Source organism: Salvia splendens, chromosome 17 (genome assembly GCF_004379255.2).
Source record: "Salvia splendens isolate huo1 chromosome 17, SspV2, whole genome shotgun sequence".
Classification (NCBI taxonomy): Eukaryota; Viridiplantae; Streptophyta; class Magnoliopsida; order Lamiales; family Lamiaceae; genus Salvia; species Salvia splendens.
The window spans coordinates 1,039,407-1,100,119 of NC_056048.1; the positions used below are offsets into that span (position 1 = coordinate 1,039,407).

Sequence of the window (60,713 nt, forward strand, 5' to 3'; positions counted from 1 at the left end):
GGACCCGTCCAGTTTAGAATATCATATCTTATGAGTAAATCTATATTTGATTTATAAGATTGGATCTCTAATCTTAAATCATAGATGAATAATTAGATGATAATGAATCATAGTCATCCTTATCAGCGAAATAATCCAATAACTTAACCATAGATTAATAAATCATATGATAATGAGTCATGACAACTGAACGACAATTCAACTAAATTTTATCCTTATTTTTGCATTAAAACTCGTATCGTCTAAAATGATTTTTTGTGATTTAATGTAGTACTCTCTCTATTACACCATAAGAATTTGAGTAGAATATGTTAAATAAAATCATAAGTACCTAAGTGAGGTACTTATCGATTAATATCCCGAAATAGAAAGAAGTAATTTTAAACCAAGGAATACTAGTATGCTAGTAATTAAATCCAAATCGACGCCCACAGACTCTATCAATCAACGAGAGTGGGTTGCATAAAGAGTTGGAATATGCCAAATAACAGAAATAGTTTTTTCTAGAGAGAGAAAATAATTAAATAAAGAGAGTGTGGAAGAGTGAGAGAGTAACCTCTCTCGTGAATTAGAAACAAGGCAAATTATATGTATATAAAAATAAAACAAAAAAACTCTTCTTTTCCTCTTCTCTCTCTTCAATTCCTTCCTCTGCTGTAAAACCCTCTCTGGTTTCGTTTCTCTCTCTCCCATTCACATTCATTCTTTGCTTCAACCCTTCTCCTTTTGAGAAAAATCACGAGATCCCCACCATTTCTCCCTTTCCCCTCTCTCCCCCATTCTTCATAATCATAACCCCCCTTTCTCTCTCTCTCTCGCCATTGCCGCCTCCGCATTGCCGGCGATAATCCCAAAGACTGCTCCTTTCCCCCAAAACGACGACTTCCAAACCTAATTGAACAAATGTCGGCCAAAATCAAACCCGAATTAGGCCTCGATTCCCTCTCCGATCGCCTCCGGAACACGCTCACCTACGCCGAGGCTGATTGCGCCGCCGCAGGCGACGCCAACAAGCCGGATTTCCGCGAGCTCGATCTCGGCTCCCCGGTCTCCCCTCTCCGAACCCGCACCGCCGCCGCTGCAACCACCACCACCACCACCACGAGCAGCAGCTCCAGCTCCTCCGGATCCGTTTCGGGTCGGAACCCTAACCCGATTCCGCCGCGAAAATCCGATTCCAATTCGGGAGAGCTCTCCGCCGAGAGCTCTCCCTCCGCAATCCGGAGCTTCAAACCGGGCCACACCCGGTCCGATTCGACCGGTTCCCACTCCGGTTCAGTATCCTCCCCGCCTCTAAACGTGCTTCCCACCGGCAACATTTGCCCTTCCGGCCGGATTTTAAAAACCGGGATGGCCAGCCGGTCCGCGAAAACCGATGTGTTGGGTTCCGGTTCGGTTAATTACGGCCACGGCAGCATAATGCGGGGCGGTTTAGCTTCAAAACCGGGTTTAGACACCTCCCCGCCGGCGTTCTCGAGAGGGCTGATGGTGGGGGGCGAGCCGGTGAAGAGGGCCGCGCCGCCGCCTACCAGCGGCGGCGCCGATCCGGAGGAGGTGAAGAGAATGGGGAATGAGAGCTACAGAAAGGGTAATTTTTCGGAGGCTTTGAGCCTTTATGATAAAGCGATCGCTTTGTCGCCGGGGAATGCGGCCTACCATTTTAACCGTGCGGCGGCGCTGATGGGGCTGCAGCGGCTGGTGGAGGCGGCGAGGGAGTGTGAGGAGGCGATTGGGTTAGATCCGGGTTACGTCAGGGCTCACCACCGCTTGGGATCTCTGCTTCTTAGGTGAGTAACTGAGTTGATTTGATAAAGTTTGGATCTTGATTTCCTTTTTTTGTGTTAAAAATTGAATCTTGATTGTTTTTTGTGGTTGCATTGGATTTCATTAGTTGTATTTTGGGGTTTGTTTTAGAATGTAGTATTGATTATGTGATCTTAATCTGTGCTGGCATTGATATGCATTAGCTTCTTCTAGATCTGGTTGAGTTGATCTGAGCTTCAATGGCAAGACAAGATTGTTTTTGACTGTTTGTTTTCTTGTGGTAAAGTCACTGTCACTAGTTATCCTATTTTGCACTCCATCTTTAACTTGTGTGAGTGTACCTTTTCCCTCTCTTGTTTCCAATGGTTATTACTCATACACGATGGGTGTTGGTGTCTGTTCTTGAGCTGCATTCAATGCGAATTGACTAATTATCGTCTCGGGTTTCATGCTGTTCTTGTTGTTACTTATCTTGGGCAATCGAGTTTCGTATGTGTATCATGTTTATGCATTCCGCTTTGCTGAGTTTCATGAAGTTCTTGTTGTTACTTATCTTGGGAAACCGAGTTTCGTGTGTGTATTACTCCATGTTTATGCGATCAGTTTCGCTAATGTACTTCTCATATAAATTGTGGTGCTTTGGACTACTGCCTTCGAAGTTCTTGGTTGTTTATTGTGCATTATACCGTCACATCAGCTAGCTAATTCCTTGAAAGAATCGCAGCTTAGGTCATATTGAGAATGCGAGGAAACACATTTGTTTTATCGGGCACCAACCGGATCCTGTTGAGATGCAAAAGTTGCAATCTGTAGAAAAGCACATGAGCAAGTGTACTGCTGCACGAAGAGGTGGTGATTGGAGGAGTATGTTGAGGGAAGTTGAAGCAGCCATTGCATCTGGAGCTGATGCTTCGCCTCAGGTTTGCATTTATTTGGTTCAATAAAGTTTGATTTTTTGTCTATTTGTATGGAACTTAGCGTGATTGCTGTGATTGAACCGTTTGAATTGGAATTTGCAGTTTTGCTCGTGTAGGGCGGAAGCTCTTTTGAAGCTCCATCAACTAGAAGATGCATGTTTGGCGTTGCCAAGTATCCATAATTCTGGTCTGTCTGCCCATCTCCATTCCCAGTCGAAGATATTCGGGATGCTTTTCGAAGCATATCTGTATTTTGTAAAATCCCAAATTGAGTTGGCGAAAGGGAGGTGAGTTTGGAAATGTTTGCACAACTCCATCAGATACGAAAGATTAAATCTTTAAAGTATGAGATGTATCGTAAAATGTCTGCAGGTTTGAAAGCGCTGTGACTTCCATTGAGAAGGCTGGACAGATAGACCCTCGTAACGTTGAAATAGCAGTTCTACTTAGCAATGTGAGGGTGGTTGGGCGTGCTCGTGCTCGTGGAAACGACTTATTCAAATCAGAAAGGTACACCGAGGCGTGCTCAGCTTATGGGGAAGGCCTCAAACATGATCCTTCGAATTCTGTGCTCTACTGCAACAGAGCAGCTTGCTGGTTTAAGCTTGGCATATGGGAACGTTCAGTCGATGATTGTAATCAAGCCCTCCGTATCCAACCCAATTACATCAAAGCTCTGCTTCGGAGGGCTGCCTCAAATAGCAAGGTATAATAGTACCTCTTTGCCTATTCCAAAATGCAGCAATATTATTACATTCCATGGTTTAAATAAACGTTCCACTTACAGCTCGAGCGGTTGAGTGAAGCTGTGAGAGATTATGAGGTGTTGAGACGGGAACTCCCGGATGACAAAGAGGTCGCTGAATCTCTATTCCACGCACAAGTTGCTTTGAAGAAATCTCGTGGAGAAGAGGTACATAACATGAAATTTAGTGGGGAAGTGGAGTCTGTTTCGGGTCTTGAGCAGTTCCGAGCTGCTGTCTCATCACCTGGTAAGTGTGTGCCCTGAACTCGTTTATTCATTTTCGTACCAGTGAATCATCAAAGCTACGAAATGCAGGTGCATCCGTGGTCCATTTCAAGACGAGCTCCAGTGCAGAATGCAAACAGATATCTCCATTTCTGGACACATTATGCACCAGATACCCGTCTATCAATTTTCTCAAGGTCAGTTTCATTTGTCTTTATGATTGTGCTCGTTCCGACATTCTCATCCCTGACATTGTCCATTTCTCGTCTAACTGAAGGTGGATATCGAAGACAGTGCTTCAATAGCTCATGCTGAGAACGTCAAAATAGTGCCAACGTTCAAGGTATACAAAAGGGGTACGCGAGTGAAGGAAATGATCTGCCCGAGCCCCGAGGTCTTGGAGTCATCGGTGAGGCATTACAGCATATAAGAAAGATGATGATTCTTGTTTGATATATACCTACCTATGCATTCCTGTCTAAGAAAAAAGCCCGGGTAAGTCGGAAAAATCGCGCCTTGACATTAGTTCCATCTCTTGCCTAATAACCTCAATAGGATCTGTGGAATCAACATAGAGCCTTTGCCCTTAAAAATTCATTCTTTCGTCCGATCCCGTCTTCGTCTTCGGCCTTCTTCTCTTCCCATTTATATCTTTTTATCTTTACCATATCTAGTTAGACCAGAGCCTGTTCCTAGTAAATGTTCACTGGAGAAAGTAGTAGTGAGGGATGTGTAGAATTATTTGCCTTTGGATCTTTAGTTGAAAGTTTAGAGAGGGAGAGAGAGAGAGAGGATGTGTGTATGTACATAATGTGATGATGAAATATACACAAGATTGGAAGGGCCCCTATGGAGGAAATGAAATTGTGTGGTGGGTACTTATGTATTGGGTTGGTGAAAGAAGGATGAGGTCATTGATATTCATGTTTCTTTGTTCAATCATTTAATCAATAATGAACAAAAAATTCTACATTTTTTTTTTCATTTGGATATTTCTTCCATGTATTATCATTGTAGACTATGTAAACACCTTCATATTTATACAGATCTTTTTAATTTTATTGCTTCTTTAATCATTCATTATCTTACTCTTACACATTGTACAAACAAGACTTTTATCTTTTGTTCTATGTTGTGTTCTATTGCTCACTCTTCTTACTCGACTCGATCTGGTTCGAGTTTTATTCAAGTTGGAGTCTTTTATCGAGTCGTATAAATAGGGATTCGTCCTTTCTTTTGTCTATCGAGTTGTTATCTTCCGTGTGTTTTACTTTCAAATTGATCATCGACTATTATTATCTATTTTCGTCCGGGTGTTGTTATATTTGTGTAATCAACAACTTCATTCCGATTGATCATGTCGATCATACCATATGTTTCGTATACCAAGATACTAGTGAATAAGCTTAGTTCTTCCGCCTATCACTTAGTATCAAAACTCAAAGAGGGTTTATTAATACTCCATCCGTTCCATGTTATTTGAGGCGTTTTTTTTTTGCACATGATTTAAGAAAGTTGTGTTTAGTGAGTTAAATAAATTCAAATAAAGTAGAAGGGATAATAAAGTAGGAGAGATGAGAGAAGGTAAAGTAAAAAAAAGAATAAAATAGGTGTGATTAGATGTTTTATTTTTAGTCAAAAGAGAAATGACTCAAGTAACTTAGGACATTCGAAAAAGGTATACAACTCAAATAACTTGGGACGGAGCGAGTATGACACTAACCCATCACATTATTTTTATTATTTTTTCTAAAGTAAAGATTAATATTAGTGTTGCAAGATACTCTCTTTGTCCTAACAAAGACTTCTTTGATGATTTAATTTTTCAAAGATAAAAAAGAAAATGAGTAATGCTGAAGATAGAAAAAATGTAGTTGGATTACAACTGATTATTTACGGAGTATATTTTTTAAAAATAGAAGTGTGATGTCTTTATTATGACGTACCGAATTGAAGTTATACTGAATATAGAAAAAATATACTACTAAAGTATAATTGTATTTATTTACTCCTTCAAAAATAAAAGTGTGATGTCTTTATTGCAACATACCAAAAAAAAAGTGAGACATGTTGGTTACAACCAGGAACTACTAATTATAGTTGATGATTTGAAATAATTTATTATAGATTGGGATGGTGAGTCAAAGCCATAATCCCTTGACAAAAGGGTTTTGTCCAAAATCACATGTGAGCAATAAATATTTGCTAACTTCCAAACAATCCCTACAAATGAATAAGTATAATAATAAATCCCATCATTGAAGGGAATTTTGTAAAGCGGAAAAGTAGTGAGAAGTCGGTGGAAAATATAGAATAAAAGATACTACCTCCGTCCCCCAAAATTCGTCCCAGTTTGACCGGGCACGGGTTTTAAGAAATATAATGGAAAGTGAGTTGAAAATGTTAGTGGATTGTGGGACCTACTTTTATATATTAGTTTTATAATAAAATGTGAGTAGGAATGAGTTGGTGGAATATGGGACCCACTACCAAAAATGATAAAAGTGAAATGGGACAAATTTTGAGGGACGGACGAAAATGGAAAACTGGGACGAATTTTCAGGGACGGAGGTAGTATTAGGGTTCTTGACTTTCTATTCAATTTTTTTGGTAGTAATGTGTAATGCATTGAATACTTGCTGCATATTCTTTACTGACAAATGCTGCTGATAAGTCCATTGGTAGGGCATTTGTCCATCTTCAAAAATTTATACCCATAATATTTTTCTTTAAATTTAAAAATTTATTTTAAATTCTCTTTTAAATGCTCCTTCTCATTACAACAAAATTTGATTATAAATATATTTTTGCCCCTCCTCTCGTCAAATCCTAGCTTAGCCCCTGCTGCTAACATTTATTTTGATTGGGAAATTGCCCTATATTAGACACTTCCCCTCTTCAACTATCTTTTAGTATTAGAAATAATTATTTTAAGTGTTTTTTGGGTAATTTGCTAAATAAATTAAGATAGATGGTCAAATTTTGGTATGACTCATTTTTTTAAAATGAAAAAAAATTAAATCACGAAAGATGAAAATTTATAATTGTCTCACCCATCTATTTTCTTGTGAAATAAGATATGATGTGATAGTCAGTCTAAAATACATAGACAAAATGATAATTGAAAAAACGATAAGTCGACACCGTCTGATATAGTGTGCAATCATGTGTAATTGCAATATCTCAGTATTCATATGCAAGATCAACCGTTACCTCTTTTCAAATTTTGTTAAATGTAAGACGAACCAGAATTTAACCACCTTTCAAAATAAATTACCCTTTATTTTTTTTATCAAGATATAAATCATCATCTTAGAAATAGGAGTGGACATAGTTTTGGGTGAAAATATGGCGTGGATAACATAGGGCTCAAATTCACATGAGAACACGTGGTTCTACAAATATACTTGTAGAGATAGGGGAAAATGTGCATATACATATAACTTGCCATGAAAAGTAATTTGCAAAATGGGAGAGAGGTTAATAATTAGAATTTTAAAGGACCACTCTTTTAATAAAGGAATTAATGAACCAAAATGGGAGTACTTTATTCTCTCTCCTCTTTGATTTAAAATCCCTGTCATGAATGGACTAAGGTTTTAAAAATTACTCCCTCTATTTTTTAAAAATAGTAACTATTTCGATTTTTGGTCATTCCTTAAAAATAGAAACTTTAGAATCTTTCTATTATAGGACATGAATCCTACAATCCACTAACTCTATTTTCACCACTTTTTCTCTTCCTCTCTCTTACTTGACTCATTTTTCTTTTTCTCTCTCTTACTTTACCAATTCTTTTCACTTACTTTATCAATTGTGCATTAAAACCCGTGCCGTGCCATATCAAATGTTTCTATTTTTTGAATACGGAAGAATATTTGACTTTGTAAATGAAAGTGAGTGGAAAATTTTAGTGAAATATAAATCTCACCGTATATATTGATTTCTTAATAGAATGTGAATATAGTAAAATGTGAAATGTCGACAGCCAATCCTAGTCTATTACTAGTTGCTAAAATGAAATAAGGTGATCAAACTCCCAAAAAGAGCATAGACATCAATGACGAAGAGAAGAGTGTGAAAATGATATGTAATGATAGTAGTTTCTATGAGAAAGATAGTCTTTTTCATATTTATAGAATAATTGACTGCACATAAAAGAAGAAAAATACTAAAATTTCCCATGATAGGTATCGCCACCCAACTTTGTGTTGTGCTGCCTAATTTATTTTAGCCCTAAATTTGATTCAGTTACGCCAACGCATGCATGTGATTATCAGTATATTTTGGATTATTATTGGTAGTATTTATAATTACTCCACTATAAATATTAGGGCAACTGGTCCCAATACCATAAACTCTGATCGAATTTCAATTTTTTTCACAAACTTAAAACTTGATCGTAAATGCACGAACTTTGTCGTTGTCGTCAATTTCTAACGATCCCCAAAATTGAAATTAGTGTGTCAATTTAAAGCCGACGTGACAATTAAAAATATCAGAACGATATCGTTTAGAACATAAAATATTTTTTTTAAAAAATCACCTCTTCTCTCTCCATCCCAACTTTCCTCCATCAAAGTTATCCGTTGCGTGTCAGAGTTGGATTTGAATTTGTTCGAGAGCAATGCGCAGATTACGTTCAGAACGACATCGTTTTGATAATTTGAATTGCCACATCAGTTTCGATCTGCTAAACTATATTTATAGTCTAATACTATGTTATTTAAAATTTTGACAATATAAATTAAACTTAAGAGCATCGAGCATCTCCAACAGTACTGCAAATCTTAAAATGCAGTAGGAAAATACCTCCAAAAGTACTGCAAAACTAATCTTATTATAGGTTTTTGATAAAAAAAATACCTATATTTAGGTTTACAATAAAACTATAACAAAACACTTTTTAGATTTTGATTTATTGCATTCAAGTCCAAATTATTTTATATTTATCAAATAAACAAGGGAAGGAAGAGAAATAAAAATACAAGAAGAAAAGGAATGGAAAAAATTTACAGTACTTCGTAAAACACACGGAGACGACGGCAGGTTGGAGAAGAAGATAACAAATAAAAACCTAAATAATTCTATTAAAGTTATTAATTATTGATTAGTGGGCTGGCCCATTTCTTTATATATAAAATTAAGTCAAAAGCAAACACTAAAAATCTAAAATATGATTAAGACTATAAAAATAAAAAGACTCAACCTAATCAAAATAAAAATATGCATAAAAAGATACGTGACCTAAATAAAACTAGATTAAGAAGATACAATAAACTAAAACGTTATATTAACTAGTATCACGCCCGTGCGATGCACGGGTCATTTTAATTTCTTCATATTTATTTCATTATGCGAAATAAAATTTGTGAAATGATAAACAAAAGAATATTCGACATCCTCTTACTTATGATTATACTTTTCCAATCACATTAACCCCACATGGTCACAAGAGAGTGCGTTTAAATACTAACTTTTATTAAAAATGTCAATACGATCACATTAAAATTTGAACACATATTTGTGTTGACATTTAAATACCAGACTTAAAATTAAAAAGAATTTTAATTCTGTGAAAATATGAATTAACCGTTGAGGTATAATTGCAGGAGCAAGTTTACGTTGCAATAATTTAAGATTGCACTGGTGAGACACTTCATAGTCGAGCTTCATTTCATTGCAATATAGTGACCCTATACACTAAAAACCCAAACCTTGAAACCTAAATCCTAAACCCTTAACTTTAAAATATACTCATCATGACCAACAAATGAGCCAAATATCAATAAAATTCTCCCTCCGCCCCTGTTCAATTTTACATTGTTGATTACTCAAACCTTGGTTGAAATATTTAAAAACATCAATACTTATGGATTCTCAAAGTTGTATATAATTAGAAATAATATTATTTATAAAAATGATAAACAAAAATGTATATAATAAATGTAATAATATATATGAAACAATTAATGCATACTACAGTATTCTATTATTAAATCATACTAAGAGATAAAAACCTATTATATTAAAGAATTAAATAAAAGAGGAATCAACTACTCCATAAATTTTGGAAAACTTTGTTATACACTATATTATATGTAAAAGTAATCAAATATAATTCAAGTTCTTTATTAGTATTGTAAAGCATAACTAATTGGAACATAAGTTATATTCATGGCCTCATGGGCGCATTTTTTATGGTTAAAAAACTAATATAGGCGGTAAGTTGCACTCAATGCACAATAAACTTTAAATAATTTCTCAATCACCCCATAATTTTACACAAAGTATATAACATATTTAAAGTAATTGATCAATACATCCCAACCCTAAATCAGCGCCTAATTTAAATTAATATTGTGAATAAATAAGAAAAACATCGCTAGAATCAGCCCTCAAAATTCGCTACCAATAAAATTTTCTATATAACTTTTTCTTTCCAAAATTAGTAGTAGTAATTTTTAAAAATATCATACACCCTACTTTACAATTCTCAATACTGCAAATTTTCTTTTTGTAAAAATATACTTAATATAATATATATTTCACTCCGCATGATCACCTATAGATAAGATAATTAGATTCTTTATATAAAATCAGTTGTATCCCTGAATAATTAAGTGCTAAAGCCTAATTTCAACAATAGTATTATTAGTAAAGTAACATTTGGTAGTAGACTATTTTATTTTATTTGAACAACTAATTGTTTGATCAACTCGATTTTGATAGGTTTAATTATCCCATCGCAAATATACATATTATGCACCACTTATTAATTCATCATAAGTGATAAAAAATAATTTTTTGTGTGACACCACTTAATATAATTATAGCGCTATAAATATACAAAAATAATAAATTGCGTAAAGATGAAGATAAATATTATGCATGTTTTAAGTTTAGGATGTTACAATTATCCATCTCTAAGAATTGTAAGATATATTAGGATAAATTCTTGAACCATGTACAAGCGGTACTCTAACTATTGTTATCAAAGAAAAAATACAACCCCAAATGTAATGGAAATTACAATCAAAATTATAAAATAAACCAAACTATAAATCTAGTCGAGAAAAACCCTCTTTCCGTAGCAAGACAAATTACATCACGGTTAGTGCTCTCGAATGAGTCGGCCACCGCTTCTCTATCTTCTCTTTATCTTTTTTACTTGGTGAAAAACTTTTCCCTCAGAAATCGCCTCCTAGCCATTATCGGTGCAATTGTTGCAACCACACACAATACATCCTTTTTTCTTCCTCTCTTAATCCTTGTTGAAGAAGATTTAGATTGAAGCTCACAATACATTCCTTCTTCTTCCCCTTTAAGTCCTTGTTTAAGAAGATTAATGTTAAAGCTCATCTTTTTTTTGAATAACGCAGATCAATACGAAGAATCATGACCTGATGTAAAGCTTCTCCCAATGGTAAAAATAGAAACACCACATCACAATTTTGCATAAAATACAATATAATGAGTGATCGGATTTGTAGGTATCAAAACCATATATTTATAATGATCCTATATTAAAACATTTTGACTCCCAAAACCTGTTCATTTCCCTCATTTATCACAAGAATCTTATAAATTGTCACTCTACTCAGCTATAAAAAAACGTATTTCATAATATACGTTTTAATAACAATCATTCATTGTCCATCAAGATTTGAATTGAAAGCCACAGCGAGCGGTTAATTCTCTATTAAAGGCTATAATTAGATTAATTAAATTACAGTTACCATCATTAATTTTTATTAGGCATGAAAAGTTGAAAACGTGTCTATTGCAGTTACCATCATTAATTTTTATTAGGCATGAAAAGGTTGATATATGAAACTGTCCGATTAAGATCCATAATTTCAATAACAAAAATCAATTTAAATTAAATTATATTTTTAATTCAAAATGGCAATCATGTAAATATCCCCAAAACTTAAAAACGTCCATTAATCAATAAACAATGATTGTAAGTAATTTAATTTTATTTAATATGTTAAATATGATAGTTACTGACTTTAAATTTAATAATTTTCTCAATTGCATTTACATCCCTTGCATAAAATAGCTATTCAAAACGTCCCAAAACTCAACTTTTATATATGTATAGATAAGCTAGATACGTAAAAAAAAATAGAAAGATTAATAATTAAAATTACACGTTTTTTAATTATAATTATATTTATGTAATAAATAATAAATTTTATATATAGTCATATTAATTAATAAGTCTTATTATGTTATTTAATACTTTAATTTAATTAAAGTTATTGACAAATTGCTATAGTGTTAGTGTGTAATTTAGATACAATATATAGATATGATTGAAAAGTATAAAAAGTAAGTGAATGGGGATTATTCTTTTTTATTTGAGTTTAGTGTAAATGGCTGTAATACAATCAATATTTAGTATGGCGTTTACACTAAAATAGGTTTGAGTTTAGTGTAATGGTGGGAGATAGTCTAAATTGCATGGTGTATGATGTAGAAGCCACACAAAATTGAGGATGAGGTGAAGCAATAATAATTACTCTCTCCGTCCCACAAAGTTGGTTTCATTTTACAATTTTCATCTGTTCCATAAAGTTTGTCCCAATTAGAATCTTTCCAAAAATACACATTAAGAGCATCAGCAGTGGTGCAGAATTCCCGGCGGAATTCCCAAAAACACCCCCTGTCACGTCATACGGAATTCCCACTGCACAGTGGTGGAATTCCCCGCGGAATTCTCACAATAAAAAAATTTCACAAATTCATAAATTAAACAATTTCCGGAAGTAAGAAATTTACGGAATTAAATAGTCGACACAAATAGGGAAAAATATTCCATTAATAAAAAAAAGTACATTTCACCAAATTAAAAAATACATTTCAATAATGCCCACCCCTACATCAACGACGACCCCTCTGCTGCCATACTTCTTCAATAATATCGTTCTGGAGTCGAACATGAGCTTGTTTTTGGCGCATGTCGGCAAATGCACGGACTCGATCGACATCGTCGTGGGATATCCCCATGCGGTCATTGCCAGTGGCCACGCCGTGGCTTGGACCCGCAGCATCCGCGTCATCGTTGGTCCAATCAGTCAGTGCTGGACCTTCATCTTCGACAATCATGTTGTGCATGATAATACATGCGTACATGATGTCGGCGATGCTGTCAACATACCACAGCCGTGCTAGACCCTTCACTGCCACCCATCGAGCCTGTAGCACCCCAAATGCCCGCTCCACATCCTTGCGCGCTGCCTCCTGGAGACCTGCAAAATATATCTTTTTTTTCATCTGCTGGGCATCTGATCGTCTTCACAAAGACGGGCCACATAGGGTATATCCCATCCGCCAAATAATAGCCCATGTTGTGCTGATTGCCGTTGGCGATGAAGTTGACAGTCGGACCAACGCCCATGCACTGGTCGTTGAAAAGGGGCGACGACTGGAGGACGTTGATGTCGTTGTTCGACCCGGCTACTCCAAAATAGGCATGCCAAATCCACAGCCGGTAGTCAGCTACCGCTTCAAGGATCATCGTTGGATTCTTGGCCTTGAAACCAGTAGTGTACATCCCTTTCCAGGCAGCGGGGCAGTTCTTCTATTCCCAGTGCATACAATCTATGCTGCCTAACATCCCCGGAAACCCGTGCTGATTCTCGTGCATATCCAGCAGAGCCTGACAATCTTCGAGGGTAGGCTTCCGAAGATACCTATCCCCGAATATCTCTCTAACGCCCTGAAAAAAATACTTTAGGCAGTCGCGCGCAGTCGTCTCGCCGATGTGGAGGTACTCGTCGAACATGTCAGCCGAACCTCCGTATGCCAACTGCCTAATTGCGGCAGTGCACTTCTGAATCGGCGTGTGGCCGGGTTTACCAGCCGCATCCTCCCGCACCCTAAAATACTCGTATCGACGCTCCAAAGCGCCCACGATACGCATAAAGAGCGGCCGATGCATCCTAAACCGTCGCCGGAATAGGTTCTCCCCAAACCGTGGCTCCGGCGCAAAGTAATCCTCGTACAACCGCCTGTGGGCAGCGAGGTGATCCTGGGGCACTATAGTGCGACGATGGATGGGTCGAGGCAACGCCGGCGCCGAGGCCGCTTGTTCCTCCCTCTCCGCTGCCTCCCGCACATGTGCGTGTATCATCCGCATCATGTGTTCATAATGCCTACCACTACCACCACCACCACTACCACTACAACTACCACTACCGGCCATTACGGATATATAAACGAAATTTAGAGAGAGAGAAACTTGTTAATACAAGTGGTGCGAATGAAATGATGTTCAACGGGATGTATAAATAGGAACAAAAAAAAACATTTAATGCATTAAACGGGAATTCCGCGCATGAACAAAAAAAACATTTAATGCATTAAACGGGAATTCCGCGCGGAATTCCTCGGGCGTCAACGCAATGACGGACGTCCGCACGGAATTTCCCGCGGAATTCCGTATCCGTGGAAGGGACGCACAATGGCGGACGTCCGCCACGGAATTCCCGCATGCCGGTGGGAATTCCGCGTGGACGTCCGCCATTGCTGATGCTCTAAATACACCTCTCAATCTCTTTAAAGTGGGATCAGTATTTCACTACACACCTTCATTTAATACAAGGTTAAATAATTTTTTAAAACTCGAGGGTTAAAGTTTGACAAATTTTGTGGGACAAAAGTGAGAAATAAATATAGTGCATGGCAGCATATATGCAGGAAATAAATATAGACTTCAAAAAATGAATCCCATCAGTATACGTCTTCTGTAAATCTGTAGATTCCAACACTTTTCCAGTACTCGATTTTACTTGTCAGTCACTCTATTTTTTGTGATGAATAGTACATACACAATTTAAACCCTTTTCATTATTTGTATGGCATTCACATTTTTTGTCGGTTACATGCATTTTTAATATTCTTTTTCTTTTCATTTTAAAGAATACCGTAATGTATAGTCTCATTTTGATTCGGCACAAATTTAAAAAAATTATTTAACTTATATAGGGAAATAAATTAGTAGAATGTGGACCCCTCCAGCTCCACATTTTGTAACACGGCAAATGAAAACAAATTGAGCGCCGTTTCCCACCCAAATTTTCGAGAATGTGTCCACTAAACCCTTCATTAAATTCGCGCGAAGCTAGAAGATTTATCAAAATTTGTGGTCCAAGAGTCGTCCCAGCGTGTGTTCTCCCCAAAGTTTCGTTTTTACCCTGAGCTTCGACATCGGTAAGAAGTAACGTCTAACGAAATAAACTACTGTACAATTTATGATTGGTACAATGATTCTTGTTGCATTCCTGATGTAAAGAATCAACAATGTACATACTATAAAGAATGTGAAAAAAAAATGAAGAATACTCGCAATTCTTCATTCTTTAAGTACATTCTATTTGTCATGGGTAAATCATAAATGAGGTATTTTGTATTCAAACACAATTCTATTAAAAAATCTCATTAACAAAAAAGAGAAGGATGGAGAAAGGATGTATCAGTATGGGACTACATTTCGTCGTGCAGCTTAGATCGACATTTTTTTCTGGTTCAACTTGCCTAACAATGGCTGAGTATTTCCGAGATGTTAACAGACAAGGCATAACTTTAAAACAAAATTACCATTCCATCTGATCAAATCGGTATGGCTTCCTACTCTGCTTAGGCCAAGATAAACTAGTTGACGAACATCAAATTCTAGACACAAGATAGAGTGTTCTTAACTCTCACAGATCACACTTGTAAGTTGTAACAGAAGCATATCATAATTCATTATACATTTTGAGTAGCAGTTTAGAACAGGAAACAAGTACTACATTCTCGAGATTTGAGCAAGATCATTCTTCCAATTTTCCATTCCAATTGAGGTCAATAGGATACAATTAGGTTATTTCTTGGGAATCCTGAGTTTTTCCATGGCTACTTCATGCACCACTTGCATATAAACGCGTCCATTCTTTAGCTGCAACATCACCAACAAAAGAACACTCTTGATTGTCTAGTGGTTGTATTTGACACCAAAGCAAAAACACCGTTTCCATGTGAGATTAGAAACGGAATAAAAAAAAGCATACCTGTTTCAACAGCTTCAGCCTCATTTGATTTCCAATGCTTCGCAATATTTTCCGAGAGCGGATCATCAGGATTTGGAGCACTCAAAAGTGCTTGAATGCTAGAAGCAGCAGAATAATGTAGTTGAGTGTTACAGAAATTGTCTCAAATTTTAAACATTTTGAAATTAGTTGAAGGCTAAAATACATACTAGAGTGTAACCTGAGTCATACCTCAAAAGTACAGTTCTTATCTGAAGTGCAGGACTCCATTTGTCTTTAAGAATGTCCAGGCATATTCTTCCAAGCTGCATTGAAATTTCATCACCCAGATGAGATATTACATCGAGATCAGTCCAGTCCATACAAAGAAAAACCAAAATCAAGACAAACCTTGTCGATGTTTGGGTGGTAAATTTTTGTTAGGAAGCGCACCTGTTACAAAGAAACTACATTTAGCATTGTTCTAACCCAGATCAAAAAACAGATTAATGAAAACTTTTAAATTTAAATTGATGAAACTCCCCCACCCAATAACAATCTTAAGAACGAAACAAAACATAAAGTACCTTTGGGGCAGCCATTGGGTATTCTTCTGGTAAAAATAACTCAAGCTTAAAAACACCGCCTAAACAGCACAGAACAAACAAGAACAATTTTGAGAAAATCATATTTTCCCACTTAATTAAGAAGTAATCCAAGCAAAAAAACAAGCTTCTGCTAAACTAAACATACAAGACATTGGACCATTACAGCTACTACAATATAACATCTCAAGTGAGTAAGAGGATTTTCCGCCACTCACTCAATCTATCCCTTCGAGAAAGGTGCTAAATTGAGGAACACGGCTAGTAAATAAGCATGGCTAATTTCCAAGAGAGAGAGATGTAAAATATGTGCCTAACATATTCAAATAGATGAAATTCATTCAGAGATGCCAGTTTATCTAGGGGTATCAATCATTTAGTAAAAGAAAGTAATTATTTCGGTAGCACTTTGGAGTGGGTATTGATAAGTAGAGAAACCATATCCTAATTTCCAGTTAAACCTGTATACTACTCCTATTTCTGAAAATTATAATCACTGCACGGGAATAGTGTACATTAGAATACAGAGGTATAAAATACAATAAATGTTATCAAGAGAGTATCAGTCATTCAATTCAGTCAACAGAAAGTCCAGCTCTAGTTACCTTCATAAGGAGACTGTGTTGGCCCAAGAATCATTACATTGAAATACCGCATATTTTCTTCTGAAGGCGAGGCACTGATTCCTGGGGCTGCATTCATACATAAAATATATTCAAGAACCTCAAAAAAAGCTTTACTTGCTCAGTTGGTGAACAGGAATGGCATCAAATCCTTATCCCAAAGACAAAACTGCACAATCACACTGCATATGACAAGCCATTCCCTCCCTTTCCTTCGCTTCACTATAAACCCAGATCATTATTAACTAGTCAAGAGAATAATGGCTTTTTTCAGTTTTTATCCTTTTTAGTATAAATAAAAAAAAAGGCCACAGAAGTAACATCAACAAACTCATCACCTGCATCTGTGATCAAATCCTTCTCCCAATTCTACAATAACTTACACCATTCACACATATGAATATATACCCTGACCTTCATATCTCAGTCCCTTCTTATCTTACTTTAGCATCTCATGGACTATTCTCTTCTCAAACACCTATAAACCTATTGCTACAAAACTTAAAAGAAATGTGCTAGAAGGGCTTCTATTTCATTTAATTTTTATATAATAGGTGGAAAATTGACTAACCCAATCTAAGATTTCGTATATACCTAAAACAAACTATTGCCCAATGCTGAGCAATATATATTTGATAAACTATTGAATGATTTCACCATTACAATTTTCTCCCCCAATTTCAATTCGACCTACCCTCAACAGATAAATCCAAAATCACCACAATTTGAAGTTTTCTTCAGCAAGAAATCAAGATAGCCAATAGCCACAAAACTCAATACAATTAATAGGCATAGACCTCAACATTAAGTTCAATTCATTTTCAAATACATGTATGAGTAGAAATTGAGGTGTTTTACCTGGTTCGCTTAGAAGACGCTGGGTTTCCTATAACATAAAAATAGATAAAAGAATTAGACATCAATAATCACACCAATTAAACTGGAAGCACGCTGAATCGGATGAAATAAATCCAAATAGCAACGAAATACAGGATTTACATAGAGAGAAAAGGACAGATCGGAGGTTCAGGGCGACAATCGGAGGCTATACCTTGATGATTCTGCGCGGTAGATTGCTATTCGCCATGGCGATTGGATCTGCTCTCCTCTCTCTCTCTAGTCGGGGAGTTTACGCAAACAGTGGGATTTCTGTGTGTTCTCACAAAGGGAAAGAGGAATCGGTAAAGGGTAAAAATAGAATAAAGTATTGAAAAGAAAAGAAAAGAAAAGAAATAAAATGAAGTAAAATGAAGTATTAGATCGAGATCGGGATCGGGATCGGGATGGGATCGGTGAAAACCCGCCAATTCTTAACTGGAATTGGAACTTTGACTATCGGTTAAAAACGGCGGTTAGCTTGATAGGCTTGTTATAGTTTAATTGAGCGTGTAATAAATGTTGTAGTGGATGTTTGGACCCACTTCTAACACTTTTTTTACTTACTTTGTAGACAATTTTTATTAGTTTATCCCAATCGGGACTCCTAAAGCTTGACGCTCGAAATTGATCAACCGGGACTCTAAAGCGGGACGGAGGGAGTAAGGGTGTCCACTATAAGGCGGACACGCCCAATAGCCCCGCCCCAGTTTTTGTCCATAGCCCCAAAATTCTATTTCCGCCACTATAGTGGACACCTCCAATAGCCCCTAAATTTTATAATCAATTTTCATTTTTAAATATTTTTTAGTTTCAATCAAGTGTAATTTAAATAATCGCAGTGCAAATAACTAGAATACGAGGTAATTAGGGCCGAATATTCGTTGTATTGCAAACCGGTAAAATTATACAACGAATAATTAAAATAAAATACAACTACAAAACTCCGCCACCGTCTACTCGGTGTCGGAGTCGGCTTCCTCGTCTTCTTCTTCTTCTTCTTCTTCTTCTTCTTCTTCTCCTCCTCTCTCGCTGCTGCCGGCCGCGGTATCCTCGGTGCATTTTTTAGAGAGTGGTTGTGTAGATAGTGAGTGGAGGGATTTTGTGAAAATAGTGAAAAATAGGTGGTGGGGAGTGGTATTTATAGAGGAAAAAAAAACATTTGAAATTGGCGCCGCATGCGCCGCGGCGGTTTCCGCCACTATGGTCATCGCGCCTATAGGCGCGGCTATGCCCCCCGCCGCGTCCTCGCCCCGCACCCGGCGATCGCCCGTCCGCCCCCCATCGCCACGCCCACCGCGTCCACCCCGGGGCGGACAACCTTCCCATTATAGCCCGCCCGCCGCCCGCTCGTGGACGCGGCTATAGCCGCGTCCACTCCATAGTGGATACCCTAATAGTTGGTGAGAAACTCTCTGTTCTCTTAGGGTTCGATTGGTTGCCTTGAAACAATAGGTTAGTGGAATGTTTTCCTGCATTTTCCTCTGTTTGGTTCACTTTTGGAAAAAGATTTTTGACCCGAAAAACTATCCTGACCCGTTTTAGTTTTTGGGATAGTTAACCACTTTACTGAGTTATCTCTAACCTCCTACCACCCCTGCGATATAGCTGTATCCATGGCTCCATCAATTAATACTAAATTAGATTTTACCAATTTATCCTTCATCTATCTCAGCAAAAATTGCTGCAATCTGCTTCATTGAGCGGAAGAATTCCTAACGCCCAATTAGGCGCACAGAAATTGGGCAAATAGGGTGGAAGAAATTGGGTAAATTGCTGCAATCTGCTCCAGCGGAAGAAATCCTAACGCTTGGGCGCACAGAAATTGGGTAAATAGAATTTGGGAAAAAGAAACCGCGCAGCTCGTTGTGCTCCCTTGACGAGGACGACGCCATAAGCTTCAAGCATGTCTGATTCAGACTTGATTCGGAGGGTATCGATTTCTTTACAATCCTAATTACTTATCGACCTAGGTATATTTTGGTCGAGGAATGAATACAAAGTCTGAGATTTATGATAGCTTGTCTCCATCCACAAAATTGGAGTATGATTTTGTTGTGCATTCACAAAATTATTGTTATATGCCTTCGATGTTAATAATTTGTTGAATGAGTGATATTTTTTGATTAGTAGGTGTTTATGAAAATCACTATTTTTTTTAACTTTTGTGTTACAGTGTTGAACTAGTGACATTGATGAATGCAGATGCTAATTACTCCATTTTTGTTATTTTTTATCTTTTGCTTTGCATTGTTGAGGTGTCTATTTGTATCTTTTGGAAGGAATTGTTGAGATGCCGATTTGTGGCAGTGATGAATGACTATGCTAATTACTCCATTTCTGCATTTTTTTATCTTTTGCATGAATGATTATGCTAATTACTCCATTCCCAAACATAGGATGCTTCGTCCCGGAAGAAAATGGCTGAATACATGTTAGTGTTGGAGGAAATTGTTCGTAATTACAAAACAAACTTGCTTCTTATGCGCATCCTGGTTTCGGTAATTAGATGCAGGTCCAAAAGAAAGGAACGAGCTGGGGCCAATGTCAGTTATAGTTTGATAAACAAAAGGCCTAAACAAGTATATCATATCAACAGAATGGTTAGGCTTACAGACAGGTCATGTATAGATAATCTGAGGATGGATAGGAACACTTTTGGAAGGCTATGTCGCCTCCTACGGGACTACAGTGGGCTTATTGATCACAGATTTGTAACTGTCGAAGAGCAAGTGGCCATGTTTTTGGGGATTCTTTCTCATCACAAGAAAACTCGTCTTGTGGGATTTGAATTTATGCGTTCTTCATATACGGTTAGCCGCTATGTACACATTGTACTACGTGCTGTATTGAACCTTCAACATACTTTGTTGGTTAAACCCGAGCCAATATCTGATGGTTGCAGTGACGAACGATGGAAGTGTTTCAAGGTTTGCCCGTATTGGTAGTTCTTATATCCTCTGTTGGATGGTGTTTTATTCCAAAAACATATGCTGATTTCAAACCTTGTATGCAGGGATGCCTAGGAGCATTGGACGGTACATACATCAATGTCCGTGTGCGTGCGGGTGATACCCCTAGATATCGTACAAGGAAAGGGCAAATCGCCACGAATACGCTGGCCGTATGTGATCGGTTCCTCAGATTCATATATTTGCTCCCTGGTTGGGAGGGATCCGCGGGGGATGCAAGGATTCTACGTGATGCTGTAAGTCGACCAGATGGACTCAAAGTTCAGAAAGGTTAGTCATTGATTATTGATGATTTAATAGCTCAATTGTTAATGGGTGAAGCATATTGATTTGGGCAGTCCCTGTTATGATTAAATGGATGCTGTTTGTGTAGGCCATTACTATCTATGTGATAATGGTTATGCGAACAGTGACGGCTTCTTGACGCCCTATAAAGGGGTTCGTTATCATCTGAAAGAATGGGGACCGGCATGCGAACGTCCTCAAAACCCTCGGGAAATATTCAATATGAAGCACACTAGAGCCCGAAACGTCATTGAGCGTGCATTCGCCGTCCTTAAAATGAGGTGGGGCATTCTCCGGAGTTGCAGTTTCTATCCGATACAAGTTCAGATAGGGTTGATAATCGCATGTTTTTTGCTACACAACTTCATACGAGGTGAGATGGCAGTAGACCCAATAGAAGAGCTGATCGACGGACAAGCTGGTTGCGATATGGATAACGAAGATGCTGAGGACGTTGTTGAATACGTCGACAGTGTAGAAGCAACTACTGCATGGAATAGGATGAGGGACGATCTAGCAGCTTCAATGTGGGTTAATGCAAATGCAGCGTGAAAGTAGTCTTGAATTCAAAATTTATGAATTTCTCTGTTTGAAACTAATGTTTATGAGAGCTTAAGTATGTGACTCATTACTTTAGATTTATTTTTTACATTTTGCCAAGACTTGTAGGGTCTGAAGATGTGTGTCGTTTAAAAGTATTCTAGCTTGTAACCCCCTTTAGTTTTTTGGCTTAATGTTCGCATAAGGTGAACGAGGGACTTGATGAGTTCGAACTGAATGTTTTAAAGGAAGTTGTATGAATACCTTTTATATCAGTCGACCTCCAATTGTTATGTGAAATATTAGTGATATTAGAATAATAAATTGAAAAGAAGTAGAGATTTATGCAATCTAAAATATTAGTGATATAAAATGATACTTTTGCATCATAAAATGATAGTTTGAGGGGACAAAATGATAGTTTCAAATGATAAAATGATACTTTTGCATGATAAATTGATTGTTTGAGTTATTTGGTTGGATAAAATGATACTTTTACATCATAAAATGATAGTTTGAAGGGACAAAATGATAGTTTCAAATGATAAAATGATATTTTTGTTTTATAATGATAGTTTTAGTTCTTTGGATGATAAAATGATACTTTTGCATCATAAAATGATAGTTTGAGGGGATAAAATGATAGTTTCAAATGATAAAATGATACTTTTGTTTCATAATGATAGTTAGATTTTTGGATGATAAAATGATACTTTTACATCATAAAATGATAGTTTGAGGGGACAAAATGATAGTTTCAAATGATAAAATGATATTTTTATTTTATAATGATAGTTTTAGTTCTTTGGATGATAAAATGATACTTTTGCATCATAAAATTATAGTTTGAGGGGATAAAATGATAGTTTCAAATGATAAAATGATACTTTTGTTTCATAATGATAGTTAGATTTTTGGATGATAAAATGATACTTTTGCATCATAAAATGATAGTTTGATGGGATAAAATGATAGTTTCAAATGATAAAATGATACTTTTGTTTCATAATGATAGTTTTAGATTTTTGGATGATAAAATGATACTTTTGCATGATAAATTGATTGTTTGAGTTCTTTGGTTGGATAAAATGATACTTTTGCATCATAAAATGATAGTTTGACTATGCAAGTTTTAATGTAAATTATCATTTTAATGTAAACAATAGTTGGAACGTCCAAATGAAATGATACTCCATATTTATTCTTTTTAATAAAACTGAAATTTTAATTTTCAAGTACTTTATTTATTTTTCTTTATTCTACCTCATTAGTTCCTTAAAAATAAAGATTTTATGGACTATGCGAGTTTTAATGTAAATTTAGTTAAGTATGAAAAAAAGAATAATAGTTTTAGATTTTTGGATGATAAAATGATACTTTTGCATCATAAAATGATAGTTTGAGGGGATAAAATGATAGTTTCAAATGATAAAATGATACTTTTGTTTCATAATGATAGTTAGATTTTTGGATGATAAAATGATACTTTTGCATCATAAAATGATAGTTTGAGGGAACAAAATGATAGTGTAAAATGATAAAATGATACTTTTGCATGATAAATTGATTGTTTGAGTTCTTTGGTTGGATAAAATGATACTTTTGCATCATAAAATGATAGTTTGAGGGGACAAAATGATAGTTTCAAATGATAAAATGATATTTTTGTTTCATAATGATAGTTTTAGTTCTTTGGATGATAAAATGATACTTTTGCATCATAAAATGATACTTTGAGGGGATAAAATGATAGTTTCAAATGATAAAATGATACTTTTGTTTCATAATGATAGTTTTAGATTTTTGGATGATAAAATGATACTTTGATGGAATAAAATGATAGTTTCAAATGATAAAATGATACTTTAGTTTCATAATGATAGTTTTAGATTTTTGGATGATAAAATGATATTTTTGCATCATAAAATAATAGTTTGAGGGAACAAAATGATAGTTTAAAATGATAAAATGATACTTTTGTTTCATAATAATCATGGATCCCATAATTATTTAATTATTTAATAACTAACAAAAATTGTAAACACATCAAAAACATATTATTATGTATATATGTGTTCATAGTGATACACCATGACTCAAAAATGAAAAAAATAAAATAAATAAAACTTTGTTGGAAGTTCCAACAAAGTTTTATTTATTTTATTTTTTTCATTTTTGAGTCATGGTGTATCACTATGAACACATATATACATAATAATATGTTTTTGATGTGTTTACAATTTTTGTGTTAGGTATTCAAAATATTCTAATTATTATTTTTGAGTTTATTATGACTGTTTAATTTCATAATTTTGTTGCACAATTATTTTTTATACCATATACATGGGCAGAAATAGAATGTGTTATTTGTAGATCAACCTGAGTATCATCTCTGTTCAAGAGGCCAAATTAATAATGTAATGCAATGGCGATGAAAAGGTTGATATACACATACCATTGATGAAACATAGTCCAAGGGACACACATTCATAGTCGTCTAATACAGATACTTCCTAATGCATCATACATGCAAAAGCTAAACACAAAATATCGGCATGTTTAAGATGTTCGTGGCCTCTAACAAAAGCAGCTATAAACATATATATAGGAGTAAAAAACTCTCCGCTGCATAAACCCCAAAATCCCTTCATCACCCAATCAAAGCTTCGATCAGCCGACCATGTCACTTGTTGTCCATCTCCAGAAGATACATCACAAAAGATGGGCGAGCCGTCTCTGCTAGACCCTTGAAAAGATCAAGGAGCTCTGGTTCTTTCACAAGTTTAGCACATGCGTCATATTTTTCTTTCAATGTGAGCCCCGGAATCACATCTAGCAGATCAAGCACTCCGGTCCTCTTGTTGCTGAGGTCGAATTCATAACCTATCCTTGCTGACAAATTCTTCAATTGCTCAGTTGTCTCATCATGCATCCGATTCATGAAATCCAGCACCTTATCCAGCTGATCATCAAGCTTGCGTTTCTTTCCACTTTTCTTGGTACACTTTGGAGGGCTTGTTTCATTGTTTGAGTGAGTCTCTTCAATGGTATCTGGAAGGAAACCTTCAGGCAGTCCCTCGCTGTCAAGAAAATCACAGTTGACACGATAAACATTACCCGTATCGTTAGTAAGATTCACATCTGGGGGATAAATTGTCTGGGCTGCCTGATGCGGAGTCATGCTCCCCATTCCAGTGGCTCGATCCTTGCCAAATATTTCCTTCCAATCCTCCCAATACGGCCAAGCTTTGTTGCGCATATACCTTGCGTTGACATCCCCTTGTGTCAATACTCACATTAACACCATATATAAATTGAACTTACATACAATAATATTTGAATTGGGAAAGGAAATAGATAATAACCTTAACAATCTGAGACCATTGTTCATCGTCACAATCGATCTTGAAGTCATTGTTCACATTAAACCCGACACCACTACGCGACAGTATGGTGTCCAGTAAGTAGTAGCTTTTCTTCCATGTTGTGAACTTGGACTTGATATGTGGATGCACCTTCAGATCAGTGTTAGGAAGGTGTTGACGCATTATATTCTCAATCCGTGTTAGATAACCAGCCTTGAAACCGTTATCCGACTTCCATCCAGTAGCCACGAGATCCTTCATCGCCATAATAAGGGTGGCGTCCTCCTTATCTGTCCAACCTCTTCTTGACCTATCACTTATAGTCGAATTGCTTAGACCAAATCCACTCATTCCTGTTGGACATGAACAAGACAAGATCAATAATAATTTGAATGTCCACACAATGACATGGATCGAGTAGTTTATTGGGAACTAACCCTCTGTCTCCTGGCTTGACGCAACAGAGCTTGCACGTTTATGGCAGTTGGCCATTTGGGGGAAATGAATCTGCTTACACGAAACGGAAAACACATTGAACAATGCGATATCACAAATTATGTTTTATGCTTGTGTTCTAAAATACTATATAGCAACATAGAGATACCAAGCAATTTGCTTACATGAAACGGAAAACACAGTGAACATAAACCAAACAATTTTAGAACAAAAGACACCAAGCAATTTCTTATTCAACAAATACACAGTAAACTTAAAAAATATTAACACAATCCACACATTAGCATAATGTTAGGTCAAATTTAGAACAAATAATTCGGACAAAAACACAAAAATTAAACCATGAAACCCAAAATACTCCATATTCTGATAAATAATTTTAACGAAGAATTGGGATAATGCGAATATATACTTGTGCGATCAATCACAGCATAAACCACCATTTCACCATAGCACAACAAAATTTAAATCGACTCACCGGTAAACAATTTATATCTACTTGGATGGACCGAAGTTTGTGCTTCGTCCTTAGAGCTCGAACTCACGCGCAGAGATTGGAAGGAGGCTTTCCAATAGTTCTACGCTGTCAATGAAAATGGGAGGGAGAGGCTGAAATTTTAATATATGTAGAATGGGTGAAAAATATGGTGGCGGGAATCTGAAATTTTTGCCTCCCTTTTACCGCTAAATTTGGGTTCAAGGGTAACATGGGGTTTACAAATTAATTTAAGGGATATAATGGTCTTTTTGGTTGCATATCATATTATTTTGCTATTTGAACCAAATATACAAAAATACTGCAGAAGAATTCCTAATCTGCAACCAAACAATAAATAGGGTTACCTATCTCTACCATGAAAAGTTAGAAAGTATTGTAAAATAATGATAGTATTTGCTTTCCTACATTTTCTAACATAGGCAACCAATCGAACCCTTAAAGTACATACACTCCTTCAACCCATCAAGGTAAAATTCTAATGAATATATATGGTCAAAGGCAATCAAAGGTTACTATTTCTACGAGTCCCTCGTACTGCTCACAAAGGCAGTGAAATACCATGAAGAATCCAATCAAAGAGGACCGGAGAACACTCATAGAGAGAATTTAAATGAGATAGAATAAACAGTGTTAATTCATAGAAAAAGAGAGCGTATTGAGTTACGAGAGTAGTGAACGAGATTCGGCTTTATAAGGTCTATCCGTCTCCTAACCCACACGTAAGAAAGACGTGCAGCCCCATAAGAGCATCCACTACGCATCCCGTCACCGTCCCGCGTTCCGTCATGGAGGGACGGAACCGCGGCGGGACGCGTTGCAGCAGGTCATTCCGTCCCTAGCCCGTCCCAAGACCCGTCACGCCGCGATGTCTCGCCACGCGCCGAGGCGACGTGGCGAGCTCCCAGGCCATGCGTGACGCCCCACTCACTGGCCCGCGAGTGGGTTTCGTCACGCTTACGGAATAATTCATTTTTTTTAAATTCGAATTTAAATATAATTTTTTTAAACGATAATGTTACCGTTTTCTTAGCCGTTTTTCAATTTGTTTTTAATTTTTTTTAATTTATTTACTCTATAAATACTCCTATTTCATACTCATTTCACACACAAACACACATCTATTCCTCTCAAATCCTCTCTATATCCACTCCAATTTCCATCTCAAATCAACTCAAACTAATAGATCATTTTGAACAAATGTGTCAAATAATGGAACAATCACTTGAAGAAGATCGACGTCGGGAGGCGGAGGAAGCCGCGCCGCCCCAACGACGCTCCCGGACGTACATCCATCGTAACCGGGAGGAAGCCTGAAAGAGCAGGTTTGCGTAGGTGTCGTTCAAACAAGGATGTATCCTACTGATCAGGATGAAACAATCCCCTGCTAAGCCTAAAACCTGGTATCAATAATTCCTCAACCCTCTTCTACTGGGTAGTATAGTGAAGGTAGGGGTCGAATCCCACAGGGATGGTGACGATTTGGAGTGATTGTGGTGATATTCTGGAAGGTTTGGTTAGCTACCACGCTTTGGGTTGAGACTTATCTAGGCTGGAATTTAAGGTGGTACTCTACTGACTAGGAGGTGTGAGAGACGTTTGATAAGCATCTGTGTACGTGTGAGTGGGGAACATGATGTTTCAGAAATAAATGTAGAAGGTACAAGTTTACTATAAAAGGTTAAACAGAATATCAGAGGAAAAAGAGGTAGTTAGGTGACTAGGCCTACAGGTCTGAAAAGTAATAGCTGAAAAGTAAGGAAAAGTAAATGCCAAAAGCAAAAAGTAACTAAGAAGTAAATGTGGTCCCAAATTTGGATGTGGACATTGTCTTCTCCAACAAGTCCGAACACAAATCAAACAACTCAGGTTCCATGAACGAGAAATGTAGATTAACAACTTCACAAAAAAAACAGATCTATAATCTAAACTCCAAATCAAAAGATTAAACTAATGAAACTGAAATTACGCTTACGGGTCAACATGCAGGGTGGCAGAATAACGTAAACTCAGATTTCACACTGAGACACTTCTGGAAAATAAATCTAAACAGCCACTGAACTAACAAATCATAGATCGAACAACTCCAAATGAAATCATGCTTCCAACACTTAGAAATTACTGCAACAACTAGATCTAAGCTACCTAGGCAGAATGAAACAGATTTGAACAGAAAGAGATGCATAAAAACAACTTCATTGCATAAAACGTTTGGATCTCAACAAAACACTTCAAAGGATGATAAGTACTGAAAATGCAGCATATCCAACGAAAGAAAACAAGTAAAGGTTAACTAAGAAAGCGAATAAAGATTGTTTTGCCACTCCGGGCGATGAAACTGCTACGACTACGGAATAAACTGGCTGGAACGGTGGAAGGCGAATCTCCGATGGACTTCTGGAACTTCAGGTGACCATGGTTGTGGCGAGGAACGAGAATATGAAAGACTAGGCTGAAGGACTGATCTGCCGAGAGAGAACTACTCTAACTAAGAGTGTTTTTCCTAAAGTTGATGATGATCCCCCTCTCTCTAAGTGGCTTCCTTTTATAGGGAGGCTTGCCCTTGATTTTTAGGGTAGACTCTCTTCGCGAAATGACCCTTTTTCCCTTACTTGTGGCTGATCTTCCCAGCAATCCTCCTTCTCCATCTCGAGCCTTTTTGGCATGCATACTGGCCAGTATAGCAACATTCTGATGCCCTTTTCACCTGAGTTGTCCGAGTCTTTCCATACTGACTGGAACACTTTCCCTACACACTTTAGCATCTGTTTTGCAGATATAATTCAATTATTCACATCATACTGACCAGTAACCAAGCCTAGAATACGACTTATCAAAGCCAGCGCAAGGTTAGTACGCGACTACTTCTGTGATAACCCGGTTTGGGAGATACCTACTTCCGTCGCCGTTTCCGCATGGGGAAATCGCTATTTCTCCACATCGCAAATACTTTGGCGGCCCGGGAAGAGTTCTTTCGAGAAGGGTTCGACGCGGTCGGCCGTCCCAACCACACGACGCTGCAGAAATGTACTACAGTAATCCGTCAGCTTGCGACTGGACAAACAACCGACATGTTCGATTAATACCTCCACATCGGAGACACCACTGGGCGCACCTGCTTGCTCAAATTCTGCAAAGGCGTCCGGGCAGCCTTCACCGACGAATTTCTCCGGAGGCCAAGCACGACCGATTGTTAGTTCCTCCTCGACCTGCACGAACAAGTGCACAGATTCTCCGGGATGCTTGGCAGTGTCGATTGCATGCACTGACAATGGAAGAATTGCCCGGTGGCGTGGAGGGGGTCCTACACGAGCGGCCACAAAGGCACCCACCCAACTGTTGTACTCGAGGCCGTTGCCGACTACCGGCTTTGGATCTGGCACGCGTACTTCGGGGTCCCCGGGTCGAACAACGACGTAAACGTGCTCCACCAGTCTGACCTCTTTACCGAAGTTTTGGACGGTAAAGCGCCGGCCATCAACTTCGTCGCCAACAACCGACTGTATAAAATGGGGTACTATCTCGCCGACGGCATCTACCCGAAGTGGCCGACCTTCGTGAAGACGTGCAGCAGGCCTACGAACCCAAAGCAGACTCTTTTTGCGCAGAAGCAAGAGGCTACTCGCAAGGATGTGGAGAGGACGTTCGGGGTTCTCCAAGAGCGCTTCAACATCATCAAAGCTCTGGCTCGTTCGTGGTTCATGAAGAGCATGGTCGACATCATGTATACGAGCATAATCTTGCACAACATCATTGTCCAAGACGAAGGACCAGAGGCAGGAAATTGGTTCGACCCCGAATCCCCCGGAAGCTCAACTGCAAGTAGTCCGCCTCGAAGTGGAGCGCACCCGTCTATACAAGACTGGTTATCTATTCGTGCAAGGACACGCGACTCTAGCGCCTACGCCCAACTCCAAGAGGATCTAATTGAGCACATTTCGACAAACTTTAGCGGAGGAAATTATTAAATTATGTATTTTTATTTTTTAGGAAATTATTAAATTATGTTTTTTTACGAATTTTATGTTGTAAGTTTATTTTCTTTAATGAAATGTGTTTTTATTAATTGAATTTGGTTGGAAATAAAAAAAATGAAATTGAATTAATAGTAATTTAAAGGACGGTTAAGGGACGGATAAGGGATAGAGAGTTGCAGGTTCCGTCCCTTAGTTAAGGGATGGAGTAAAAAAGGACAGAAGTGCCCTCAAATATTAGTTTAAGGGACGTTATAGTACCAGCATAGTGGATGGCCTAAGGCTAGATCACTTTCTACTTTTGAAATAAACGCTTTCTCTTTTTATTTCTTATCAAAATATTTCATTATCCTTTTCTTTCTATTTTATGCAACAACTTCATATAAAATTCAGTAACATTCAAGAATGTAGTCGTCACTCAACGGATGAAGAATTATTCAGAGTATCATGTGATGTGTCTAAACTATTTGTGGAAAACAATAGCAATCAGTTATTAACTTTCCACCGATGGAAGCTACGTTATTCTATAAAGACATATTCTAACTATAGCAATCAGTTATTAACTTTCCACCGATGGAAGCTACGTTATTCTATAAAGACATATTCTAATTATATCTCGACATTACCTTAGCAAAATTAATAAATCCACAATTTCCCCCCCAAATAAATGTCTTCCAAATTCGATCCAATTCTTCCTCTCAATCTCATCCTTCCCCACCCAAATCCAAACCCCAACTCCCTTCACCTCCCCGCCGGCCCTCCCGCCGCCGCCAAACTCGTAATCACCGGCGGCAACAGCCTCTCCGGCCACGTGCCCATCAGCGGCTCCAAGAACTCAGCTCTGGCTATTCTTGCGGCGACACTCTGCTGCCGCGGCGATTCGAAGCTGAGCAATGTGCCCCAATTGATCGATACGACGACAATGGCGGCCGTTTTGAGCTCTCTGGGAGCTGAAATTGAATTCTCCGGTAACGAGGTGGTGGTGAGGACGGACCGGGTCGGGTCGGTGGAGCCCGACGCGGGTCTGGTTGGAAGGATCCGAGGCGGGTTCTTTGTAGTCGGGCCGCTGCTGGCCCGCTTCGGCGAGGCGGCTGTTGGGCTCCCCGGCGGGTGTGATATTGGGGCCCGGCCCGTTGATATTTATGTTCGTGGGCTTAGGGAGCTTGGCGCCGTTGTGGAATTGAGGTTGGTTTTATTTCTATTTTTGTTTTTGTATTTTAGTGCTGTTTTTTGTTTTTATTGTATTTGCATCGATTTATTTTTGGATTGGAATGATCAAATCAAATCTATAAATTATGTGAATATTGTAAATTTATGAGTTGCTAATTCGTTGATTCTTCCCAACTACTTAGCATAATTTCTTTTTTTTTTGGCAAAATTTTTATATTTTTTACTTTCTATTTTTATTTTTTGTCATACTTTTAAATTTTTTAAAAAATCTCATACTCTATCAATTAGGACATGGAGGAAGTATATCATTTAATTTTTCTTGATTGTATCAATTTATTGTAATAATATTATAATCAAATTCCACTGTACAGTTGAGTCATTCACTTCAGCTCTGATATTGTGTTCTAGAAGATGATCTATTATTTTATTTTTTGAAAATAAATTGCATGGACTATAAGATGACCTATTATTTCATTTTCGAAAATAAATTGTATAGGACAATATTTAAATTTTATGTTTAAATAAACAATTGTTGAAAAACGATTGGTAAATTCATATAAATTGAAAAGATAGAAAAATAATAAATAAATTGAAAAGATTGAGATATAGTTGTATTTCCTCCCCATTCATAAGTTTTTTTTATTGTCCCATTTTAATTGACATATTTATTTATTTTTTAAATGGAAATATCAATATCTTTACTTTATTCCCTCTCCACTCATCTTATAAAAGAACACTGCATCAATACATCAAAATATAGAATTCTTACTAGTACAATGTAGCCTTTTTACATGAAATTTTTAGCTAATAGTACAAAAATGTGAAAACAGAACATAAAGAGACCAAACATACAACACATTGCATCAAAACATCTTCCACATTAAGACTTCTTCTTGTAGTAGAGAGATTGATTTATCAACATCTTCAGGGACAACAAGCTCGTAGCACGTGCAGCAAACGGACGAGGTCTTGTTGGCGGGAGGTTCCGCCTTGATTACCCCAGCGTCGGAGCAACTCAAACTCTGATGATGGCAGCATGCTTGGCCGAAGGCACGACGCTCCTCTCCAACGTTGCCGGAGTAGGACTCTCCCCATCCGAACAATACAGATTAACTTAACTCAACTACTAATCTGTTACTCTGCAGGAGCCAGAGATAGCCGATCTTGCTTCCTTCCTCACAAGCGCAGGGGCTCGTGTGGGAGGCGTGGGGACGGACAAGATATGCATTCACGGGACGAGGCAGCTCTATGGCACTGAACACACGATCATGCCTGATCGGATTGAGGCAGGCACGTTCATGCTCGCTGCTGCCATCACTCGTTCGCGCATTTCCCTCTCCCCTGTCTGCCCCGAGCTCTTGTCCGTCTTGATTGACAAGCTCTCGGGCGCTGGTTGCACGATCTCACACGTGCGTGATGAACTGGAGGTACCTTTTCTTCGTCCCTTTAACATAATTCTTGATCTTGATCTTGATCATGATCAATTATGTCCTTTTACATCAGCTTTCCGCCATTCCTCGAAGAAGTGGAGAGGGCTTACGCGGTTTTGATGTTAGAACGCTCCCATATCCCGGATTCCCGACAGATCTCCAGCCTCAGACAATGGCATTGCTGTCAACCTGTGATGGTTTGAGCATTGTAGAGGAATCCGTGTTTGAGAACCGCTTGACTCATGGTATTATGTTATGTTCATTATACCTAAAACGCATTCTTTTAGCATGGATTCTCCTGTTTGGTCTGTCTGTAACTGTGTGGCTCCTTTGCAGTAAAAGAACTGCAAAAGTTCGGAGCTAAGATTTACACCGAGGGAAGTACTGCGTTCGTACACAGGAAAGGGAGAGGAGAGTACGTTCTATACTCTATCGATACGCCTTATTGTTCAACTGGATTTTTACGTCTCGTTAAAAGTCCAAGCTTGATTTGAACCTTTTGGCAGGAAACTACGTGGTGCACGAGTCGATGCAGCTGACCTAAGAGGCGGGATGTCGTTAGTATTAGCCGGCTTAGCTGCAGAAGGAGTGACTCAGGTTAGCAGAATGTGTAACATAGACCGGGGTTACGAGAGTTTGGAGACGAAGCTTCGTTCATTGGGAGCCGATGTGAAGAGGCTAGAGAAGTCCCAGTCCATCTTGAGATCATGAAGTACTTCTTCAGTCCCATTCAAAAGCAAATCATTTCGTTTTATGCACTAGATTTCATGCAGTGTTGTTTAGTGCGTCGAGTAAAGTACAGAAAGTAAATGTTTTCATTTTAAAAAATATATAGAAATATACTGCAAAGAATTGTCAAGAAGAAGAGAGCAGAGTGAACTATATAATGCAGTTGCAGGGGAACTGCAGGGGAATAAAAATAATCTTAGCAACTGTTTGGAAATACTATATAATGCAGTTGCAGGGGAACTGCAGGGGAATAAAAATAATCTTAGCAACTGTTTGAATTTCCAATATTTTTTCTACATAGTTATATGTTAATTTTTATTACGCAGAACAAATGCATATATAATATATATGGATTGTGGTGGGACTTATATAGTTAGTATATGCCATTACACACTTTCATGTGGAACCAAAGTAGGATTCGTAGCAATTTATTCCCTTTTCGGCAATTGCGTTTTCTGGTATTAACAGCTCCAACAACGGCATCAACGCTCTCAACCACTCCAATAACGGCTTCTGGTATTAACAGCTCCAACAACGGCATCAACGCTCTCAACCACTCCAACAACGGCATCAACGCTCTCAACCACTCCAACGTCTTGAGCAACTGTTTGGCTCCCATGTATAACGAACCTTTAATTTGATGTGGACTGATTTAGTTTGTTATTTTTTGAGATCATCACTCTATGCATTTCGTTTTACTGTGTGTGTTTGTGTGCAAATTCTTTACTCCGTAAATAGAAATAATTAAGATGAAAAGATAAAATTCATAGAAGAGTTTAAAAAACCTTAAATTAAGGTCCTTTTCTTTCAAAGTGACATTGCAGACCTTATTACATTGAAAAGGAAAGGCACAATAAACTAGTGTCATTTATTTGAGATAGATAGATCAGACCAGGCTGAATAGACACATTGTGCAAGAACAAGAAAAAGGAAGATGATCAACACTCTTTTACGCGGTCGATCATGGCCGTACAGTGAGGAACGGGAAAACGTCTCAGGTGGGGTGAAGCGATGAAGAAGAAGCCGCAAGTTAAATTAACCGGTGTTCTGTAGTCCAGCAGCGATGCCCTTCATGGTCAAGATGAGTGTGTCTTCGAGCCCTGGGGCGTAGTCGCTCGTTGGGTTCAGCTTGACGAGCTCGTCAGCAGGCTTGGATTCCATGTACTCCTTCGAGATATGTGGCCTCAGCTTCACGTGGTAGTGTGGGTCGCGGATTCGCTTCAGTGTGTACGCCTGGGTCACGTTCAGCGTTGTGATGTAGGAATCACGGAGACGAAGCCGTTGCTTCAGGTGCAGGTCGCCTTCGAGAAGATCCTTGTGCCCGGCAATCTGTCAAGAAACAGGGGAATTGATCAGATTTCAACATGAACTGAAAATGTTGTGGAAATCAAATCAAATCAGTATTAGATAGTTTACCTGGAGCAGAAGAGATTGTGTTTGCTCGTAGTCGGACCTCAGTCGCTCACCAAACGACCAGAGGTCTTCGGAGACGAGGAGTTTGTCGTACAAGGCAGCAATGCCGGGGTCTCCCTTGGCGAACACCATTTCAACCAAGTCGATTTGGACTCTGAAGAAGGGCCATGTGTTGTACATGTCTTGCAGCGTTTTGAGGCTTCGTATGTCCTTCTCTATGGCGTGTTTGAATCCTGCTCCGAAGCCCAGCCAGACGGGGAGATGGAATCTGGTCTGAGTCCATGCGAAAATCCAAGGAATGGCTCTCAGTGATTCGATCCCTCCACTCGGCTTCCTCTTGGATGGACGACTACCAATGTTCATTCGACCATACTTGTTAGAGTTAAGGCCACCGGAGTATGCGAGCACAGGGAGTACTCAAGTCTGTCACTTTACGGGACACACTAATTGTTGACACAGATAGAATCAGCGTGTAAAGGAAATAAGAACCCGGCTTTATTGATAAACTAACTGGAATTGAAATGAATTGAGAGAACAATCCTCACCAAGGAGGCCTGCGTCTAAACGCCCAAAATACTGATTTCCCAAGATGCCTTTTTCCTCTCTCGGTTCCTCAATATTTAAAGGCTTACAAATAACTGATAATGCTAAAAAGATGCAACAATAAATCAGGAAATAAATCAGGAAATATCATCTAACTACTGCCGAGATTTTCCAGCTTTGACTCCTTCTTTTACTCAGCCGTTTGGTTGGGCCAAACTACCTCCCTGCTTCCCCGCTTGTAGACTCTCCAGCGCGTATCAATTGCCCCCGCCGTCGAAGAAGCCTTGTCCTCAAGGCGGAAATGAGGAAATTGACCTTGCATATCCGCCACATCGACCCAAGTGGCATCGTCAACCTCCTGACCGAGCCACTGAATCAGGACCTGGTCATGCGACTCCCCATCCCGAGTCACCGAACGCCGATCCAGTACCTGCTCGGGAAGCACCGGGGGATCTGTGGCCCACAGTGAAGCAGGTAAATTGTGGACGGGCACCTCTGAACCTATCGCTCGTTTAAGTAAGGAGACGTGGAAAACCGGGTGGATTCGAGAGTCTGCTGGTAGCTCCAAGCGATAGGCCGTACTGCCAATCCGCGCTCCCACCCGAAAAGGCCCGAAAAATCGAGGGGCCAGCTTCCTATTCTGCGCCGAAAAAAGAGTGGTCTGCCTGTGAGGGCGGAACTTAAGAAACACCATGTCGCCCACGGCGAACTCTACCTCCCTTCGGTGCTTGTTGGCGGAGGCGACCATCCGCTGCTGGGCCCGTTCCAAATGAGCCTTTAGTAGGACCAACATTTCGTCCCTGGAGCGAAGGCTGTCCAGGACCGCTTGGGAGCGGACTTCTCCAGGTAGGAAGTCATGGATTGTGGGAGGAGGGCGACCATACACTACCTCGAAAGGGGACATGCCGGAGGCGGAATGGGTGCTGGTGTTGTAACAATATTCAGCCCATGCCAACCACTTATTCCATTGTTTGGGCTGGTCAGAAGAGAAGCACCGCAAGTAAGTTTGAAGGGAGCGATTCAGCACCTCCGTTTGGCCATCCGTCTCCGGGTGGTAAGCCGAGCTCATTTTGAGTTGAGTGCCTGTTGCCCGAAACAGTTCGCGCCAAAACGAGCTGAGAAAAATGGGATCACGGTCAGAGACGATGGACCGGGGAATCCCATGTAGACGGACCACCTCCTTAGTAAACACCTCGGCTACCTGCTTGGCGGAGAATGGGTGGCGAAGGGCCATGAAGTGGCCATACTTAGATAAACGGTCGACCACCACGAACACACAGTCCACGCCCCCAGCCTTCGGCAGGCCTGATAAGAAATCCATACTCACATCCTCCCATATGCGCTCTGGAATGGGTAATGGCGTCAAGAGACCCGCTGGGGCCTTGGTCTCGGTTTTGCTTCGTTGACAGGTTGCGCAAGCCGCAACGAAATTTGTCACATGCTTGACCATGCCGGGCCAGTAGACGTTTGAAGCAATGCGCCTATATGTCCGGTAGGCTCCTGCGTGACCCCCACTTGGGGTGATGTGAAATTCTGCCAGCAGTTTAGGGATCCAAGAAGAGTTGGAAGGAACAACGAAACGGCCCTTGTAGAAAAGGATGCCGTGAACCAGCTCATAATGTGGTGCAGCCGGTCGCCCGGCCTCCAGCTCCGATTTGATCCTCTGGAGCGGTTCGTCTGCTGCCAATGAAGACTGCGCAGCAGACCAGTCTGCCCAAACCGGTCGAGAGAGAACCGCCAACTCCAGCTGCTCGGAGTCCCGGCGTGAGAGAGCATCAGCAGCCCGGTTGAGCCGTCCTTCCTTATACACAATTGAGAAGTCATACCCCAATAATTTGGCTGCCCAGTTTTGTTGTGCCGGAGTAGACAAGGGGTGCGCCAATAATTGCCGCAGGCTTCGTTGATCTGTGTAGACGACAAAACGTCGGCCCAAGAGATAGGGGCGCCAATGCTGGATGGCGAGTACCAATGCCATAAGTTCCTTTTCGTAGGCTGATTTAGCGAGCCAACGAGATGACAACATCTTGCTGAAGTATGCGACGGGTTGGCGGTCTTGCATTAGGACCGCGCCGAGGCCACGACCGGAAGCATCGCACTCGACGACAAATTCCTTAGAGAAATCTGGGGTGCGGAGAAGGGGGGCTGTCGTGAGAGCGTGTTTCAAGTCGTGAAAGGCTTTGTCCGCCTCGGCTGGCCAACTCCAAGTGCGTCGAAGTGGGGTCGGTTCTGCCTTCTTCAACAAGGCAGTGAGAGGGGCTGCAATTTTCCCATAATCTTTTATAAATCGGCGGTAATACCCGGTGAGGCCCAGGAATCCGCGAATCCCCTTGAGGGTGGAGGGGGTCGGCCAGCGCATAACAGCGGAGACTTTGGAGGGATCCATTCTAACCCCTGCGAAGGATACAATATGGCCGAGGTACTCCACCTCCGTTCGGCCTAACACGCACTTCTTCGGGTTAACCACCAACGAATGGGTTTGGAGAAGCTGGAAAACCTGTTCCAGATGTCGAAGATGTGCTTCCCATGAGCTACTGTATATTAATATATCGTCGAAGAAGACCAGGACGTGTCGCCGCAAAAAAGGGCGGAAGATGTCATTCATGAGGCCTTGGAACGTGGCGGGAGCATTGGTGAGGCCGAATGGCATTACCAAAAACTCATAGTGTCCCGAGTGCGTGCGAAATGCAGTTTTTGGGACATCCGAGGCTGCGACGCGGATCTGATGATAACCGGCCCGAAGATCGATCTTACTAAACCACCGCGCGCCGTGTAACTCATCGAGTAATTCCTGGATAATCGGAATCGGGTACTTATCTGGCACGGTCCGCTTATTTAATTCGCGATAATCCACACAGAACCTCCACGATCCATCTTTCTTCCGCACGAGGAGAACCGGGCTTGAGTACGGGCTTGTGCTAGGCTGGATAACGCCGGATGCTAGCATTTCAGCCACCAATTTCTCCATTTCATCTTTTTGCAGGTGGTTGTATCTGTAGGGTCTGACTGACACGGGCGACGACCCCGGTTGTAGGGTGATGCGATGATCAGATTTCCGAGCCGGAGGGAGTGACACGGGAGTGTTGACGACTGCCGGAAACCGTTCCGTCAACCTACTCAGCTGCTCTTGTTCTTTCGCTGATAAGGCTCCACTGAGCCCAAACTGGTCGGATGAAACGGTACTGATCATCGAGCGCAGAACCCAGCACGAATCGCCCACGTCGAGGGCCTGGATGTCGCGGGCCGAGCACGCCCGCCGAGTCAGGGAGGGGTCGCCCCGAAGCAACACCAATCGACCTTGCACCGAGAACTTCATAGATAGATCACTCCAGTTTGCTGTGACATCCCCCAGAGAAGCCAACCATGATACACCGAGGATGACATCGATGTTTCGCAGGGGAAACACGTAGCAAGAAACTGTAAACACCTCAGATTCCAAGGTTAGAGCGACATCGCAGCATATTCCGGTCGCCCGAACCTTAGACCCATCTCCTAGTGTGACAGAGTAAGGAATTGTCGGAGTCACCCGCAAAGCCAGCGAGGTTGCGAGGTGGTCCGAAATGAAGCAGTGGCTAGCACCACTATCCACCATAATCAGCACCTTATGATGCCCAATACATCCACAAAGCTTCATGGTTTGAGATGAATCCAAACCGTGTGAGGACATTTCTGATAGCTGCAACTCTCCTGGAACATCTTCCTCTTCCAAACCTTCGGATGGGTCGGCCTCCTCCTCGTCAAACACCAACACGTTGAGTGTCTTAGGGGGGCAACGATGCGTAGGGCCGAACTTCAGGCCACAACGAAAGCACGTGCCTGCTGCGAGATGCTTCTGGTATTCCTCCGTCGTCATGTTCCGAAACCGGCGCGATGGGTTCCGGTTAGGTACCCCGACCGATTGAGAAGAAAAAGATTGGGAGTACCCTTTGGAGACCGGCCGGCCAGGGGCAGAGACCGAACTGCCAGCCTGGTTGGAGCTTAGTGAGGGACTGGAGGCCGGCGGTTGAGACCCGGGGGTCTGATCACTGTCTAGAGCAAACTGGACCGCATCTGAATAGTTCGTGATTTTGGCTGCCCTCATTTGCAACCGAACTTCAGGACGAAGGCCAGCCAAGAAGAAACCCAGATATTGGTGGTAGGCCAAATCTGGTACCAAGGCGAGGCGCGATTCAAAAACCGCTACATAGTCCGCAAGGGTTCCGGTATGGCGGACAGCCGCGAACGCTTCATATTCATCCAGAGCACCGTTGTTTCCGAAGCGTTTCATTAGTTCTTGCACAAAATGATCCCAAGAGAGAGTAGGGGTTCGTTTGATCAAGAGCTGATACCAAGGTAGGGCTCGGCCTGCCAACGCGACCATCGCCACCTTTACTCGATTGGCAGCTGGGGTATTCGAAACCAAGAAGTATTGCTCGGCCCTGGCCAGCCATCCGACGGCCTCGGAACCGTCAAAGGGAGGCATAGTAAGTGTCGCAGCGGTCTTGTCCGTGGAATTAGAATCCACGTTGTCCGAAGATTCCTCAGCATTTGATCCCGTTTTGCCACTGGATTTCCGCAACTCAGCGACGAGCATCTCGAGTTGAGAAGCCACCTCCGCGATCCGGTCGTCCGTTTTTTGGGACCGGGCGTCCAGCACGCCCACTGACTCCCGCAGTGAATCCACACCTTTCTCCAATTCACCGGTCGCCCTCTCTAATCCGTCCAACCTGGAGTCCGTGTTTCGAGTACCAACCACCATCGTCACCGCACCAATTTGTTAGAGTTAAGGCCACCGGAGTATGCGAGCACAGGGAGTACTCAAGTCTGTCACTTTACGGGACACACTAATTGTTGACACAGATAGAATCAGCGTGTAAAGGAAATAAGAACCCGGCTTTATTGATAAACTAACTGGAATTGAAATGAATTGAGAGAACAATCCTCACCAAGGAGGCCTGCGTCTAAACGCCCAAAATACTGATTTCCCAAGATGCCTTTTTCCTCTCTCGGTTCCTCAATATTTAAAGGCTTACAAATAACTGATAATGCTAAAAAGATGCAACAATAAATCAGGAAATAAATCAGGAAATATCATCTAACTACTGCCGAGATTTTCTAGCTTTGACTCCTTTTACTCCGCCGTTTGGTTGGGCCAAACTACCTCCCTGCTTCCGCGCTTGTACACTCTGCAGTGCGTATCAATACTCTAGCTCCGGTGTTGCCTAAAACAGTTCATAAATACCGTTATAATTTAGTAACGTATGCTAAATTATAACGTGTTGTGGACACTTACCAGGCGAAAGTACTCAACGAAACGAGGCTCCTGGAAGACGATCGACCTGTACTTCTCAGTAGCAATGACGGCAATCTCATCTAGAAGAGTCCGCCATTCTGGCTTGGGGGAGACGGGGGGACGCATACCATGTTCCAACGTAGCAGCAGTGAAACGCTGGAGTGTTCTGAAGCACAAGTGCTCCTCGCCAAACGATTGCTCGATGACTTCTCCTTGAACTGTGACACGAAGAGATCCGTTGATCGTGTCTGGTGGTTGGGACAAAATAGCAAGGTGAGTAGGGCCGCCTCCTCTTCCCACAGTCCCACCTCGCCCATGGAACATCGTCAATTTCACTCCGTATTTCTTTGCAACTTCAACGAGCTGCTCCTGAGCCTTGTACAGCTGCCAGGCCGCTGACAAACGACCGGCATCTTTACCAGAGTCCGAATACCCAATCATGACTTCTTGCTTGCCGTTGATCCTGTTTTTGTACCAATCAATCGAGAAAAGGCGTGCGACAGCAGCTGGTGCGGCTTCAAGATCATCCAGTTTCTCAAAAAGTGGGACGACTCTCAGAGGATTCTTCACGTGGCATTCACGTTGCAGAAGCTCAACTGCGAGCACATCAGATGCTGCGGTGGCCATGGAGATAATGTAGGCACCGAAGCAGTCAGATGGCAGTTCTGCCAAGACATGAAACGTGTCTAAAACGTCAGCAATCTCTTCGGTTTTTGGTAGATCGGGACCAAAGAGGGGCCTTTTGCTGGCGAGTTCTGACAGCAGCCATTCTTGCCGTTGTTCTTCTGACCAGTCTCTGTATGAACCTATTTCCAAGTATTGGGTAATGGCATCGAGGACATCGGTGTGCCTGTCCGATTCTTGCCTTATGTCGAGTTTCACCAGTGAGAGGCCAAAAGTGGAAACTTGCCTCAGGAAATCGAGAAGGCTACCATCAGCGATTGCTCGATCACCACTTGCACAAAGAGATCTGTAGCAGAGCTCAAGTGGCTCCAAGAACTGCAAAAATGTACATAATACAGTTCAAGAAGTAGGAGTATATAGCATGGTTTTTATTGCTAACAATATTTACTAAATTGAACGAAAACTTTTTCTTTTCCGAAAATCTTATTTTGGTGGGGCTACACCTTCTACGTATTAAGGATGATTCGAGTGGCATCGTGAAATTTTCTCAAATACCTGGTCGATGTTGGTGTAAGTTGCCTCTTCTGGGATCTCAGACATTCCTTGAGCAAGCAAATGACGAGAACGCTCACGTGTCTGGTAGAGCTTATCCCTTACGTCACCAAGAAGGACACGGTAGGGCTCGCTTGGGGGGATTGTTTTCCAGAACTCTGCATCACAATGAATATAAAGAGTCCTAAATTTCACTCTGCGCTAGGTTAAATGGCCATGGAAACCAATAGCTATGCGAAAATCAAAATACACTCGGTGCCAAAGTTTTAAATTGATACTTTCGACAAGTGCACAAAATCAAGAGAAAAAAAAATAGAAGGAATCATTCATGTGAGTTGGTTGGCTACCTATGTAATGCTTGGCATCTCTCTTTGAAGATGTGAGGAGTTCATCAGCTCGTCCACGAAGCTCATCACTGCAACGCCACATGGACAACTGGAGAAAGATTGCAAAGTTAGATGATAAAAATCTTATTATCGACTCAAGACATAGCGAAAGATTCTAGATTTTTTCTGAATAACCATCTCTGCAATTATAGTAATTATATACCTCGAACATGAGGTCCTCGATTTGTGAATAGTACAAGTTCGCAGCCATCATTCTTGCTAGCAGGCAAACATCCCTAGTGACCTCGGGAGTTACTCTTGGGTTTCCTGCAAATCATTAAGCAAAGTGAGGAAGAATAACATAATGCCCTGTTATGTATGGTTAAATTTTACTGAATCAAGAAGAAAACATAATGTAATAATTTGGAGCATCGGAGCTATACCATCACGGTCTCCACCCATCCAGGAGGAGAACTGAATCAGAGGGGCGTTGTAAGGAACACGTTCATCAATCCCGATATTCTTAAGGGCAGTATCAACACGGCGCAAAAATTTAGGTACACCTTTCCAGATTGTTTCATGGAAGTAACTCATCCCCGCCCTCATTTCATCTTGGGGAGTAGGGGGAGTCCTTCGGATCTCATCAGTTCGGAAAGCAGCTTGAATCTATAGCCATTTGGACACCACGTAAGCAATTTATACAACAATAGGCACTTCGTAACAACATCACTTTTTCAAACTGCTCTCGAAAATTAAAGGTCTTGATAATTCACCTCTCTTTGTAAAGCCTCATCAAGCTCCTGTTTATCATCTGGAGTGATGTCTTTGGTGTATAACTGAGCTAAGCAATTCCGAATCCTGAAAAAAGGACAGGTTAAGTCAATGAAAGTCGAAGAGAAGATTCATCCAGATCACTAGAAAAAGGCAATTATTAGTCCAAAAGCATATAGCAATCAGCGGATTCAACCTTCCGTGCTTCTGAAGCAGCGACCTTCGCACAGACTGAGTAGGATGAGCGGTGAAGACCAGATCCACGGTCTGATTCTTCAACGCGTCAAAAACTTCCTGAGGAGACTTCTTCAAGTCAACCACAAGTCTCTTGAGCGTCTCTTCGATGTCCGACTCAGTGGTGGCAGAGTTCTCGTCGGTGTAATCCCCCTTCTTCTTCTTGTTCCGCCTGCGGTAAGCAATCTGGACCTCCTCGGCCAAGTTGGCCAAGCTAAGCATGTGAGAGAAGGCCTTCGCCACAACAATCGAATCGCCCGGATCCAAACTTGTCAGCACATTCCCAAGCTCCTCCAGCTTCTTCGGATCACGCTGGTTCTCGTACTCGGCCGAAAGCTCGTAGCACTCTTGCACCTACAGTGATGGAAGAGACACATGTTTCAATTCACTCCATCAAACCAAAACACTCTTAACAAGTTCATACTATTCCCAAATCACAAAAGAAAAAGTGGAATTGATAAACAAGCCTTCTAGAAACTTCCAAGACCCGTGTTTACTCATTTTCAAATCAAATTCAAATCACAACAAACTACTCTTTTCAAATAAAAAAAATCCTAAAATTCAAAATCATTGATTATCAGAATAACTCACAAGATCAGATTTTTACACTCCAAAAAACACCCAATTTGGTCAAAACCCCCAAATCCAGATCTCCAAAACAAAATCGAGAACAAAACAAAGCCAAAAACATGGTGTTGTACCGTTTCCTTGAGATCCTCTCCATGCAAATCCTGAAGAATGTCGAGAAACCGATCCAGAAGCAGAGCATCATACTCAACAAGCTTATCATCTTCAGAAACTTTCCCAGGAACCAAGAGCCGCAGCTGGGCATCAATCGATGCCATCTTCTCCAGATTCCTCGTAGCCATCGCCGCCTATTCAACTCCCAACTCTAAAAAATTGATTTGAGAAAAAAAAAACGAAGCCAATTTGAGAAAACCTAGAAACAAAATTGATCGCACAAATCACGGATTCAATCAATCAGCGTGAATGTAGCGTCAATGGAAGTCGCAAAAAGTGAGCTTCATGCAAAATGTTTGACCATCACACTCAAAATTGATCGGCTATTTATGTGCTATGATTGCAGATTTTAGTGTTGGTGTGATAGTGGAAATTGAAATTGAGCTGAGTAAGAGTCCAACTCAGTGTACCTGAAGCTGGGATGGTATATTCTTGAGCAAGAAGGGGATCGAAAAGTGAGAGTGAGACAGTGAGCGAGAGAGAGAGAGAGAGAGAGAGAGAGAGAGATTTAAGGACAAAAGATACAGGTACAAGAGCAGTTATATATAGACACAAAAACTAAGTTGGTTTTTGGTGGTGAAAAAATAAATGGAGTACTTTTCTTGGACAATTCAAAAAATATAGTAATAAATTACTAGAAAACAAAATTATGGAATTTTGTTAAATTTGGTGAGTCCGGTGATTTTAAAAATCAGATAGAAATCATGAAATTGGATTATTATTACTATTTAATGTAAAATCAGATGGAAATCATGAATTATTATCAATTATTTTATGTACAATATATGATATAATATTCAAAAAATTATGTGTGGATGTTGTTGCTGATGAGTTAAACAATTTTGTATATTCATAATGAAAAAGATATCATTTGCTATTAAATTACACCCTTCGTCCCTTATTAATTGATCTTAATTTTTTTTTGTCTGTACCTGATTAATTGACGCTCTTACTTACAATTATTTTTATAGTAGACTACACATTCCATTAACTCATTACACTCATATTTTATTAAAAAATTAATATATAAAAGTAAAACTTACATACCACATACTTCATTTCATATATTTTTCATTATATTTTATTATAAAAGTAGAATTTGATGTATGTTATATTTTTTTGGACACAAGAAAAAGAATTCGGTGGGTTGTATTGTTTATATCCGTACACAAAGTTTCATGCAAAATTTTGTAGATTTGGATCTTGATCTCTATCCGTTTCAAAACTCCATTTTTTTATATATGCAAATAAAAAATTCTACTAAAAAAATTACTCCTAGTATATTAAATTGAGTACAATTGTACAATTCAAAGTAAATTCAAATTATTCAATAAACATTTGTTTCCACAAATAGTAGTAGTAGGTTACATATTCAGACTCTATTGCAAAACTAGTGAGCTTATAATCTAAAGGGTTTGGTTTAAATATAATGCACGATTTTAGTTTTAATCCACACGAAATTTCGATTTCGGAACTTTTTGTTGCATATCAATTTTAATTACCATTAATTGCTCTCTTCCAATCGATATTTAAGTGAGATGTTTTCAATATTTTCTGTTCATTTCACTTTAATAATTTGACTGATTAAAGAATATGCCTTCGAAGATGCTTCAAGGATATTCTTCGTTGTCGACAGTTTACATATGACTTTAACAATAAGAAGAAAATAGTGTTAACCTTTGGCATTGTTATGTACTAGGAATTCAAAGTCAATTTGTCTTAACTTTATAACAAAAATATTATTCTATATATATGCATTTATGCTTATTAAAAAAGTAAATAATGTACATGCATATATAAATTTAGGAAGAGTAGATTACTTTTAGTTTGTCATGCACTTTTTAAAAATTTGACTGATAAATTATGGAATTAAATCATGCCGAAAAGGAAACTAAAGGGGAAAATACAAATAGATCGAATCACTTTCAATGAGGATTGCCAACTCTATCTTGTTGATAAAATTTAAAATTTATTAACCGAAAGACAAAAAAGTAAAATTTACATGTAAATATGATAAAATCTATATATACCTTGTTATTATATATAATTAATTGTTACCTATAAAAAATATAGAATCTCGTAAATACAAATATACTGAATTATATACTTTTAGTTGCTATTCCCCGTCCTAAAAAAATATGCACTTTGGTTTGACACGAATTTTAATGCAAAATTGATAAAGAAGAGAGTGGTAGAGAGAAAAAATAACTAAAATATTGTTAGTGTAGAATGAGTCTCATTTCAAAGAAATTTTTTTTAAAAAAATTAGAAAATACATATTCTTGTGGGACGGACTAAAAAAGAAATAGTGCATATTAGAGTGAGGGAGCATTTTCATTGTGAACCGAATAAACTCGTATTTAAAAATAAGTGCAACATCTTAATTTTGGTAAATGATAATTAATATATAAATGTGATATATATGTATATGATTTATTGATTGTTTCATCCAGACCACTATATATTTGTCATGGCAGAGAATTGAAGGATTACTTTGATTTGTTTTTTTTTGCTAGTTTTTGTTTCTTGTTTCTGTAATACAGTAAATTTTAGTAGAACGCATACTAACATTATATATTTATTGTTATTTATATTTTGAATTGTTTATGTATAACTACACTGATCACTCACTATCTATTTGTCAGATCATTTTGTTGTGTATATAAAAAATTCCATTATATATGTAAACAACCGTACACATATATATGCACAAATGTGTCCACTAAAGTGCTACCTAGTGGGTAATTGGAAGAACTATATTAGTTAAAATAATACAAATAAATTTATTAAAAAATTTGGAATATCCAGTTTAGTGTATACCTTTATTCCCTAGTGGGACTATCCTTTCTTTTCCGCTTGAGTCATTAATTTTATAATAATTTTCATATTTCGTAAAGACTAAAATTAAAGCCTTTTTTCTTACTTTTAAAAAAGTAGCTAATAAAATAAAAACACGATGTATAATCCGTAATTTACAAGTTGAATTGATTACCTCTTCAAAGTTTGTCACTAGGCATGGTCTCATTTATTCCTTTTAGGGGGAAAATAAATATTTAATTATAGTTATGTTGGGGTGCATTAAGGTCCTTATACCTCCTCAGTCTTAAACATAACACTAATATCATTCCTTGGATTTAATAATCTGATGGATGCTATTTTTGAGAGTTTATTCTATTGTTGGTTTCGTCCTCTTCATTACACTCGTATGTTTGCTCATTAGTGACGACAATTTGCATAAAGATTAATTTTTCTAGGTTTCTGAGAATTTTGTTGGTGGTGATCGATTTTAAGGGACTGTACATCATTTAGTCACATTAATACATCATTTAGTACCCGTATGCTACATTATTTTGGATTATGTTTACATTATTTGGTACACTTTTTGGTGGTGTGCGACTGTACATCATTTACCTATATGTGTACATTAAATTAGTTAGCAACTTCAAAGACTGATTTCATTGTGCAGTGATACATTATTGGGTCTTGTGTGTACATTAATTATTTTCTTTAGATCCATCATGTTATTTACCAACTTTTCTACATTATTTAGTGTCTTTCAGTGTACATTATTTAGCAATATCTGTACATTAAGTTGCATAAATCATTTGTTGTTGCCTTGATACATTAAGTTGCAATATCTGTACATTAGTTACATTATTGCTAATTTTTCTGTCAACCCATATAAAAAATAATGAGAATTTTTTCTATTCTCACACTTTTAGCATGTTTTTAGATTTTGTTAATTCTTTCATTACTCTAATGACTTATGATTTGAATCAGTTGTTATTGATTACCATTTTTGTCAAAATTGAATCTTGATAGAGTTACTTTGGTCAATTGTTGTAGCGTCCTATAGCAGAAGAAATTGGTACATTATTCACACAGATTGGTACATTAATTCAGTAATGTACGATTATGGTTATTTAATGTACGATTATCAAACAATCACCCTAAATACTTCTGTGAATTTAATGTACAATTATGATTGTTTAATGTATATGTCACATTCTTATTAATATAGATTATAATAGGTTTAATGTGTTGCGAAAGTTAAATCCATCCTCCGAATGGTTTAGCAATCCATGGGGCTAGAGTATAGTACCGACTCACTAACAAAACCTTGTTGTTCATTATTTTGATATAGACTGCTACATTATACAATCCCGGATGTACATTATTACCTCTGAACTTGTACATTATTATGTGGATAGTTTTTAGAAGTACATTGATGGAAAACATTAGATTAGTCCTTGATATCTGCTACATTAATATGTGTTATGGTAGTTTGAGTTACATTGGTGAACATGTTCTGTACATTACGTACAATTTATTATCTACATTATTACCTGATGTACTTTTGTTTGATGTTGCTTATAGTGTAATCTCCTCGTACTTTGGTTTGATATTGCTTGTAGTCTAATCTAATCAATGTCAATATTTTTCAATAGGTACAAAGCGTCTAAAAAATCTTGGTGATGAAGACTTTGAGGAGGACATGCAACCTTCCCCAACCCATGATACATTATACGTGCATATTTTTTGTTGGATTATGTTTTGCGAAACAATGTGGTTGTCAGTACATTGGTTTTTATGTTTGTGTTGGATGAAAGATTGATGTTTTTGGCGATAAATTGTGTTGTTTGGTTATTAACCTGCTGTCGATGTATGTGAATCTGTACATTATGTACAATTGTTGTCGATGTACGTGACCCTGTACTTAATATACACATATTAATGACGTACGTGAACTTGTACTTAATGTACACTTATTAACGATGTCCGTGAACCTGTACTTAATGTACAGTATTGATACTCCTATTATCGATGTTATGAACCTGTACTTAATATACATTATCATATATGTATCACACATTACTCTCAGTATGTGAATGTGTGGGTACTACATCCTAGCCTTATGGTCTACTAAACCCTAGGGAAATGGTGTTACCTTCCGGTCTTTGCAGAACTAAAACGACGCTACATTCTGGATAACAAATGTCACATTATGGCGTCATATACATTATAACACATGTATTGTATATTACTTACAGTATATGAATGTGCGAATACTACACCCTGGCCTCATAGACTACTAAACCCAATGGAAAAGGTGTTAACTTCTGGCCTTACAGAACTAAAACGACGCTACATTCTGGATAATAAATGCTACATTATAACACATGTATCGTACATTACTTACAATATATGAATGTGTGGATATTACACCCTAGCCCCATGGATTACTAAACCCTAGGGAAAATATGTTAACTTACGGCCTTTACAGAACTAAAACGATGCTATATTTTGGATAACAAATGCTACTTTATGGTGTCATATACATTATAACAGATGTATCGTACAGTACTTACAGTATGTGAATGTGTGGATACTACAACCTAGCCGACTGGATTGCTGAACCCAAAGGGTATGGTTTCAACTTTCTTGGATCACCTGATATAAGAACCGTGAATTTAGGAGTTTATTATTAATTTTAAACAATAAAACTTGTATTACTATATAATGTTTATTACTATATATGTACATTATTCACGGTTAAGCATGTACATTAAACGCAATTACTGGTACATTATTTCGTGAAACACGTACATTATTCCCCATTCGGGTTGTACATTATTAAATAATATGCGTACATTATTTACCATTTAAACTGTGCATTATTACACATTACGCGTACATTATTTACCATTCATACGGTACATTATTTGCATTTACGCATACATCATTGTCTGGAAGCATCCCTAAACAAAAATTAATTACTTTCTTCCATCGTTGATAACACCGGAAGATATGACAGAATTAAAAACGACCTAATACTCAAACTGAAACCGGTGATGAAGAACTAATACTAGAAACACTTCAATCTAAAAGTCGGCGCAGAGCTTCAGAATCACAGTGTCTATAGATTTACATTAATTACCTTCTTCCATCGCGGTGAACTGCGGAGTACTCCTCCATAATTACGGACTACCTAATACTACAACCGACGAAAAACTTCAATCCTAAAGCTGGCGCTGGGCTTCAGAATCATATTCCTTGATTGTGTGATATTGACGCACAAACAAATCTGCAGAAATAAATTTTTGCGTGAATCATGGAGATTGAATAAGTTTCTACCTTTCTTACCATTTTCTAATTATTTTAATGATTAAACAAATTACAATTGGAGTGCAAATAAACCATTAGATTGTAAAAATGAATGGATGTGATTTGTTTTATGTTTAAATAATATTTAGTGTAATGATATGATATGTTAATTGGAATATTTAATTATTTGAAGTAAGATGCTAACAAATTGATTATAATCGTGCAATCATCACATAATACATGATGAAGGGAATGTATCCTTCCTAGCATAAAGACGAAGATTCTCTTTTTATAAGCAACTAGTATTTACACCCGTGCTATGCACGGGGCATATAATTTTTAAATAATGAATATAAATTTTAATGAAATATAGAAACTAAGAATTAAAAACAATATAAAGATTTACAAAAATATAAATGTGATTATAAATAAAACATTTATAATAAATGAAGAATGTACTCATCAACTATAAATAAAATATTTCATATTCGGCAATCAATTTTATACAATTTTAATTTATGATATAAATGGAGTAAAATAAATGACAAATAAGATATGTATGACTAATGATCAAAGAGTATGAGTTAATTAGAATAAGATACACAAATAAAGAACCTGTTATTTGAGTAGAGATTAAAGAGAAAAATTAGAAAACAACAACAAACCAACCAATAGTTCATAAGTTTTGAAAAACTTCTTTGTAAACAACATTAACAGTAACATCGCTTCTATTATCATCTTCATCTCCACAAACTAAAATCTTGAGACCTCCACGACTCGTAACTCTAGATATATCAACATACAACTGTCCATGAATGAAGACTTATTTTCGTAAAAATAATCCAACATGAGACAGAGGGAAGATGTGTAAATAAGGATGAAAGAGTATGAGTTTTCGACGAATGGAATTAATGTTATTCACAATACATGAATTACGTTGATCAATTAGTAGGATCGAAGACAAAGAAATATTAATAATTTGTAATTCATAGAAGAAATATTAAAAATAATTTATTATAATAATTAATAACAAATAGCAAAATTATTAACTTAAAACAATATTAGAATATATAAATAGATAAAATAAAAACAGGCCCACTGCATTATTAATTTATGGTCGATTAAAAATGTCATAAAGTGACCGCCAAAATAATTCATTACTAAACATAGTACACATTTACTTCTATTTTATTTCACTAATGAACACACAAAATAGCATTACATAAAATTTTATTCTATCAAAATAAAAGTTTATCTTCCTTTTAAAAGAACATAATTTAAATAGTTTGAATGAAAACAAAAAAATACTAATGTTAATAGTATGGTTGAAATACTCCTATTCCAAAATAAAAGTCACATTTTGCTATTTTAATTCGTCCATAAATAAGAGTCGCATTTCACTTTTATCATAAATGATACGTAGGTCTCACATTGTACTAACTCACTCCTGATCGCATTTTATTACAAAACCAATATAAAAAAGTGAGTCTCATATTCCACTTACTTTTTCAACTCACTATTTTTTACAATTCTTAAAACTCGTATTTACACAAAATGCGACTCCTACTATGGGATAGAAGGATTATTAAATTATAGAACTAAATTTAGAAAAAAATCAAGAAATAATCAACGAATTTTTACTTGATTTAGTATGGAATAATAAAAGTAAAGAAATAAAATTTAAAAGTCCATTTTAAAATTAGAAATAAGAAAAAATAAAAAGTGGTGGGTGACTTCTCGGTTATTGCAGCTCAATCTCTCTCCTCACCCACCATCTCAATCTTTCTTCATTTACGGTGGCCACCTCCAAGCCGAGATGCCGCCGCTGCCCACTTCTCATTTCTTGTTCAGCCTCGTCATCTCTCTCTGCGTGGATGAGATGCCGGTGGATCTGATCGTCGAGGCTCTTCAGATCTATCTGATCCGCCCTCACGAATCCACCGCTGGTGTGGACGTTCTCTCCACCATTTCTCCGGAAAGCGCAGATGCAACGTCAGTGGAGCTTACGGCGGGAACGCGCAATAAGCGACGACCTTCAACAGCGAAAAGGTAATCGGAATCCCTTTCAAAACTCTAGAGAAATTAATTTTTCTACAGGAAGATATGACAGAATTAAAAACGACCTAATACTCAAACTGAAACCGGTGATGAAGAACTAATACTAGAAACACTTCAATCTAAAAGTCGGCGCAGAGCTTCAGAATCACAGTGTCTATAGATTTACATTAATTACCTTCTTCCATCGCGGTGAACTGCGGAGTACTCCTCCATAATTACGGACTACCTAATACTACAACCGACGAAAAACTTCAATCCTAAAGCTGGCGCTGGGCTTCAGAATCATATTCCTTGATTGTGTGATATTGACGCACAAACAAATCTGCAGAAATAAATTTTTGCGTGAATCATGGAGATTGAATAAGTTTCTACCTTTCTTACCATTTTCTAATTATTTTAATGATTAAACAAATTACAATTGGAGTGCAAATAAACCATTAGATTGTAAAAATGAATGGATGTGATTTGTTTTATGTTTAAATAATATTTAGTGTAATGATATGATATGTTAATTGGAATATTTAATTATTTGAAGTAAGATGCTAACAAATTGATTATAATCGTGCAATCATCACATAATACATGATGAAGGGAATGTATCCTTCCTAGCATAAAGACGAAGATTCTCTTTTTATAAGCAATTATGTTAATTGAAATATTTAATTATTTGAAGTAAGATGCTAATAAATTGATTATAATCGTGCAATCATCACATAATACATGATGAAGGGAATATATCCTTCCTAGCATAAAGACGAAGATTCTCTTTTTATAAGCAATTATTTTCCTACCAATGAATCATGATATACAAGTGTCACACTTAGAGACCATTTGTCTTCAAAATCATGATTTAGAGGGAAATTATAAATATTATGCCAACTTTGAAGATTTTAAATCATTATTATACAATGATGAGCAAGTAAAGAAAACCCAATCAAGGAACAAAAACAAAAGCAACTTGGAGTGAGTGTCAAACTACTTAAATAAATAACAAACAAATAAATAAATAACAAACAAATAAATAAATAAATATACAACCGAACTGCGCGAGTGTCACTCATCAAGACATAAAAACGAAGATAAGAAAGTCATCTTAGGAACTATCCTTAAAAGAAGCAATTGTTCTTTGATTATTTCCAGACCATCTTCTATCTTTGATCGAATTTAACACGTCTGTCTTTATAGGAACAAAGAATTTGGACATTAATCCTGAATCATAGTGAGTTTCTTCTCGACGTCTCATATTGGCTCCAAATATAATTTTGTTTCTAAACTACCAAATGGACCATGAAATGATGTAGAAAAGAGACCTTCAAATCCTCTTATCAAATTGCACAAAAGGTGCATTCATCCATGTGATAAACTACAAACAAATTACCTTTATTACCCCTCTAAAATCATAATATTAATTACTCCCTCCGTTCCATAGTAGATGTCACACTTGGGGATTGACACGAGATTTTAGGAGGTGTTGTTTTGTATGTTAAGTGGAAAGAGAAAATAATATATTTATATTACTTTTTTCAAAAAAGGAAATGTGACGTCTTTTGTGGAACAAATTAAAAATAAAAGTGTGACATCTATTATGAGACGGAAGGGGTATAATTTACCTCAAATTAAAACACTAAAAAATTAAAATTGTAACCTAATATAGAATAAAATTTAGAGAGACAAAACAATATATAGTAAACAATTATTTGTAAGTAGGATTATCGTGTGACAACGCCAACCGGCCGACAATCTTTGTTTAAGTCAATTTAGAATACACCATAGATCATATCATGACAAAAAAAAAGTGAAGTAAACTGCCTCAAGTGTATATCTTATAGTACATAAATTCAAAGTCGTGTCAATTTTAACAATAAATTAAAGATTAGGAAGATGGAAGATGCGTGGGTGATGTTGGTTTTATTTCATTTGTGTTTGTGGTGGAGATCCTCGTCGGTTAATCAATTATTGTCTTTTTTTTTATACTATGTGATTTATGTTCATCTCATTTTAAACTATAGTCTACACCAAAAAATATTCCACCTCAAACTATTACCAATTTTAGCCTTTTTAGGTATTAGTGTCATGTGTGATTTTAAGTAGAGTTGTTAATTGGGTTGAATTAGCTCATGCTAGTTGACAATTATAATCTTGAGTTTAATTTTATTTATGTGAAGTGTAGCATATTTGTCACCTTGTATGATGATACAACCTTACAAATATGTTAGAGATTTTGAAGACGGATAAAATGTGAAAATATAATAATTATATTCTACTATTTCTAAACTGGGATAGTATTGAGAACAATCGCATAATAAAAGGAGGGAGTATTCCCAACAAAATGGAAATCTCAATTAAATTAATGTCTTTCTCATTTCGTTGAACGGAATATAGTAATTAATTAGATACTAAAATACTAGAAAAGCATGTTATTCCCTATGTAAGGTTATCACCTCACATTTCAATTTGCAAAATTATTTATCAAACTATATATATCCAAGTAGTAGTGGGGGGCCCTAAATTATATGCATCTTGATATCTGAAAAACAATCACATTAATTTATGGATTCCTATTTAAATATAAGTAATAATCGAACAGGTGGGATGAACTATGAGATGATGTCCAAATACACTTGAAATTATTACATTAAAAAACCGAATAATAATAAATAAATTCATGAAAGCGAAAGTCTGAATCTCATAACATATTGATAAGTCATAGCAAATATTGAACGCATGGGTTGTTATATCACGTTTTTTGAATAATGGACTTAAATTATCAAAATTAGTCAATTTCAACTTTTCATTTTTGACTTGTTTATAAATTCCAAACTATTACCAACCTTTTGAAATTTTATTTTGGATCGACGAAAGATTCTTAACTAGATCCATATATTCTTGCGTGCATCTTTTGTAATCTAGGGATGGGTGTAATTTCCACTTTGGTAATGATGGTCAACACCTTTTTTTTTTGTTTAATCACAGGTGTACCGAATCCGCCTTTTGGTGGAATCTGATTAATTCTGCTTGACCGGGCTTGCGGATTAAGGCCGAAAGTCTCCCAGCGGGTGGCGGGGTTTGAACCCGTGACCTCAATGTCACCACAGCTCCGCGCTGCCAACTGTGTTGCGACCCATTGGTATGGTCAGCACCTTTTGATTTAAAATATTTTACTACAACCAAATGTAGGGGGAAAGTAAAGGGAAACTAATGCCTCTAATCCTACATTATGGGTTGCTATAACTATGCTTTAGAATTAACTACTGAAGTTTTGGGATTGAGTGGTAGAGGCTCATTTATCCTTAATTGTAATTAGAGTGTTGATCATAGACTTTTAAAACAACAAAAATCAGTATACTAATTGTCTCACTTTCTAAGATGTCTACATATTAATAAGTGGATGAAAATGCACCTTTAAATTCTTAGGTTAGTTATCTCACCCTTTGAGTTTCCAACAAATCAGTTAGACTAGTAATATTTTCAAATGTAACCATCTTATTTGAATCACTGGATTTTGAACAATTGGACTTGGCCTGTTATTTGATTTTCAAATGTAGTAGACATCTTATTGAAATTACTGGATTTCGAATAATTGGACTATAGGCCCAATAAAATATCACACCTCATGTGAATATTTAAAGTAGACCCAAATATTTATTGGGCTTATTATAAAAGGAGTCAATATATGTAGCAAATTAGTAACTACTATTAATAAACAAATTGTTATATTGGTTCCATCATGCTAAAGATAATATTGGATTTTAGAAGATAAACAATGGTGGATTCACCCACTACAAATTCTATGCAATTTGGCATTCATAGCATTAAAATTATTCTTAGACCTCTCTACTCATACTTATTGTCATACATAATTCATATTTTAGATATCGATAATATGCAGATATTCTAAGATATCCTTACCAGTTATCCAAATGAATATTAATATCAATTTAAATTATAGTGCGAGACCATTTTCGTGCAGGATATATATATTACTCCATATGTCCTATAACAGGAGTCACGTTTGGCTAGATATACTGCCTTTTTTTGGAATATAAATTCTGTCCACGTTAATAAAAAATAGTACTCACAAACATCTAGTTGTTTCCTTTGTGTAACGACTTAATTTGTTTAAAATGGGAATATGATCATGAGCGTACACTCACAGTTAAGACATCATATCTTTAAAATTTACTCCATTTTACAACGTATAACGTAAGAGTAAATTAGAAAATTAATTTATTGAGTATATTATTATAGATTTAATGTTATAATGAACTCAGATTCATTATTATAAAGGTTAATAGGTGAAAAACACAACTATACGTACGTCAATTCATTCATGTCTTTTACCACCAATTTTAGATAAGATGAAAAAATACATAAACTTTTATTGTGTAGCCAATTTTCCACAAAATCGAATTTCATTCAAATTAAATCTAAGCATGCTTAAATGTCCAATACGGTTTCATATCTTAGTCTGGGATGGTATGCATGTCGAAATGTCTAACTATAGTATAGTAAAATGGCGTCATTTCATCAAAAAATACGTAAGAATTCAATTACATATTTAATCATTAAAACTACATCAGCTTGATATAGTATTTATTTTGTTATTTCAGTACTAATTTTGTCATGTTATCAACACATCATTTTAAATTGCCATGACTAGACACATTACATATGATTTAAATTTGTCAAAATAATTGATTGTGAGAAATCTGTCAATATTGTCACACTGAATTGACTTATACTCCAGTCCAGTTAATATTTTTTTTTACTATTAATACACATTATATTTTTGTTGATATGTCCTTTATTATGTCCTTGCCATCTTTGTGAAAGAGACAATGCAAAAGTTAGCGCTCATTTTTAAAGATTACTTGAATTAGAAGAAATATATTGAGAACATGTCGAAAATTCGTTCCAAACGTATTTTGGCGTTGACTTTTAAATGAGTGGTTGAATTTGAATAAATTTAACGTTTTTACCTTTTTTCTTCGATTCCTTTTTAAAATTTTCATTCTTTTCTATTTTTTTTTATATTCAAAATATAAATTTGAAGTAAATTAATTAAAAAATCCAAAATAGCAGATCAATTAAGCAAATTGATCGTTGATTAAGCTAATTGATTACTAATGCCACTAACCATAATCATATTAGCATAATTTTAAAAATTGAACAATAAATAAGTGAATCGACAATAATCCAATTAGCATAATAAAAAAAATTTAACATGCATATATAATCATAGATTTCAATTTAGCCAAAGATCTCTATATAAAGCAATGTTGCAACATATTAGTAGTACTAAATTGCGAAATACTCTATCTTTATTAGAGATATAAGATTTTTTTTCATAAATAAAATAATACTCTTGATTATCATTAAATTTTAATTCTGTAACGACATATGAAATTGGAATAATAGTGTCCCATGATACTTTCATCGTCCCACATGTCCAGAGATTGTACATATCTCCTCTGTGATGGGTGGCAATCACTATTTTTGCCGCCGACATAAAATTTAAATCTGAAACTTCATGGGGTTTTTATGAGAGAGGGATGAAATATAAGGGTTTGGCTGTCGAAGTTTGTTGGTTTTATCCTCAATATCATATACCACATCGCCTTGGTGGTTTGGTGTTGGGCAAATTGGAATATGAGTCGTGACACGATGTGATGCAGTTATAGAATATAAGACTTGGAGACTAAGTAAATTATATTTTAGGTTTTATTTATTTCCAAGTTAATAGATTTAGTAGAAGAAAAAATATTATGAGTAATTGTTTTCCTTCTATTAAAATTAGGTTTCTTGGAGCAAGATCCTAAGAGGACCAAGCAAGATCTAGCGACGTATCTACATGGGAACAAAGGGGTACAATCAAAACATGTTCTTAATAGTATTATACTCCCTCCGTCCCGGACTACTTGCACTTATTTCCTTTCTGGACGTCCCAAGTTATTTGCACTATTTCCATTTTTAGTAAAAATTTTCACCTACAGCCGTAATATTTGACTTTGCCATACACTCATTCCTTAATCTCCGTGCCGAAAATGAAACGTGCGAATAGTGCGGGACGGAGGGAGTATTAGAGATAAAACTAATATTCAGTTACAGCCTAGTGGTCAGAAACATAGTATTTCTACCAAAACATGTTCTTAATAGTATATATTATACTTAGAGATAAAATGGGTTCATGGAATTCAATAATTTAAAATGATGGTAATATTAAAATTATAATCCTACAACTAGTATTTGTTAAAATGGTGAGAATATGATCATTACAAAGAGATACACATTTGTAATGGTTAATGAAAGCGTGTAAGATAATTCATCAAGATAGATACACATATGATACAATTTTTTATCTTGGCACAAATTTCGAAGACAAAATATCCAAACCTACAAAGATTCGGAATTTACAGAAATTAACGGTAGGATCAATAGCAAGATCGCAGTGACTGACACGTGGGGACTTCCGATTTTATTTTTGTCAACAATCCATATTATATTGCCTTTTTATTCTTTAAACGAGGTCTTTTTCATTAAATTCTTAAACTCTCTAGTCAATTAGGAGTATCAAATAGCATCGTATTACATCAGAAAATAAAATACTTATTATTGCATATACTTCCCAACTGACCAACCTCGCTACTTTGTTGGTTGTAAACAATATATGTTACTTAACCTTTTTTTATCTTTTAAATGGCCATTGCCAATAAATTACTCCATGTTTTTACTTGAAATTTATTTATAAATTATTTAACTATTGTTTTGTTCTAATTTTGCAACCAATTAGTAAAATTTCAGTGATGACACATTTTAATGATTTACTTATATCGCACCACCGAATGTTAATTAGCCAAAAATGTTTAAATCATTTTATTTGTTGTATTATTCTCTTCCATCTCGTTTCTGAAATTTTGTGTTCTCCATTCCATTTTATTCCTTTTCAGTAAATAAAACTATTCATTTTAGATAATACGATGACGTTTAACAGTCTAAAATATGAACTTTGTTTTCGTTCACGTCGCATAGCGCCACGTAAATAAATTATCAAGATATATGTCAATATCAACCAAAAAATTGATTCGTTGCAAAATTCAGAATAGTTCAATAATTTACAAAATATTTCAATAGCATACAAAATCAGTACTTGGCGAAAGTGTTGAATTGGAGGCGAAGTATATTTATTTTTTTTAAATAAACACCTGAAACTATATTGCATGGTATATAGATTTGCAATACAAAATAATTCAAGAATCTAGATACGCGTGACGTGCGAATAAAAATATATAATGAAAAGTACGACGTCGCTTTGTCCCAGAAAAACATACTCCCACAAGTGCTTTGAATATTTGATGGTGCAAATTGGAAGGTTCTTGAATCCAAAAAGTAGTAAGAGTTGAAAGTCTAACCAACTCACTCTCTCAATAAAATATGTGAGTAAGACAAACTGATTTGCAAAAATTAATTCGAAAATTGAAAAAAAGGCATTCGAAAATAGAAAAAAAAGGCATTTTAATTTTACATTATAAAAACGCCCCATAGCTCGTGCATTTATTCACACCCCACCAATTCGTATCCAAACCCGAGATCCGATGGATCCAACAGACTTATCCCTCGCCGATTTTCAATCCCACGAGCTCCGCCGCAACGCCGATCCGGGCGCCATCCTACTCGCCGTGGTGGCGCGAGCAACGGAACTCGCCGCAGCGAACAAACCCGTTCACGGCGGCGCGTGGAGGAGAAGGATGATCCGACCGTTTTCCATCCGCCGCCGCATTGCGCCTCCGCCTTTGGCCACCAACCCGGTCGCCCAAATCGCTGCCGCGGAGATCTGCGAAGAGCCCGTTCGCGGCGACTCCTCCGCCAACCCGGCGAAGAGGAGAAAGCTCCTCGGCCGGGGTCCTTCTCCGGCCGAGGGCTTAACCAGCATGATCCGACAGCTTTCTCGGCGGCGCGCCGTTGCGCCGACGCCGGTGCCGAAGCTTGTGATACAGAAGCCGCTGTACCGCACAGACGTGAGCTCCCAGCACAACCGGCTATCCATCCCGATATCCCAAATCGACGACGATTTTTCACTGAGGCGGAGAAGCAGCGCCTCCGCAGCGGGAACAAGCGGTCGAACTACCTGAATGTTAAGATCATGGCTGCGGCAGCGGCGGAGGAGCTGTCGACGGAGACCGTGAAGCTCTCCCGGTGGGATATGCGGAAGGGGAAAGGCAGGAAGACGACGTCGATTTATGCCGTCAATGGTAAGTGGAATGCTTTTGTTAAAAAAAATAATCTCACAGAGGGGATGGTTGTGCAGCTGTGGTTTTTCCGGCTTCGGGAGGAGCTGTGCTTCGCGCTCGTGCAGCTGCCGGATTCGTCCGCCTCCGCCTGAGTTTCTGCGTCGTTGGAGTTTAGAATTAGGTTTTTTGTAATTTTTTATTTTTTTATTTTTTTAATGTTAGAGCGAAATTACATCTTGTTTGAGGGTTTTCTTTTTATTCTAACCCTCTGAGGGTTTTACTGAACAACTAGGTTTAGGTGATTCTCTTCTTTGATGTTTTTTTGTCGAGTGAAATTGTATCACTCGGGCGAGGGTTTTCTTTTCGGTTCTTTTCCCCTCGTGATCTTTATTGAGCCGGCTAGATTAGGTTTTTCTTTTCTTTTTTTAATAATACCTATTGATGTAATGTGTAATTCAATGTGTGTATCACATTTATATGAAACATTATATATCGGGTATATGTTCGTGTATGATTTTACCGTCAAATATATGTCAATTCAAGTCTATACAACCAATTTTAAATATGGTAAAAAGACACATGATTTTTTCGTATTGGATCCAATGACTATGTTTTAATGTCCAAAACGATATGGTCTTGGTCTGAAGAAGCATGTCTGAA

The 60,713-nt window shown here is 37.8% G+C and overlaps 5 protein-coding genes across 6 annotated transcripts; 3 read left to right on the forward strand and 2 right to left on the reverse strand.

Moving 5' to 3' along the window:
• Positions 1 to 524: 524 nt before the first annotated feature.
• Positions 525 to 4,712, forward strand: LOC121773237 (TPR repeat-containing thioredoxin TTL1-like). The gene is made up of 7 exons (XM_042170051.1): positions 525 to 1,787; positions 2,489 to 2,684; positions 2,784 to 2,968; positions 3,054 to 3,387; positions 3,469 to 3,673; positions 3,742 to 3,848; positions 3,929 to 4,712. Exons 1-7 carry the CDS (start codon positions 904 to 906, stop codon positions 4,079 to 4,081), a joined length of 2,064 nt encoding a protein of 687 aa, XP_042025985.1. The 5' UTR covers positions 525 to 903; the 3' UTR covers positions 4,082 to 4,712.
• Positions 4,713 to 15,334: 10,622 nt separating this feature from the next.
• On the reverse strand, positions 15,335 to 18,101 carry LOC121774005 (ubiquitin-conjugating enzyme E2 36). The gene is made up of 8 exons (XM_042170925.1): positions 17,948 to 18,101; positions 17,755 to 17,782; positions 16,879 to 16,965; positions 16,256 to 16,314; positions 16,080 to 16,121; positions 15,921 to 15,994; positions 15,711 to 15,808; positions 15,335 to 15,598 (listed from the first exon to the last, which is right to left on the reverse strand). Exons 1-8 carry the CDS (start codon positions 17,981 to 17,983, stop codon positions 15,561 to 15,563), a joined length of 462 nt encoding a protein of 153 aa, XP_042026859.1. The 5' UTR covers positions 17,984 to 18,101; the 3' UTR covers positions 15,335 to 15,560.
• A 3,150-nt stretch (positions 18,102 to 21,251) lies between these two features.
• On the forward strand, positions 21,252 to 21,581 carry LOC121775384. The gene has a single exon (XM_042172463.1). It carries the CDS (start codon positions 21,252 to 21,254, stop codon positions 21,579 to 21,581), a length of 330 nt encoding a protein of 109 aa, XP_042028397.1.
• An 8,875-nt stretch (positions 21,582 to 30,456) lies between these two features.
• On the forward strand, positions 30,457 to 33,507 carry LOC121773682 (UDP-N-acetylglucosamine 1-carboxyvinyltransferase 2-like). Its single transcript, XM_042170587.1, has 6 exons — positions 30,457 to 31,045; positions 31,959 to 32,109; positions 32,176 to 32,457; positions 32,534 to 32,705; positions 32,797 to 32,875; positions 32,967 to 33,507. Exons 1-6 carry the CDS (start codon positions 30,528 to 30,530, stop codon positions 33,169 to 33,171), a joined length of 1,407 nt encoding a protein of 468 aa, XP_042026521.1. The 5' UTR covers positions 30,457 to 30,527; the 3' UTR covers positions 33,172 to 33,507.
• A 426-nt stretch (positions 33,508 to 33,933) lies between these two features.
• LOC121775059 (phosphoenolpyruvate carboxylase) lies at positions 33,934 to 44,195 on the reverse strand. Of its 2 annotated transcripts, XM_042172015.1 has the most exons (12): positions 44,073 to 44,195; positions 43,623 to 43,813; positions 42,884 to 43,275; positions 42,690 to 42,774; positions 42,360 to 42,582; positions 42,140 to 42,243; positions 41,938 to 42,025; positions 41,594 to 41,748; positions 40,415 to 41,413; positions 40,327 to 40,343; positions 34,606 to 34,975; positions 33,934 to 34,518 (listed from the first exon to the last, which is right to left on the reverse strand). In XM_042172015.1, exons 2-12 carry the CDS (start codon positions 43,788 to 43,790, stop codon positions 34,225 to 34,227), a joined length of 2,895 nt encoding a protein of 964 aa, XP_042027949.1. In that variant the 5' UTR covers positions 43,791 to 43,813; positions 44,073 to 44,195; the 3' UTR covers positions 33,934 to 34,224. The 2 variants fall into 2 exon arrangements, with proteins under 2 accessions (XP_042027949.1, XP_042027950.1); XM_042172016.1 differs by lacking the exons at positions 33,934 to 34,518; positions 34,606 to 34,975 and adding an exon at positions 35,076 to 35,407 and having other exon boundaries at positions 40,325 to 40,343.
• Positions 44,196 to 60,713: the final 16,518 nt, after the last annotated feature.

Bases quoted from the DNA above. Each gene is read 5' to 3' on its own strand.
- LOC121775059 (XM_042172015.1), bottom strand. From the start codon at position 43,790: ATGGCTACGAGGAATCTGGAGAAGATGGCATCGATTGATGCCCAGCTG. The intron at 43,276-43,622 runs GTACAACACCAT...CCATCACTGTAG, and splicing joins GAGAGGATCTCAAGGAAACG to GTGCAAGAGTGCTACGAGCT. The intron at 41,749-41,937 runs GTAGCCAACCAA...ATTGTGATGCAG, and splicing joins AGATGCCAAGCATTACATAG to AGTTCTGGAAAACAATCCCC.
- LOC121773682 (XM_042170587.1), top strand. From the start codon at position 30,528: ATGTCTTCCAAATTCGATCCAATTCTTCCTCTCAATCTCATCCTTCCC. The intron at 32,458-32,533 runs GTACCTTTTCTT...CTTTTACATCAG, and splicing joins ACGTGCGTGATGAACTGGAG to CTTTCCGCCATTCCTCGAAG. The intron at 32,706-32,796 runs GTATTATGTTAT...GCTCCTTTGCAG, and splicing joins TGAGAACCGCTTGACTCATG to TAAAAGAACTGCAAAAGTTC.
- LOC121773237 (XM_042170051.1), top strand. From the start codon at position 904: ATGTCGGCCAAAATCAAACCCGAATTAGGCCTCGATTCCCTCTCCGAT. The intron at 1,788-2,488 runs GTGAGTAACTGA...AAAGAATCGCAG, and splicing joins TTGGGATCTCTGCTTCTTAG to CTTAGGTCATATTGAGAATG. The intron at 2,685-2,783 runs GTTTGCATTTAT...TGGAATTTGCAG, and splicing joins GAGCTGATGCTTCGCCTCAG to TTTTGCTCGTGTAGGGCGGA.
- LOC121774005 (XM_042170925.1), bottom strand. From the start codon at position 17,983: ATGGCGAATAGCAATCTACCGCGCAGAATCATCAAG. The intron at 16,966-17,754 runs GTAAAACACCTC...GTATGAATGCAG, and splicing joins GCGTCTTCTAAGCGAACCAG to CCCCAGGAATCAGTGCCTCG. The intron at 15,599-15,710 runs GTATGCTTTTTT...GTGATGTTGCAG, and splicing joins GGCTGAAGCTGTTGAAACAG to CTAAAGAATGGACGCGTTTA.
- LOC121775384 (XM_042172463.1), top strand. From the start codon at position 21,252: ATGAAGCACACTAGAGCCCGAAACGTCATTGAGCGTGCATTCGCCGTC.